Raw genomic sequence first — 63,230 nt, 5'->3', positions numbered from 1 at the left:
ACAAAACAAAAGGACAACCTATGAATGGAAGAAGATACTTGCAAAGGATATATCCAATAAGATGTTAATAACCTCAGCATGTACACCAAAAAGATAAATATATTAATTTAAAAGTGGGCAGAGAAGATACATAGATATAAGAAACAATTTTGATAATGAGGATTTGGTAGAATATAAAAAAAATATATCACAATGATTTAAACAAAAATACTATACTTTTATCCCATTTTAATGTTCAGGCTGCTATGTTGAAACTCCTCCATGAAGTCACTGTGTATCTAAGGTGGAAGGACCTGCAATGGTGTCTAGAACCTGAATGTGCTCTCTCTTGTTGAATGATCAGTGTATTCCTAGTGTGATTGATTATCCTCATGGCTTTAAACAGCTTGTATCCCATCTGCATCGCAACAGTGAGAGGGGGTAGAAAGCAAGAGGAGGGCAAACTTCTTTTATCAAAGGATAATCCATAGAAATTGCACATCTCCACTTACATCCGTTGTTTATGATTTAGTCACATGGTCACAACAAGTAGCAAGGAAGACTAGCTACAGACAGAGATAAATATTCCATTAACACAAAGGGAGTGGAGAATGCTTGGGTATTAAGAAATATCAGTTTAAGATCCACTTGATCAGGGGTGCCTGGGTGGCTTGGTGGGTTAAAGCGTCTGCCTTCGGCTCAGGTCATGGTCCCAGCATCCTGGGATTGAGCCCTGCATTGGGCTCTCTGCTCAGCAGGGAGCCTGCTTCCTCCTCTCTCTCTGCCTGCCTCTCTGCCTACTGGTGATCTCTGTCTGTCAAATAAATAAATAAAATCTTTAAAAAGAAAAGATCCACTAGATCATATCACAAAGATTATCTGGAAAAAGACACCTTTCAGAAAATACACTGAGGTCATGTATAAAAAGAAACCGTAAGTGTATCTACAGGATTAATGGTAGTATATTTAACTTGAGGCAGTGTTTTCTATGACAGGTTAGTAAATTCTCCAACTAATATTATCACTTTTCATTACCAACAGAAATGCATTTTTCGTGCTTTTAAATCCTCATCTATATTTTTTAATTCAAAACATGACTATGCAGAAGAACAATAATATAATACAGGGAAGTCTAAACTGAATTCTCAGGAGACATAGTTAAAAGTAGTTTTTCCAGGGTGCCAGGGTGCCTGGGTGCCTCAGTAGGTTGAACAACTGACTTCTGATTTCAGATCAGGTCATGATCTCAGGGATGTGAGATCAAGTTCCACATCTGGCTCACACTGGAGTCTGCTTGTCCCTTTCCCTCTGCTTCTCTCTCCTGCCTGTAATCTCTCTCTCTGTCTCTCTTTCTCAAATAAATAATTTTTTAAAGCAGGTTTTTTAAATTATATTTTTAAATTTTTGTTTTTATTAAGATTTTATTCATTTATTTGATGAGAAAGGGATACAGTGAGATAGGGAACACAAACAGGGGGTGCTCAAGAGGGAGAAACACGCTTCCAGCTGAGCAGGAAGCCCAGTGCAGAGCTGGGATCATGACCTGAACCAGAGGCAGACACTTAATGACTGAGGCACCCAGTTGCCCCAATATTTGGTAGTTGGGAAGAATTTTGTAATAAAAAATAAATATGTGATCCCTTGGGAATGGTGTTCTTGGATCTCATATCCTCCTGAGAATTCTTCAGTCATCTTTAGATATTTTTCTTCAGGGCCCAGAAAGCATAAATATTCAATGGGACCAAATGTTCACTAATTTATATGGCATTGAGGATAATAAATGGAAAAGAATTCAATGCAAAAATAAGTAAATTGTAACAATGGGAAAATTTAATGTACTACTCTAAATATCTACCAAAAACAAAACAAAACAAAACACAGCTAATGAAACCATTTACAAAGTTATCTTAAATACATAAGAAAAAACTATCATAGATTGTGAGCTAGAGGGAGACCCATTTAGAGAGGAATGGAATGTCAATTTAGTCAGTTCAGTATGATGACAAAAGATTTAAAAATTGGAGCAGAGATCATTTTATCTGAATAAATCTGTGTATATGTCTGCTTTTGAAAAGGTGTTTGAGTTTTTAGGTCTTTGTCAGAATGATTAAAGACTCAAAAAAAATGAAAAGAAGAGGTATGTCTAAAATTTATTTTATTCATTTATTTTTAAAAGATTTTATTTATTTGACAGAGAGAGACACAGCAAGAGAGGGAACACAAGCTGGGAGAGTAGGAGAGGGAGAAGCATGCTTCCCACTGAGCAGGGAGCCCGATGTGGGGCTCAAATCCAGGACCCTGGGATCATGACCTGAGCTGAAGGCAGATGCTTAAGGACTGAGCCACCCAGGCACCACTGGTATTTCTAAAATTTAAAAACCATATTTCCTGTTAGCTATGTTTAATCCATGTTGTTCTGTTTTTACCATTAAAGTATTTAAATTTTCTAAACTTTTAAATTTTTATTGTGGGGAAAATGATGACAGAAGACAGAATATAGTGAAAATTTGGTACTGAAAATTGTTTTTAAATTTCACAAATATTCACCGTATCTAATGCAAGTAAACATCATTGTACACATCATACACATTGTCTTCTAATGGTTTTGCAATATGAGCTTTGTTAATTTTTGCACAGTGTGTGTTGCGGATAGTTGGTTAAAGTTGGACAAAGAAATAATTTGACATAGTAAAACTCTGTTTTATGTGTTATAGGTATATGTATACCTATAATTGTTGCCATTGGGATATTTTGTGTAAATGAAGAAAAATTTATAATAGATCGCTTCACAATTATGTGAATGTAAAATGAATGTCCAGGAAAAATAATAGCCCTTTCTTTTTCTTTTACATTAGTAAGGTGATTTTAATAGCAGATCTCATTTTTTTAAAATCTTAGAATTCTCCTGTAAATGCCTCTAGATATAATTGGAAGCAACTTTTATTTGTCCTTATATATTTATTTTTATTTATATATATGACTTTTATTTTTTAAAAGATTTTATTAATTTCTGAGAGAGAGAGAAAGAGAGAGTGCATGTGAGAGAGAGAGAACATGAGCGGCAGGGAGGGTCAGAGGCAAAGGGAAAAGCATACTCCGTTGCTAAGCTGGGAGCCTAATGCAGGGCTCAATCCTAGGACCCTAGGATCATGATCCAAGCCAAATGAAGACGCTTAACTAACTGAGCCACCCAGGTACCCTGTACATACCTTTTAATAATAACATGTTTTGGCGGACCTTAGGTGTCTCAGTCCTTGAGTATCTGCCTTTGGCTCAGGTCCTGATCCCAGTGTCCTGGGATCCAGACCCGTAATAGGCTCCCTATTCAGCGGGGAGCCTCTTTCTCCCTCTTCAGCTCCCAAGTGGTTGTGTTCCCTCACTCACTATCTCTATCATAAATAAATAAACTCTTTAAAAATTATAATTTATGTTTTTGAGATTGAAAATAATTACTTTGGTATTAAGACATACAGTATTGTCTTATCTAGTGCCCAAAGCCAACCTTAATTTTTTATTGTGCTTCATGATGAAGAAACCAGGGAAGGAAATATTCCTTAGAGATATAAATATTTTTTTTGGAGAAATACACTATAATCTGTCCTATAGTTACTTGCACAAAATATTTCCCTTTAAGGTGATGACTTGGATAATATACTCCTTCAAATTTAAACCTGATTTCCAACTGACTAGCATAGAAAATCTGAAAATTCAATTGTCTCAATGTATGCCAGGTGTTGAAAATAGTATCTTACAGTTAATATTTCTTTAATTATGAATTAGCTGAGTGTCATTAGGATAGGGAAATATATGCTTCCTAAAACTGGTGTCACCACTGTTCTGAGATCCAATATGTGCTTGAAATGTGCCAAATACTCTCACTCCTCCTCTCCCTTAGGCCATGCTGATCTCAAAATTGTTCAAGTTTTCAGTCTGTATTTTAGACAAAGAATAAAATGGTAAGTGTAAAGCACAAAAGTATATGGGGAATAATTTTATTGGTGAACATTTTCTCCTTAAAATTTTTACTTACTAAGTTACATATTTTAGTTACCAATTTATGTATTTTATATTTAAAAAATTGTCTTAGTAATTTGCCTATTTTAAATCTTCTGCTATTTTTTTTTCAAACTCATTATCCTGTCTCTTTAAATCCTTCTTACCTTCTAGGTTTCTGTAAAAGTCTTGTCTTTATCTCCCTCTTTTCTTTACCTCTAACATCTCAAACCATTTCCTGAACACTAATTTGTATATTTTTTTCTGCATCTTTACAATTTATTCTTATCTTCACCTTATTTTACTTGATCTATTCTCAGAATGATAACATGCACAGGAAAACTGAACTTTTTTGATATACACACTGAAATTACAGACTGTTCCCTCTGATTTTGTTTCAAGATACAAACTGGGAAGGGGGGATATTGAAGAAATGGAAACACTAATAAGGATGGCAAATAAATATATTCCCAATGCCTCAAAGTCACTTATCTGAAATTGTATCTCATTAGCCATGAAAGTAAATGACACAAGAATCAAGCATTTGAGTTGATTTGTTGAAGAAAATGGTAAAGTTATGGTAGCCTTATTTATTAATGACAGCAAGGTGTGTGTGTGTGTGTGTGTTAAATGCAATAAATGGGCAGCTGTACTTTTAATGACAGATACCACTTTGTTTCTAGTATGCAAACCTTTTAATTGAACAATAAACAGCATTCATTCCAATTGTGTAAATTCAAGAGAGGAAAAGCATTTTTCTATGTTTGGTATGTCCCTCTAATTTCCATCAAATTTATTTCCTTAAAAAATCAACAATTTCTATCATCATATAGGTTATTCTCCAGTAGAATTACAAACTGAAGATGAAATTCGCTGTCCAGATACTCTGAAAATGCAAACCTCCTGGCATATCCATCTTCAAAACTTGAACGAGCATTGTGTTACTCTGTCTGAAATGTCGCTTGCTAGCTTTATTTTAGACATCTAAATCACTCTTATTTTTCCACTGGGATTGTCAATTTCTTTATGTTTATCTTTTCTGTTTAGAACTGGAAAAGTAGAGGACAGTAATGGGAAACCATACACAAGCGATAGTGTTTATCCTGGCAGGTTTGACTGATGACCCACAATTGAAAGTTGTGTTATTCATCTTTCTGCTTCTCACCTACTTGCTGAGCGTCACTGGAAATCTGACCATCATCACACTTACTCTGGTGGATATTCACCTCAAGACCCCCATGTATTTTTTCCTTCGGAATTTTTCATTCCTAGAAATTTCTTATACTACTACATGCATCCCTAAATTGTTGGTTACTATGGCAACTGGAGACAAAACCATTTCCTTTAATTGTTGTGCAACTCAAGTGTTTTTTGCCTTCCTTCTTGGTGCATCTGAATTTTACTTGCTGGCTGCTATGTCCTATGACCGCTATGTTGCCATCTGTAAGCCTCTGCATTACACAACCATCATGAACAGTAAAGTCTGCATTCAACTTCTCTTCTGTTGTTGGCTTGCTGGATTCTTTACCATCTTTGTACCTCTCCTCTTAGGTGTAAATCTTGACTTCTGTGCGTCCAAAATTATTGACCATTTCTACTGTGATACAACTCCCCTGCTGCAGATCTCCTGCTCAGACACACAGCTCATTGAAACCATGGGATTCATTTCTGCGTCAATGACACTCGTGGTCACGTTGGTAATGGTGATAATATCATACACCTTTATTGTGTTAACAATTCTAAAATTCCCTTCAACTAATCAGAAGAAAAAAGCTTTTTCAACATGTTCTTCTCACATGATTGTGATATCCCTTTCTTATGGCAGCTGCATCTTCATGTATGTTAAACCATCAGTCAAACAAAGAATATCTTTTTCCAAGGGAATTGCAGTGCTCAATACTTCCGTGGCTCCACTTTTGAATCCTTTCATCTATACCTTGCGGAACCAGCAGGTGAAAAAAGCCTTCTTGAACTTGATACACAAGATCGTTTCCTTCTCAAGCAAATGAATTCCTGTTGCATTTTATATAAAGAAAATGAACCCCTAATAATATCAAAATATCTAGTAGTAGCTTCCAATACAGTTTCTTCTGGTTTGTTATGTTTTTTTTTTTTTTTTTGCATTTATGTCTGTGATATTCATCTTTATCTCTTCTTAAGCATTATTTGCAGAAAAATCTTTGTTCCAAAGAATTTAGTTTTCTTTATGTCCTGCAAGAGATACTTTTTTTCCCATCACATCCTTTCCCTGTGAGTATCTGAAAGAAATGGAGCTAAGTTTCCAATCTGTCTCTGTTAGATTTGAATTCTAGTCAAGATTATGAAGTATTTTATTTATTTTATATTTAATGTAACATGCAATGTACAAGTTATTTCAGCTCTTTATTTGTACCTATTTACACTCTACTTAAAACTGATATTTATTTATATCTCTTGAATTACTGTTGAATTATATATTTTTGAACCTCTATCTTTTGAATAATTTTGAATTACTTATATCTTTTGAATTATTGTTACACACTCTATTTAATGAAATGAAAAGATAATTGTGGCAGAGAATAACCATTAGTGTTGATGATCAAATTAGAAAATAGTTTATTTTGAAAAGATTGTGGGGGCATCTGAATGACTCAGTCAATTAAGCGTCCACCCTTGATTTTGGCACAAGTGATGATCTAATGGGTTGTGAGATCAGGCCCCATGTCACACTCCATGCTTAGTGGGGTGTCTCCTTAAAGATTTTCTCCCTCTGCCCTTACTATCATGCAATCTTGTTCTCTCATTCTCTCTAAAATAAGTAAATCTCTAAAAAAGTAAATAAAACTAAAAAAAAATAACATTGTGCATTAGAGTATATTCCATTGAAACTAGTTTAATTTGTGTTAAAGAATTATGAGCAATTACAAATATTTCAGTTAAACCTGACAAATAATATACTAACAATCATAAGAAATTATTGAACAAACCTGACACATGAAGGGTGGAGGAGCTTAATAATTTCAGCAAATACCTAAGCTTGGTTTGAGAATTATCCTAATATGCACATCAGCTTTGATGATTTCATGAGTACAAATGTGCTGAAAAAATTATAAATTATTAATCACACATATTCTTGTATCATTTTGAAAGATAAAACTAAGGATAGCATTTTTTCTCTTTTATTTATCTTTCCTATAATTGTTTCTTCCCATACATGACATAGATTTAGAAAAGTATCATCTCATCTACTGAACTTAATATCAAATAATAAATAACTAAGTAGATTAATTCAGTTAGCAAAAAATATAATGATAAAAAATAATAAATGAATGACTTTTTCTGTGTAGAGTGAAAGTATAGAATAATACTCAGGATTTATAACTTAAATTTGAAAGTATGGCATTGAAAAAACATGACAAAAATCTATGTTAGGGCGCATGAGTGGCTCAGTAGGTTAAAGCCTCTGCCTTTGGCTCGAGTCATTATCCCAGGGTCTTGGGACCGAGCCCCGCATTGGGCTCTCTGCTCCACGGAGGGCCTGCTTCCTCCTCTCTCTCTGCCTGCCTCCCTGCCTACTTGTGATCTCTCTCTCTGTCAAATGAATAAATAAAAATCTTACCAAAAAAAATCTATTGTTGAGGGAAGCTTTTGGAAATGGGTTATAGTTGACACTGATATTTAGAATGTACTTTAGTCATTACTTTTTCTTTAAATCAACAGAAAATATAATTGTAATGATTTGCATGTCCTGACATTTAAAAATATTCATATAGTATGGAATCAAATTAAAAATAATGACGTAAATTTCATTTTGGCAAATAGGAACTATGGAAGTTTCAAAAGAGAGATTATCTCTCAGGATATGATAATAGCTAAGCTGATCTGTTACATGATATAGCTAATATTTTAAGCAGAAAAAAAATACTTGATTATGATCAGATTCTGAAAAAATGTCTTTCTTTGGTTGTCTGCATTTTTTAAAAAATCACCTCATAATAACATTACAGTTTAGTAAGTTTAACTTAATTATTTTTATTTGCATTATTTATTTCAATTCTAGTTATTTAACATACATAGTAAAATTGGTTTCAAGATAGAATTTAGTGATCCATCACTTACATGTAAGTGCACTTACAGTGCTCATCACAAGTCCCCTCCTTAATACCCATCACCCATTTAGCCAAGCCACCACCAACCTCCCACAGTTTAATCACTTTTATTGGAAAGTTTGGATAAGAGTCATAGATGGTAAACAATCACTCAATGGATATGGAGTTCATTTGGATTAGAAAAACAGAGGAGACTTTTCTGTAAATTTTTATTTTCTTCTTTCTATTTCTAAAGTATAATGTTGAACATGATGGAGAATATCACTCTGCCAAATCCCTACCTAAATGTTTTAATGTATTCCCTCTGTCAAAATTTCTCCTTCTTGGAAATCTCACTAATACTGATTTATATTCCTAAATTGTTGATAACTCCCTTGACCAAAGAGTAAACATTTCCCTAGATTGTTGATACAACTTAATTATTTTTTTCTTCATCTTTTTGGGAGCTTCGGAGTTGTCTGTTCATATGTCCTACAACTACTCTTTTTGCTCTGCAACACACTGAGCCACTTTATCATTGTGCCCAGAAAAATGTACTACCAACTTGTATCAAGTTGTATTAGTACATGGGAAGTAGATTCATCTCTTAACATACTTTGAGGCACAGATCAAAGTTCACTTAATGGTATTTGGATATCTAATTGTTTCAGCAGTAAGTGCTGAATACTATGCCATATCCACTGAATCACTAAAGAAAAACTCTCTGAGACAGAAAACAGAAAACAATAGCAAAAACCAATGAAGATAGAAGTCAAATCTTTAGGACATAAATATAATTGATATATCTCTAGTTAGGTTCATCAAGGAAAAATAGAAGACACAAATTACTGATATTAGGACTATAATATGACTTCACTACAGATCTTGTGGATATTGAAAAAACAATGACATAATATGAACCAGTTTTTGGCAAAAATAGATAATTTATATGAAATTGATAAAATACTTGTGAACCATAAACTTCTAAAGCAGTCATCAGGGATTTATAAATGGAGAACTCTATAATAGCAAAAGTAAATGATTCATAGTTAGAAATGTTTCCCCCCAGCATACACACACACACACACATACACACACACACAAATCTAGGTTTAGATGGCTTCACTTATAAATTATACCAAAAGTTCTAAAAATATAAACTATGCACACATTCTCCAAAAAACTGGAAGAGAGAATACTCAATTCATTCCTAAGCCATCATTATTATTACACAAAACAAGGACAAGGAATTAAAAGAAAAAATATCTGGGCTCTCTACTCTGTTGCACTGGTCTATGTGTCTGTTTTTATGCCAGTACTGTGCTGTCTTAGTGATCACAGCTTTGTAGTAAAGCTTGAAATCAGGTAGCATGATGCCCGTGTTTTATTTTTGTTTTTCAACATTTCCTTGGCAATTCAGGGTCTCTTCTGATTCCATACAAATTTTAGGATTATTTGCTCCAGCTCTTTGAAGAATACTGGTGGAATTTTGATCGGAATGGCATGAAAAGTATGGATTGCTCTAGGCAGTATAGACATTTTAACAATGTTTATTCTTCCAATCCAAGAGCATGGAATGGTCTCCCACTTTTTGTGTCTTCTTCAATTTCTTTCATGAGTGTTCTATAGTTCCTCGAATACAGATCCTTTACCTCTTTGGTTAGGTTTATTCCCAGGTATCTTATGGTTCCTGGTGCTATAGCAAATGGAATCAATTCTCTAAATTCCCTTTCTGTATTTTCATTGTTATTGTATAAGAAAGCCACTGATTTCTGTACATTGACTTTGTATCCTGCCACGTTGCTGAATTGGTGTATGAGATCTTGTAGTTTGGGGGTGGAGTCTTTTGGATTTTCCATATAAAGAATCATGTCATCTGCGAAGAGAGAGAGTTTGACTTCTTCATTACCAATTTGGATACCTTTTATTTCTCTTTGTTGTCTGATTGCTGTTGCTAGGACTTCTAATACTATGTTGAACAAGAGTGGTGAGAGTGGGCATCCTTGTCGTGTTCTTGATTTCAACGGGACCTCTTCAATAAATGGTACTGGGAAAACTGGACAGCTATATGTAGAAGAATGAAACTCAACCATTCTCTTACACTGTACACAAAGACAAACTCAAAATGGATAAAAGACCTCAATGTGAGACAGGAATCCGTCAGAATCCTAGAGGAGAATACAGGCAGTAATCTCTTCGATATCAGCCACAGCAACTTCTTTCAAGATATGTCTCCAAAGGCAAAGGAAACAAAAGTGAAAATAAACTTCTGGAACTTCATCAAAATCAAAAGCTTCTGCTTCTGCACAGCAAAAGAAACAGTCAACAAAACAAAGAGGCAACCCACGGAATGGGGGAAGAGATTTGCAAATGACAGTACAGACAAAAGGTTGATATCCAGGATCTATAAAGAACTCCTCAAACTCAACACACACAAAACAGACAATCATATAAAAAAATGGGCAGAAGATATGAACAGACTCTTCTCTAATGAAGACATACAAATGGCTATCAAACACATGAAAAAATGTTCATCATCACTAGCCCTCAGGGAGATTCAAATTAAAACCACATTGAGATATCACCTTACACCAGTTAGAATGGCCAAAATCAACGAGACTGGAAACAGCATGTGTTGGAAAGGATGTGGAGAAAGGGGAACCCTCTTGCACTGTTGGTGGGAATGCAAGTTGGTGAAGTCTCTTTGGAGAACAGTGTGGAGATTCCTCAAGAAATTAAAAATAGCACTTCCCTATGACCCTGCAATTGCACTCCCGGGTATTTACCCCAGCGATACAGATGTAGTGAAAAGAAGGGCCATCTGTACCCCAATGTTTATAGCAGCAATGGCCACGCAGAGAGATTCAATTATCATATGGTTTCACTTATTTGTGGAGCATAACAAATAGCATGGAGGACATGGGGAGTTATAGAGGAGAAGGGAGTTGGGGGAAATTGGAAGGGGAGGTGAACCATGAGAGACTATTGTCTCTGAAAAACAATCTGAGGGTTTTGAAGTGGCATCGGGGTGGGAGGTTGGGGGAACCAGGTGGTGGGTATTAGAGAGGGCACAGATTGCATGGAGCACTGGGTGTGGTGCAAAAATAATGAATACTGTTATGCTTAAAATAAATAAAATATAAATTAAAAAAGAAAAAATAAATTCAGAAAATATTACTTATGAATACAGATAAAAATTTTTAAAGCAATATATAAAAATTAAATCCAATAACATATAAAAATGATAGTATACAATGATCAAGTGGGGTTTACTCGTAAAATTCTCTGCACATTTAACATTAGAAAATATATTGATGTAATCCTTAACATGCATACACAAATGCATCAAACAGTATGAGAAAAAAATATTAGCATTGAAAAGAGAAATAGACAAATACTTATCATAGTTAGAAATGTCAACAACTCTATTCAAAATGGGCAGAAGTGCAGGCATAAAATTGGTAAGGACACAGTTGGACTCAACAACACCAAGAATCAACTGTATGTAATCAACATCTATAGACTATTTCAACCAACAACAGCTATACACCTTTTTTCCCCAAGCTCACCAAGACAGATCACACACTTTAAAAATTTTGAAGACTAGAACTGACACAATATTGGCTTACAAATGACATGGTATTAAACTATAAATAAATAAAAAGAATGAATGAGAAATATTAAATTATGTATAGACTAAATAAGACATCTAAATAACACATGGATCAAAAAAAATCTCTAGAGAAATTTAAAACTTCTATATTTATTATTTATTTATTTTTATTTTTTATTATGTTCACTTAAACAACATATAGTACATCATTAGTTTTTATGCAGTGTTCAATGATTCATTTGCTGTGGAATAGCATGGAGGACCATAAGGGAAGAGAGGGAAAACTGAATGGGAAGAAATTCAAACATTTTCAAATAAATGAAAAGAAATATTTATTTATTTATTTATTTTTAAATATTTTATTTATTTATTTGACAGAGAACAGAAGCAGGCAGAGAGGCAAGAAGAGAGAGAGAGAGAGAGAAGCAGGATCTGCACTGAGCAGAGAGCCCGATGCAGGCTCGATCCCAGGACCCTGGGATCATGACCTGGGCCGAAGGCAGAGGCTTCCACCCGCTGAGCCACCCAGGCGCATCAAAAAAAATATTTATTAATGTTTGTGGGGTGCAGTGAAAGCAATGCTTAGAGGGAATTATATCATCCGATGTCTCTACTAGAAAAGAAGAGAAATCTATAATCAGTTAACTGTTTCCACTGTAGGATATGGCAATTAAAAGGATAAAAATAAGGAAGCCGTATGAACAGTTCTAAAATTTGATAACCTAAATGAAAGTGACCATTCTTTGAAAGAAACAATTTGCCAAAACTCACATAGTAATAATCCAAAAAAGGTTTATATCTATTAAAAATTCACTTAATAATTAATCCTTCTAAAACAGATAGCATCAATCATTCCATGTTCATAGTTTCTTAGAATACTATTGATATCATCCAAAACAATTTATAGATTTAGTTCAATTTCTATCTAATTCTAATAATATTACTTCTTTTCAAAAATGGAAAACAAACAAACAAAAAAACCAGAAAAGTTGATTCTCAGATTCAAATAGTACTGCAAGGAAACCTGAATATCCAAATCCATCCTGAAAAGAAGAAAAAAGTGAGAAGACTCACATATCCCAGTATCAAAGCTCTACAATGTGGAGTAATTGGAATGTTTTATATTGTTAGTGGGAACGTAAAATTGTGTAGTCACTATGGAAAAGTTTGGCACCATATGTAGGCTAGAGATGTTAAGGTCAAGTTTGTGTTATGTTAAAAGGTGGAGTCCACTAAAATCTGACTTACAGAATAGCAAAGGCTATCATGAAAAGTAATAGAGATATATAGACTTCTTAAAAAAGATTTTATTTATATATTTATTTGTCAGAGAGAACAAGAGAGTACAAGCAGGGGAAGAAGTCAAGGGAAAAAGAGAAGCAGACTCGCCTCTGAGCAGGGAGCCCAATGCGGGACTCAATCCCAGGACCCCGGGATCATGACCTGAGCTGAAGGCAGATGCTTAACCACCTGAGCCACCCAGGCACCCCAAAATACAGGCTTCTTTGGTTTCTTTCTTTGTTTTTATTTTTATACAGCTCTATTAATGCAATGTGTTATCTTTTTGTGAGTCTTGGATTAAAAGAAAACAAATTCAGAGAGTTTGATAGAGTTAGTGAATTTTTGAGTAAAAATTATATGAGTGAAGATTTAGGGGATGTTACTGCTGACTAACAGAATATTAAAGGAGGTTGGTTGTCCATAGCAATGTGTTTATGAGGATATTAAGAGAGTAGGCATCTCTGTAACCTTTTCTCTTTAATTCTCATTTTTTTTTCCTCTTCTCCTCCCATTAATCCCCCTTCTTCATAGAAATAAGCTGTGAGAAACCACACAGAAGTGACACCTTTTATTCTTCTTGGGATGACCAATGATCTACAATTATAAGTGGTTATTTTTTTCTCCTCTTTATTTTTGTCTTTACCTACATCTTGAGTGTCACTGGGAATCCAACCATTATCACCCTCACCCTGATGGACTCTGATCCAAAGACATCCGTGTATTTCTTTCTCCAGAATTTCTAATTTTTAGAAATATCATTCACAATTATGCATCCCCAAATTTCTTGTCAGTTTAACAACAGGTAATAAGGAAGTAGGAAAGCTGAAGGGACTCCTTTTCAGAAAGACTCCATCCCTGCTGTAAACGCTAAGAACTGTTTACTCATGTTTCATATATCACCTCTGAACAAGCCAAAGAAAGAAGAAGAAAATTCAACATTCTCTGGGTTTTTTCCTACTCCCCCAAACACCTGGTAACATCCAAGAAGAGTCAGATTCCAGACACATTCCAGGACATTAGCTTTAAACAGATTTTGCTGACCCCAGCATCAACACCCTTTTCTTTGGTAATTCATAGAATAATCCCTGTTATTCACCTGATGCTCACTTTTCCCTGGATTCCTGGAGAAACACACACCCTAGATAATTTTCTAATATAAACGCCTGGCCCCCCAAAACAACAAAAAGACTCATATATATATATATATATATATATATATATATATATATATATGAATGACAGAATAGTAGACAGAGTGACTGACAGACTTGGAAAGGAAAGGAGTATACATATATATGACTATATATGTATACATATATGACTATATATGTATACTCCTTTCCTTTCCAAGTCTGTCAGTCACTCTGTCTACTATTCTGTCTGTTGCTTACACTAGTCAATAAACTCTGTTTCTGCTTTCTCTGGCTCACATTTGAGTTCTATCCTGTGGGAAGTCAAGGACCATCTTGGCTGGTCCTGTGGGACCCTCCCCTGCATCCTTGGACCCAGTCTGCCTGCATCAATAAGACCATTTCTTACAACAGCTGTACAGCACAGTTGTTTTACACTGGCGTGGATGCAGACAACCTTTTTCTTCTGGTTCCTTAAGCCAATGTGTTGGGCACAGCAAAGATGGCGCTGGCCTGCCTTCTCTTCCGGTTAGAAAAGGCGCCACCGTGGCAGTATTGGCGCCAACATGGCGGTTTCGGTTCGCATATCTCTGATATTTCCTCCTCTCGCCCAACACACCCTACCCAGTTACTGACTACGTAACCAAACCCCATAGGCTCTCTCCCCGCTGACCTCATTTCCCATCCCCTACCCAATATAAGCTGCAACCCCGCTCAATAAAGTGAGATCCTGCTTCGACAGATCCCCCGAGTCTGGTGTGGTTCGTTAATGCGCCTGGACTCTCAACACTCGCCATCCCGCTCAGCCCCAAGGGGAGCTACCGGCTGGCCCGGACGCTCTCCTCATGCCTGTCAGCCCGCAAAACCTACCGGAGTCCGACACCAATGTTTATCTTTGGACTAGTACTTTACAGACTCTGGGAAGACTTCCTTAAAGATCTCAGTAGTTATACTTAAACTATTTGAATAATGAAGACCTTTATTGTTGAATAAAAGGGTTCAAATAAGTTTACTATTTTAATGATCTAAACAATAATCTTGCTTTTAGAGGGACTGAATTTCCTAATTATGAGTCTTCCAAAGAAATTGAAAATAAAATTATAACAATAGAACATAGAAAAAATGTATTTAGTAGTCTTAGAAGATTCTCAGAATCATTGAATGAAAGTAAGAGTAATCATACTTCCAATAAATATAAGAAATGGCTTGCAAATTTGTAAGTCAAATGAGAATTTCTTATTGTCCATGAATTGCTATAAAAAGACCAAATACAAAGATTTTATTTTGCAAATCAGAGTCTAAAAACAGTCACCAACAATTGTGGTCCAATATATATATATATATAGATATACATATCTATATATATATATATATTTGATAAACAGATGGAAGTATTAACCTAATTACCCTGACGAAAAGGAGTGAGATAGATGAAAGATTTTCTTCTATCACTTCCCTAAACCAAAATTAAGGGTGGAATACCTACACAAAGGAAATGTATCTTTCCTAGATGGAAGTTTGCTGAATCTTTGAATATGGAGATGCACACTATTGTTGCCAAGGGAATAGAGTCTGTGCATTTTTTCCTCAGGTCAGAATTAACATAGTTTTGCTAGGTAGAAAACAAGCTGGAATTGAGAGAAAGATTTTGGCAAACAAACCTTATATCAGATAATAATTTGACACTACATTGCTATGAAAAACACTGAATTTATTTCATAACAATTTTAGAAAACAGACAGCTAACATAGGATATACTGGTTGTATTCCAGACATAGGAATGAAAGGGCAGGAATTATAACTGTAAATTACATTTAAAAGTCTACCAAAGTGATTCTTCAGAAACATTTCAACATTACTTAAATACCAGGTGTAAGTCCAAAATACTTGTTACCTCTACCTATATAATACCATACTAAGTACTAGTTGAACCACATTCTTGAATTGTTCAAAATAAGCAATATCTTTTACTGGGTGCTAAACAGGCACCTGAGTGACTTAGTCAGTTAAGCATCCATCTCTCCGTTTTGGCTCCAATCATGATCTCAGGGTCCTGAGATCAAGGTCCACATCAGCTCTAGGCTCAGTGGGGAGTCCACTTTCCTTTCTCTCTGCCTCTCCCCCTGCTCTTGTACACACACACTCTCTCTCTAAAATAAATGAAATAAAATCTTTAAAAATATTATCCTACTTTATATATGGAAATTCTGAGACACAAAAATGTTATGTATTCTGTGAAGTATTTGACATTTTATTTGTAAGGAAACTTCACTGAAACCAGACTGAATATCTCAAAAATCTTGTTTTAAACATTAGATATACTAATTCCTCAAATGCATGTGGTTATTTAATACATCTGTGTGATTTTCATATATTTAGACTTAAGTCTTCTTTCCTTATGTATATTTTTAGTCTCACTATTACTTTCTCCTAAAAGGCCTCCCAGAACTCCAAAATAACTCAGAAACTATACAATATGCCCCATAATATTTTAATATTTTTTATTAAAACACTAATGTACTAATATTAGAGTTATATGTTTGTCTCCTTTAAGTAAGACAAACTTCTTAAATATAAGGATGGAGCACTTAGCAATGTCTGAAATAAGGGAGATACAAAATAGATGTTTAACAAATTTTATAGCAAATTATACTTATAAAAGGCATATTTTTTAAACTCATGGTTTCTAGAAGCTAATATACAATAAAGAAATGTTATTTGAAGCTTGTGGTACAGATTTGAGAGGTATTTTCATTAGGAATAATAAAATGTAACGGTAGAACTTAGCTGCAAGATTCTCCAAAAGAATGTCCATAGCAGAAAAGTAATGAGGCAGAAAAACACAATCAGAAGAAATGAATGAGGTACCTAGGAGGCTCAGTCAGCTGAGCATCTGCTTTTGCCTCAGGTCATGATCCTGGGTTCTGGGAACAAGCCCTTCATCAGGCTCCCTGGAAGCCCACTTCTCCCTCTCCCTCAGCCTCCACTCTGCTTATGCTATCTCTGTCTCAAATAAATAAACAAAATCTTAAAAAAATAAATGAATTATTCTTTTTTTGTTTTTATAGCAAGGCTATGATTTGTAAATTCATTACAATTGCTTTTTTGAAAAACACATCTTTTGTAACTTATCCCAGAAGATTTCTTTCACCTGCTGGTTCCTTACCGTATAAATGAAGGGGTTTAGTAAAGGGGCAACCAGCTATACAGCAAAGCTATGCCTTTGGATACAGTCACCCTTTCTTTGGCAGATGGTTTAATATACACAAAGATGCAGCTCCCATATGTCATGGAGACAACAATCATATGGGAAGTACAAGTGGAAAAAGCTTTGGTCCTTTGCTGTGCTGAAGAGAATTGCATAATGATGTTCATGATGCAAGTGTAAGAGAGAATCACTAACACCAATGTGACCACAAGTGTCACCACAGCAAAGATAAAAGACATCAATTCTGGGACATGTGTATCTGTGCAGGATATCTGCAGGATAGGAGAAGTTTCACACATAAAATGATCATTATTTTGGAAGCACAGAAATTGAGCTTGAGGGACGCCTGGGTGGCTCAGTTGGTTAAGCGGCTGCCTTCGGCTCAGGTCATGATCCCAGGGTCCTGGAATCAAGTCCCACATCGGGCTCCTTGCTCGGCAGGGAGCCTGCTTCTCCCTCTGCCTCTGCCTGCCTCTCTGTCTGCCTGTGCTCGCTCGCTCGCTCTCCCTCTGTCTCTGACAAATAAATAAAAAAAATCTTAAAAAAAAGAAAGAAAGAAAGAAAGAAAGAAAGAAAGAAAGAAAGAAAGAAAGGAGAAAGAAAGAAAGAAAAGAAATTGAGCTTGAGTCCCATAAGCATTGGGGGAAAGATGATTAGGAATCTGGTTAGCCAAGAGGAAAGTACAAGCCAATAGCACACTCTGCTGTTCATAATGAATGGGTAATGCAAGGGTTTACAGATGGCAACATAGCGGTCATAGGACATAGCAGCCAGAAGGTAAAACTCCGTAACTCCCAGTAAAAGAATAAAAAAACAATTGAGCTGCACAATTATTATATGAGATGGTTTTTTCTCTAGTCACAATGGTTATCAAGTATCTGGGAATACATACTGCTGTGAATATGATTTCTAAAAATGAGAAGTTATGGAGAAAGGAATACATTGGTATCTTGAGGCGAGGATCTAGCAGGGTGAGGAGGATAATGATTAAGTTCCCCATCAGGCTCAATGTGTAATTAAGAAAGAGAAACATGAAAATCACAATTTGCAATAGTGGGTCATCTGTCAGTCCCAGGAGAATGAACTCTATTTCCATTGATTGGTTTTTCATTTCTCTTAATATGAACCTTAACAAATATACATAAGAAAAAAAGACAAAAAATTAAACATACACATGAATATAATATATAGTAGTGTAATATAATTTTTTTCATATATATATAAATACACACATTAACCTATATATAAATATATATAAACCTAAATACATATAAATAAGCCTGTGTATATAAATTAACATAATTATATAGAAATTAACCTAAATATATACAAACTAAATAAATGTATATATACTAATTACACATCTTAACTAAACATATATGTTAACCTAGATATTTATATATTTACCTGATGCAAGAAAAAGGTATATATTCTCAAATTTATCTATTTGGAAAGGATTTCTCCTGTCTGAAATTTGTGATGATCCGTAATTACATGCTAGGACAATACTAAGTTCTTTTTCATCTATTAGTTCTCTTTATTATAATATTTCTCACAATTTTTTCTCTGGAAATTGAATATTTTCTTTGGTTAATATGCATGTTTTACCCATTCCTCCTTAATGGACTCAACTCTGCATGAATAATTTAAATAAAAGAATATGAGTTATTTTAAATGTATTTTTCTATCTTTTTTATTCTCCCTGTCCAAATACACTATGTTGTTTTGTGGTTTGGAGTATGAGGGTGATTTGCACAATTAGGATATACATTTATATTACAAATCCTGTGATAGGCAATGACTAAGCAGCACTGATTTCCATTAATTTGGTAAAGTGAAATTTTTTCTGCACCTAGAGTACACAATTATTATTATGAATTTTTTTCACTGGCTTTGCTATAGTCAAATGGACAATTGTTTTTCAGTATATATAACAAATACAACAAAGCAAAACATGACAAAAACAAACAACTGTTTTTGTTTTGTTTAAAGATTTTATTTATTTATTTGACACATAGAGATCACAAGTAAGCAGAGAGAGAGAGAAGAGGAAGCAGGATCCCTGCAGAGCAGACAGCCCAATGTGGGGCTCGATCCCAGGACCCTGGGATCATGACCTGAGCCGATGGCAGAGGCTTTAACCCACTGAGCCACCCAGGCACCCACAAACAACATATTTTAATAAAACATATTCTGTATTTTTTTAATTAACCTTTTTGAGGTTCCTACATGTGTCTACATAATTTGAGTCACTCCTTTATTTTACTTTCCCAATATTCTTTGTAGAATTGTTGAATACTAACAGAAATTATTGTAGGGAAGTAAAATCTGCTACCCCAAAATGTGTCTCTTTGGCATGATCATTAATTTAAGCTAATTATTTTTGATAAATGGAAGACAGCATGTTTATCCTTTTACCTCCTTTTTTTCCCCCTTTTACAACCTTTTACCTCCTCCTCAAATGTCTGAAAGAATTTAGATAATGCTCCAAATTTAGATAATGCTCTCTGCTCCAAAAGGGAACCATCACCATAAACAACTACAATGTAATATGAATTAGGTGTGATAGAGAGGGAGGAACTTAGTAAAGTCTGTTAAAATTCTTCTGCATAGCCCACTGTTTCCGTGTGGCCCAGCAAATATTTGTTTCCCAAACATTTATTCTTTTTTGTTTTCCTTTGAATTGTCTTCCTTCCCTTTAAAGTCCCAGACCTCCACATACTTCTTTGACCACAATGGCATATAAGACTCAATTGTCTTATATGAGACAATTATTCCTATATTCTCATGGAGCCACCCCATGTACATACATCCCATGTATTTGCAATTAATTTCATTTTCTCCTATTAATCTGTCTCATGTCACTTTAATTCTTAAACCAGCCAAAAGAATCTTGAATATTAGGGTAACATTTTCCCTCCCTAACATAATATTAACCCGTTCTTTTTAAGTATAAGAATTTTACTTATTTTCATGTCATACCATTCTCTTTTATGTGAAACATGCTAGTCTGTTTCATTATATGCATTACCTGCAGACTTATAAAGGAAATGGTTTGCTAAAGCACTCTGTTATTTTTATTCTTTTGCATTTGTCTTATTAATATTGCTGCATATATATTAGTTTTTCTTATTTGGGGAAAGATAAAACTGTTCCATGCTCAAAGTGCTTTTCTGAAACAGATTTTAGGGAATAGCTTTAATATTTTTAATAACAATTGAAGACTTGCAATCTTCAACTACAGTGTGACCACAAAGTTTTATATAAAAATATATGTTTATATCCTTGTTATAACTCCCATCTTGCTCTATTTTTATTTGAAAAGCTATGGTACAGGAGTTAGCATACAGTTTCTGTTACCACGTGAATCTAACAGACTGTTCTAGAACTATGGTATTTCAGATTTTAGAGAAGAGATGCTCAGCATTTTTCCACATTATTTTACTCAGTAAAATAATTGAAGAGAATCAGAGGAAATGAAAGTTACATGTAACTATATATGAATAGAATAGATTACAACATCTGGTAATACACAACCATTAAAAAAATAAATAAAAACGTGTAAACCTTAAAAATGTGTATTCAAATTCAACTCCCTGAATGGCACTTGTGCACTTAATTTATGAATTTGAAGTCAAGTTAAAATTATAGTCTCCTTACCTTCTGGCATCTACTGCATCTAGTGTTCCCTTATATGCACATGCCAGAGATTTATGTTAAAATAATTAATCATGATTTTACTCTCTTATCATCAAATTTTACTTTATAAGCTGAATATTTCCTATCAATGATTTTTGTAGGAGGGACCATGAACATATGGTCCTTCTGTAAAGAATTCCACATCCCTCAAATTTATACTCATTTTGAAGTTAAAAACACAAGTATTAATAATTTTTTTTTAATTTTTTATTTTTTATAAACATATATTTTTATCCCCAGGGGTACAGGTCTGTGAATCACCAGGTTTACACACTTCACAGCACTCACCAAAGCACATACCCTCCCCAATGTCCATAATCCCACCCCCTTCTCCCAAACCCCCTCCCCCCAGCAATCCTCAGTTTGTTTTGTGAGATTAAGAGTCACTTATGGTTTGTCTCCCTCCCAATCCCATCTTGTTTCATTTATTCTTCTTCTACCCACTTAAGCCTCCATGTTGCATCACCACTTCCTCATATCAGGGAGATCATATGATAGTTGTCTTTCTCTGCTTGACTTATTTCGCTAAGCATGATACGCTCTAGTTCCATCCATGTTGTTGCAAATGGCAAGATTTCATTTCTTTTGATGGCCACATAGTATTCCATTGTGTATATATACCACATCTTCTTGATCCATTAATCTGTTGATGGACATCTAGGTTCTTTCCATAGTTTGGCTATTGTGGACATTGCTGCTATAAACATTCGGGTGCATGTGCCCCTTTGGATCACTACATTTGTATCTTTAGGGTAAATACCCAATAGTGCAATTGCTGGGTCATAGGGCAGTTCTATTTTCAACATTTTGAGGAACCTCCATGCTGTTTTCCAGAGTGGCTGCACCAGCTTGCATTCCCACCAACAGTGTAGGAGGGTTCCCCTTTCTCCGCATCCTCGCCAGCATCTGTCATTTCCTGACTGGTTGATTTTAGCCATTCTGACTGGTGTGAGGTGATATCTCATTGTGGTTTTGATTTGTATTTCCCTGATGCCGAGTGATATGGAGCACATTTTCATGTGTCTGATGGCCATCTTGATGTCTTCTTTGCAGAAATGTCTGTTCATGTCCTCTGCCCATTTCTTGATTGGATTATTTGTTCTTTGGGTGTTGAGTTTGCTAAGTTCTTTATAGATTCTGGACACTAGTTCTTTATCTGATATGTCGTTTGCAAATATCTTCTCCCATTCTGTCAGTTGTCTTTTGATTTTGTTAACTGTTTCCTTTGCTGTGCAAAAGCTTTTGATCTTGATGAAATCCCAATAGTTCATTTTTGCCCTTGCTTCCCTTGCCTTTTGCGTTGTTCCTAGGAAGATGTTGCTGCGGCAGAGGTCGAAGAGGTTGCTGCCCGTGTTCTCCTCAAGGATTTTGATGGATTCCTTTCGTACATTGAGGTCCTTCATCCATTTTGAGTCTATTTTTGTGGGTGGTGTAAGGAAATGGTCCAATTTCATTTTTCTGCATGTGGCTGTCCATGTTCCCAGCACCATTTATTGAAGAGGCTGTCTTTTTTCCATTGGACATTCTTTCCTGCTTTGTCGAAGATTAGTTGACCATAGATTTGAGGGTCTATTTCTGGGCTCTCTATTCTGTTCCAATGATCTATGTGTCTGTTTTTGTGCCAGTACCATGCTGTCTTGATGATGACAGCTTTGTAATAGAGCTTGAAGTCCGGAATTGTGATGCCACCAACGTTGGCTTTCTTTTTCAATATCCCTTTGGCTATTCGAGGTCTTTTCTGGTTCCATATAAATTTTAGCATTATTTGTTCCATTTCTTTGAAAAAGATGGATGGTACTTTGATAGGAATTGCATTAAATGTGTAGATTGCTTTAGGTAGCATAGACATTTTCACAATATTTATTCTTCCAATCCAGGAGCATGGAACATTTTTCCATTTCTTTGTGTCTTCCTCAATTTCTTTCATGAGTACTTTATAGTTTTCTGAGTATAGATTCTGTGTCTCTTTGGTTAGGTTTATTCCTAGGTATCTTATGGTTTTGGATGCAATTGTAAATGGGATTGACTCCTTAATATCTCTTTCTTCTGTCTTGCTGTTGGTATAGAGAAATGCAACTGATTTCTGTGCATTGATTTTCTATCCTGACACTTTACTGAATTCCTGTATAAGTTCTAGCAGTTTTGGAGTGGAGTCTTTTGGGTTTTCCACATATAGTATCATATCATCTGCGAAGAGTGATAATTTGACTTCTTCTTTGCCGATTTGGTTGCCTTTAATTTCCTTTTGTTGTCTGATTGCTGAGGCTAGGACCTCTAGTACTATGTTGAATAGCAGTGGTGATAATGGACATCCCTGCCGTGTTCCTGACCTTAGCGGAAAAGCTTTCAGTTTTTCTCCATTGAGAATGATATTTGCAGTGGGTTTTTCATAGATGGCTTTGATGATATTGAGGTATGTGCCCTCTATCCCTACACTTTGAAGAGTTTTGATCAGGAAGGGATGCTGTACTTTGTCAAATGCTTTTTCAGCATCTATTGAGAGTATCATATGGTTCTTGTTCTTTCTTTTATTGATGTGTTGTATCACATTGACTGATTTGCGGATGTTGAACCAACCTTGCAGCCCTGGAATAAATCCCACTTGGTTGTGGTGAATAATCTTTTTAATGTACTGTTGAATCCTATTGGCTAGTATTTTGTTGAGTATTTTCGCATCTGTGTTCATCAAGGATATCGGTCTATAGCTCTCTTTTTTGGTGGGATCCTTGTCTGGTTTTGGGATCAAGGTGATGCTGGCCTCATAAAATGACTTTGGAAGTTTTCCTTCCATTTCTATTTTTTGGAACAGTTTCAGGAGAATAGGAATTAGTTCTTCTTTAAATGTTTGGTAGAATTCCCCCAGGAAGCCATCTGGCCCTGGGCTTTTGTTTGTTTGGAGATTTTTAATGACTGTTTCAATCTCCTTACTGGTTATGGGTCTGTTCAGGCTTTCTATTTCTTCCTGTTTCAGTTGTGGTACTTTATATGTTTCTAGGAATGCATCCATTTCTTCCAGATTGTCAAATTTATTTCCGTAGAGTTGCTCATAGTGTGTTCTTATAATAGTTTGTATTTCTTTGGTGTTAGTTGTGATCTCTCCTCTTTCATTCATGATTTTATTTATTTGGGTCCTTTCTCTTTTCTTTTTGCTACGTCGGGCCAGGGGTTTATCAATTTTATTAATTCTTTCAAATAACCAGCTCCTAGTTTCGTTGATTTGTTCTATTGTTTTCTTGGTTTCTATTTCATTGATTTCTGCTCTGATCTTTATGATTTCTCTTCTCCTGCTGGGCTTAGGGTTTCTTTCTTGTTCTTTCTCCAGCTCCTTTAGGTGTAGGGTTAGGTTGTGTACCTGAGACCTTTCTTGTTTCTTGAGAAAGGCTTGTACCGCTATATATTTTCCTCTCAGGACTGCCTTTGTTGTGTCCCACAGATTTTGAACCGTTGTGTTTTCATTATCATTTGTTTCCATGATTTTTTTCAATTCTTCTTTAATTTCCCGGTTGACCCATTCATTCTTTAGAAGGATGCTGTTTAGTCTCCATATATTTGGGTTCTTTCCAAACTTTCTTTTGTGGTTGAGTTCTAGCTTTAGAGCATTGTGGTCTGAAAATATGCAGGGAATGATCCCGATCTTTTGATACCGGTTGCGTCCTGATTTAGGACCGAGGATGTGATCTATTCTGGAGAATGTTCCATGTGCACTAGAGAAGAATGTGTATCACAAGTATTAATAATTTTAATGGACGTCCATCTTCTTTTCCAGATAACTTGCATTTTGTGAAAGCTTGTTGTTATAATTGCTATCATTCAAAGCCTCAAAATCAGTAGTTATACATTAAAATAAAAAAAATTAAGGCAACTAAAAGAACTCGGGGCATCATCTGATGAAAGTTAAGCAACTATTCTGAAACTCCATATTGCTGTCTATCCACTTATGAAATGCTGCAGCTTTATCATTTTCTATTTACTACTGTCTCAAGGGTTCTACTGAAATAAAGTAAAGAGGAAAAAAAAAAAGAACTTTGGATCAAAGTTCCAAAAATACTAATTACTGGCAATAAAAATCACTATTGTAATTTACCTTAAACAAAAGCTGAAGTGAAAGTATCCCAGAGGAGTATCATTAATAATTTAGAATAATGGATGAAATATTTAACAGTATCATCAGCAGTTCACTGTCCTGGGGCAATATGGAAAAATCCCAAGCTGGATTGTACAAGCCCAAGACACAGCCTTGTTTCCAATTAGCAACAGAAGTAATTTTAGACTTTATTGTAAACTATTTTACACACTGGCACCTGGTAGTGTATTTATTTACAAGTAACAAGCATAACATTTTTTCATATTAATCGATTGAGGTTTCAATTGGATGTTTGATGAAATTATTTTGATCCTTCAAGTGAACTGAATTTTAGCCATTAAATATACTTTATGATAATGCCCAAACCTGGAGATGATCCAATTTCCATCATCTGGTAAGTACTTTAAAAAATTATGCCATGTATATGCAATGCAATAAATTAGTCAGATTAAAAAAAATGATTGAGTCTTCAAAATATTACACTAACTGAAAGAAGTCATATACAATGTCGACATATTCTGTGATTCTATTTCTATAATTCTGAAAAACACTGAACTATAGGGTTAGAAATCTGATCAGTGGTTTTAGGGGCTGATGGTGAGAAGTGATTGACTGCAAAAGTGTCATGAGAAAACTCTGTAGGATAATGGAACTATTTTATCTTGATTATAATGGTGGTTGCTTGATTATATATGTTTTTCAGAGTTCCTCAAACTATATACTCCCCAAAAGGTGACCTTTTATTTGTAGTTAATTCTATCTCAATAATCTACCAAATACATTTGGATGTGACTTGACTTTTTATTAGACTACTAGTAAAATTACTTAGATGTGTGCTGTTCAATAAGATAGCCACAGGCCACATTGGATATATACACTTAAACTTAAAGTAATAAACATTAAATTAAAAATTAAATATTCAGTTCCTCAGCTGCGGCCATGGGATGGGTCTTTGCTACTGTGCTAAGATCTAAAATTACCAAAATTAACAGTAATTTATCATCCCACCCTTCCTCTGGCAGTTACAGGACTTCACTAAACCCTAGAGTTCTAAACTGATTATATCAGACAGATGTTACCAGTAGAAATGTTGTCTAGGTGGGGAGACAGATTCCAGGTGCTTGCCTCTGAGGGACAATTCCCTCAAGGACCTACTGATTTTCATGACAAGCTTGTAAACTCCAAGTAAATAACGTACTTGACTGGAACAGATTCATATTTAAATTTAATATACTCCCTTTTTTTCCTACATTAATCAGTGTATCAGGTATCAGATTTCATATAACCATTCCTGGGGCACCTGGGTGGCTTAGTGGGTTAAGGCTCTGCCTTTGGTTCAGGTCATGATCTCAGGGTCCTGGGATTGAGCCCCACATCAGGCTCTCTGCTCAGCTCTTTGCTCTCTCCTCTCTCTCTCTGCCTGCCTCTCTGCATACTTGTGATCTCTATCTGTCAAATAAATAAATAAAATCTTTATAAATAAATAAATAAATAAATAACCATTCTCTAATAATTTTGAACACAATATGTATATTCAAATTTTGTAGATAACTCTAATATTGATTTCTTTTATTGAAAGGAGAAAACTATATCCTTAATATATTCATTTAATTTGGTGAGTTTTTCTTTTCTTTTCTGCTTCTTTTTTTTTTTTTTTGCCTTGTTTTGTATGTGATTCATTGGGCTACAGATACCCATAGAAAGGAATTACTTCTAATCTTGTGACAACAATTTCTTTGTTTTCTTATAGTCAGACATTTGTCTGATTTTACATACTCTATTTAGAATTTAAAAAACTTTAATAAATGCTACTAAAAAACTACTAGTTTGCAAGAAAATATGAATGCATATGATAGCCATGGGTAGACTACTTGAAAGTCTTCATTTTTCAATCTCAGCTCCAAACTACTTAGCTATATTGTAACAGTCTAATTGGTTGATCATTCCAGCATTTATTTCCTACTTGACTAAAAGGAGATGGTAAGAGCATTCTTATATTATGGAGTTGTTTTAACTTTGATGAGAAGATATTTGTACTATGCATAGCACTTAGTAGTCGTCAATGTATAGTATAATTTGTCAATTTAATTATCACACTATGAAATATAAAGCTAAAGAAACAAACTTGGAGAATTATATAAAACAATTTTGATGCTATAAATCAGGATATATTATTTCTAAAACATTGACTTCTAAAAAAATGATCACAAGAATTTTAACTTTACATCTCTGTCGATGACCCTCGTCACCATACTAATCATTGCCCTCTTAGCAAACTCATAAAGGTAAGTAACCAGAATAATGAGAATAATAATCTGCTGGTGAACAGATGGTGATGATAATGTAGCTGAAAGTGGTAGACTGATAATGGTCTCCTAAAATAAGGAGACCTAATCTCTGGAACCTGCAAATATTATCCAATAAAAAAAAAAAGTCTTTGCAGATATGATTAAGTTAAAGATCTTAAAATGGAGAGATTATCCTGGTTTATCCACATAGGTTTTAAATGTAACTACAAGTATCCTTATTAAAAGAGAGGCAGAGAGATATTTGAGACAGAAAGAAGAGAAAATAATCTAAACACAGAGGCAGAGATTTGATAATGTGACCACAAACCAAAGAACACTAGTTGCCTCCAGAAGTAGGTAGAGGCAAGGAATGGAACTTCCCTAATGTCTTTTGGAGAGACCCAGCTCAGTGGGCCTCTCCCCCTCCCACACAGAGAAGCAAAGCAGCAGGATGCTGCACTCACCAAGTATACTGAGCAAATTGTCCCAATGTACCCCCTTCACTTCTGGTGAAAATAGGACTGGGTAGTATTTTTTTTTCTTTTGTCTTATTGTATATTTTATTTTATTTTTTATTTTTCCTCTTACAGTTTTTTGCTTGGATTTTATTTCCATTTCTCACTTCAACTTAGTTCTCTTTTATTTTTGTTCAGGACTCTTTTTTCTTTTTTTCTTCTGTTTTTCCTTTTTTTTTCTATTTCTTTGGAATCAGTCTATAGTATTTTTGAGTGTCTGTTGTTGTTTTTGCTGTTGTCATTGTTGTTCTGCTTCCTTCCCTTTTTGGATCAGCCTTCCCCACACATACAACTTTTTTTTTCTTTTTCTTTCTTGCTTTTTTCCTAGGTTTTTTCAACAAACAAATCAATGCATACCTCAATAATGGCCAAAACTCTCCCCACTGCAAACAAGAAGGAACTCTGCAGAGGACTGACCAGTGGGAGAGAACAGCCAAAACACAGCAGAGTGCACACAGCATACACCAGAAACACTTCCCAAAGTGCCAGGCCCTGGACACTCTATGACCTCTTTTTAATTTAGCACTACTCTGAGGTAACAACATTTTATAACATGCAAAAGATAGAAACTTAGCCAAGGTGAAAAAATGGAGGAATTCTCCCCTAAAGAAAGTTCAGGAAGATATCACAGCCAGATACTTGCTCAAAGCAGATATAAGCAATATATCTGAATAAGAATTTAGATCAACAGTCATAAGACTACTAGAAGGACTTGAAAAAAGAATACAAGACATGAGAGAAACCCTTGCTGCAGAGATCTAAAAACTAGTCAGGCTGAAATTAAAAAAAAGCTACAATAGAGATGCAAACAGAGTAGATATAATCACTACAAGGATTAAAGAAGCACAGGAGGACATATGTGATATGGAAGGTAAGATTATGGAAAATAATGAACCTGAAAAGAAGAGGAGAAAGATAGCTAGTTGATCACTAAGGTAGACATAGGGAACTCGGTGATTCCATAAGCAAAATAATATCCCAATCATAGAAGGGGCAGGAGGTAAAAAGGAATAGAGAGGGATAGAGACAATCCAGAGGAACAGCTAACTTACGGGCACTAAATTTATATTTCATTAATTACTCTGACTGTAAATGGCAACATGTCCTCTTTTACTAGCATGTAAACTGTGTAGATATTGCATGTCCCACTCCCTCCAATATGTTCTTGGTCAGAGCCCATTCAAACCAGGCACAAGCCTGGCAGGGTGGAGGCAAAGCAGACTTGACAGGGTCCAGTACCACTCCAAGGTGCCTGAGGTCAAGGGAATATAAGCACACATCTCTCAGACTTACCCCTAGCAGTGGGCTGGGAGAAGACAGTTGGACTGATTGCAGGCCCCACCCACCAATGAAAGCTTCTCAGGGGACAGCACAGGGAAATCCCCTTGCAGTTTGGTACTACTACATCTCTGACAAACACCTGGTCTGACTAAATTCAGCACAAGGTAGCCCCAGATTGATCCACTAATACCACAGGGAGACAACACTGCCCACAAGAGGCAAGGAGAGCCATTAAGATGATTGTAGTGAAGGAAAAAGTGGCCAACATACAATAACAAGATACATGGAGCACAGTTAGGAGACCCTCCCCCCCATGCCAGGTTCCAGTGAATAGAGGACAATCCCCTCAGGGCATACAGGATCTCCTCTTCATAAAGCTATTACTGTTAAAAGCAGGAGAAGTAGCAGAGTTCCTGAGGCAGAGGAATATATCCCAGATGAAAGATCAGAAAAAAACTACAGTGAGAGACCTAAGTGAAATGGAGAAAAGTAATATGCCTGATATAAAATTTCAAGTTATATCATAAAGATACTTACTAGACTTGAGAAAAGAGTGGAGACCCTCAGTGAGATCCTTAACAAAAATATTAAAAGGAAAAAATCAGAGTTTAAGAACAAAATAAGTGAAATTTAAAAACACTACATGGAAGAAGAAACAGACTAGATTAAGTCAACCAACATTGGTGACCTGAAGGACAGAGTAATGGACAGTAATCAAGCTGAGCAGAGTGTGGAAAAAAAAAAAAAAAAAATATATATATATATATATATATATATATATATATATATTTATACACACACACACGCCAAAAATAAGAATAGACTAAGGGAACTTAGTGACTCCATCAAGTGTAATCACATTTGCATTATAGGCATCTCAGAAGAAGAGAGAAAAGGGAGCAGAAAATTCATTTGAAGAAGTAGTAACTGAAAACTTCCTGAATCAGGGGTAGGAAACAGAAATCCACACTTAGGAGGCAGAGATACCCCAAAAAAGTCAACCCAAGGAGGTCCACACAAAGATGCATACTAATTAAGATTGCAAAAATTAGTGATTAAGAAAGAATTTTAAAGCAAACAAGAGAAAGGAAGACAGTAAAATATGAAAGAGGCTATGAGCTGATGATTCAGCAGAAATTTTGCAGGCCAGAATAAAGTGGCATGATATATTCACAGGGCTAAAAGAAAACAAAACAAAAACAAAGCAAACAAACAAACAGAAAAACCTCGAGCTAAGAATATTCTATCCATCAAGGATAACATTCAGAATAGAAGAGGAGATAGAGTTTCCCAGACAAAAGCTAAAGGAGTTTATGACAACTCAACCAGCTATCCAAGAAATGTTAAAGGGGACTCTTTGAGTGGAAAACAAAGACCTTAAGTAAGAGGAAAATAGTAAAAAGGGCAAAAGCAGTAAAAATAAATGTATCTGTAAAAATCATTCAGGGACTCACAAATGAAAGAATGTAATGAATGACACCACATTCCTAAAATGTGAAAGGGAGTTATGAATGCATTGAAATGTAAGTGACTATCACTTAATATAGACTGCTATATGCAGAAGATGTTACACACAAAGCTAATGGTAAACACAAACTAAAATCCGGTAATAGATATGCAGGAAATAACGAGGATGGAATCCAAGTAGGTAGCAGAAGAACAAGCCAGCCGAACAGGAGAGAAGAGAAGAAAGGAACAGAGAAGAACTACAAAAACAACCACAAAACAAGAAATAGAATGGCAATAAGTGCATCTATCAATAATTACAATAAATGTAAATAGATTAAACTCTCCAATAAAATACACAGGGTGATGGAAGGGATTAAAAAGCAAGCCCCATCTATATGCTGCCCTTAAGAGATTCATTTCACCAAAAAGACACATGCACATTTAAAGTAAGAGTTCAGAGAAATATTTATCATGTAAATGGTTGTGCAAAGAAATCTGGGGTAGCAATACTCATACCAGACAAATTAGACTTTAAAACAAAGACTGTAACAGGACACAAAAGACACTAGATAATTCTAAAAGGAACAATCCAACCAGAAGATATAACAATTGTAGATATTTATGCACCGAAAATGGGAACAACTAAAACACAAAACAGTGAGTAAGAAACATAAAGGAACTAATCAAGAGTAATACAATAACAGTAAGGGACTTTCACACCCTATTTACATTATTGGATAGATCATAGTGACAGAAAGTCAACAAGAAAACAGTGGCTTTGATGATACATTGGACTAGATGATTGCAACAGTTATATTCATAATATTCCATCCTAAAGCAACAGGATATACATTCTTCTAAAGTGCACATTGACTATTCTCCATAATAGATCACAAACTTGGAGAGAAAAATAATATCAACATATTCAAAAAGATTGAAGTCATACCATGCATCTTTTCTGCCATAATGCTATGAAACTAGAAATCAACCACAAAAAAGTCCTGGAAAGAACATAAATACATGGGAGGTTAAATAACATGTTACTAAACAATAAAAGGGGCAAACAAGATAGCACACAGGAAATCAAAAATTTTGGAGATAATGAAAATGAAAACACAGTGGTTCAAACCTCTGAGATACAGCAAAAGTGGTTTTAAAAAGGAATTTTATACCAGCACAAGCCAACATAAAGAAAAAAGAAAAATCTCAAACAACCTGCCATTACTTGTAAAGAAACCAGAAAAAAAGAATAAGTAAAACATAAGTGCAGTGGAAGGAAGGAAATAAAGTTTAGAGCAGAAATAAACAAAACAGAAGCTAAAAGAAAAAAAAAGTAGAAACCAGTAGCTAGTTCTTGGAAATAATCAATCAAATTGACAAGCCCTTAGTCACACTCATCAATTTAAAAAAAAAAAAAAAGCTGACATCACAGAAATACAAAGAATTTTAAAAGAATATTATGAAAAATTATATGCCAAGAAATTGGGCAACCTAAATGAAATGAATAAATTTCTAGAAACATACACACTATGAAAACTGAAACAGGAAGAAATAGAAAATTTGAACAGAACAATTATGAGCAATACAGTTGAATCAATAATTTGAAAAATTCCAACAAACAAAAGTTCAGGACCAAAGGCTTCACAGGTGAATTCTACCAAACATTTAATGAAAAGTTAAGACCTATTCTTTTCAAACTTTTCCAAGAAATAGAACAGGAAGGAAAGCTTCCAAATTCGTTCTATGAGATCAGCATTCTTCCAATACCAACACCAGATACAGGCACTAAAAAAAGAATACCAGAGGCCAATATCTCTGATGAACATAGATGCAAAAATCCTCAACACCATATTACCAAATCAAATCCAAAGATACCTTTAAAAAAGTATTCACCATGGTCAAGTGGGATTTATTCCTGAGATGGAAGCACATTTCAGTTTTTGCAAAGCAATCAATGTCATACATCACATCAACAAGGAAAAAAGATAAAAATCAAAGTCATTTCAATAGATGCAAAAAAAGCACTTGACAGAGTACAATACTCATTCATAATAAGCCCCTCAACAAAATAGATGTAGAATGAACATACCTCAAAAAAATAAAGGCCCTATACAAAAACCCAATACTAACATGACACTCAATGGGAAAAAACTGAGAGCTTTTCCCCAAAGGTCAAAAACATGACAAGGATATCCACTCTCACCACATTTATTCTACATAGTACTAGATGTCCTAACCACAGCAATCAGACAAGAAAAAGGAATAAATGTCACATAAATTGGTGAAGAAGTAAAACTCACTCTTTGCAAATGACATGATACTGTATAGAGAAATCCCCAAAAACACCAAAACTACTAGTACCGATACATGAATTCACTAAGATCACATGTTATGGAATCAATGTACTAAAATCTGTCATATTTCTATATACCAATATTGAAGCAACAGAAAGAGAAATTAAGAAAACAAACTCATTTACAACTACCCTAAAAATAAGATACTAAGGAACAAACTTAAAGAGGTGAAAGACCTGTACTCAGAAAACTATTAAAGCCTGATGAAAGAAATTGAAGAGGACACAAACAAATGGCAAGACACTCTATCCTGATGGGTTGGAAGACTGAATATTGTTAAAACCTCTATGCTACCCAAAGCAATCTACACATTTAAAGCAGTCTCTATCAAAATACCAACTGCATTTTTCATAAAATTAGGTAAAAAGCTTAAAATTTGTATGAAACCACAAAAAAACAAATAGCCAAAGGAATCTAGAAAAGGAAAAAAAAAATGGAGTTATCACAATTCCAGACCTCAAGTTATATTACAAAGCTATAATAATCAAAACAATATGGTACTGGCAGGAAAGTAGACTCACAGATCAATGGAAGACAATAAAAAGTCTAGAAATAAACCCATGATTCAATTATTCTTTGACAAAGGAGGCAAAAGTATGCAATCTTTTCTACCAATGGGGTTGTGAAAACTGGAAAACTATATGCAAAAGAATGAAACTAGATGACTTTCTTACACCAAACAAAAATAATGGATTTTCTTACCAAAAAAAGAAAAGTTTAAAGACCTGAATGTGGCACCTGAAAGCATAAAAAAATCCTGGAAGAGAGCACAGGAAGTAACTGACATTGGCTATAGCAACATTTTTCCTGATATGTTTCTTGAGGCAAGGAAACAAAAGCAAAAGCAAAACAAAATGAAACAAAACTATTGAGACTTCATCAAAATAAGAATAAATGAAAGAAGATGGGATTGGGAGGGAGACAAACCATAAGTGACTCTTAATCTCACAAAACAAACTGAGGGTTGCTGGGGGGAGGGGGTTTGGGAGAAGGGGGTGGTATTATGGACATTGGGGAGGGTATGTGCTTTGGTGTGTGCTGTGAAGTGTGTAAACCTGGTGATTCACAGACCTGTACCCCTGGGGATAAAAATATATGTTTATAAAAAATAAAAAATTATATTAAAAAAAAAAAGTTTTTGTACAGCAAAGGAAACAATCAACAAAACTAAAGACAAACTACCAAAAGGGAAAAGATATTTTCAAATGACCTATCTAATAAAGGGTTAGTATGGAGAGTATACACAGAAATTATACAACTCAACACTTAAAAAACAAACAATACAATTAACAAATGGGTGGAAGATCTGAGTAGACATTTCTCCGAAGAACATATCCACATGGCATTAGACACATGAAAAGATGCTCAACATCACTCATCATTACAGAAATGCAAATCAGGATGGATCTAGAATGCATAATGCTGAGCAAAATAAGTCAGTCAGAGGAGAACAAATAACACTTGATATGCACACGTGGAATTTAAGCAAAAACAAACTAAAGAAAACGAACAAAACAAAACAGTGAACAAGAGAGAGAGAGAGACAAACAAAAAATTGACACTTAACTATCAAAAACAAAATGACAGAAACCTGAGGGGAGGGGTGAAATTGGTGAAGGGGATTAACATCACACTTATTTTAAAGAGTACTGTGTTAATGTATAGAATTGATGAATCACTGTATTTTACACCTGAAACTAATATAGGCCTGTATGTAGATTACATTGATTTAAATTTTTAAAAAATATACTTAGAGTCAATTGAAATAAGAAAAAAAGAGAAAAAGAAAAAAGAAAAAAAAGAATTTTCAATCAATATTCTTGAAATTTAAGGAAAGAACACAGAATTTTCCAAATTAAAGGAGACTAAAACATTACAATAATTAAATTAACATGTAATTCTAAATTGTATTTTTTTTTGCTTAAAGGAAATTTTTAGTCGCTGATGAAACTTAAATAGCATTGGAGAAGTACATGTTAATAATATGGCATTATTAATGTCCTAACTCTAATGGTTATAGCATGCTTATCTAGTAGAATATTCTTTTTTGTTATAAACACATACTATTATATTGAACAGCAGATGGATCATCAAATGGTGTAATAAAAGATCCTCATGGTTATTTGTTGGTTTTCTTTTTTATATTTTATATTGTTTCAAAATTTAAAAAAAAATAATGAAACATTTAAGTACTGCCCTATACCTCCAATTTGGGGCATATGCAACAAGTTAATGAAATCTTCCCAACATTGATTGAGGAAGCAAGAGAAAGGTTCCCTTTTTGAATAAACCCTCTTAATGTGTATAAATGGTCATAGTGTCCCAGGGTACTGGAATATCTGAAATTCTTGTTGGGCTTAAGTATAGAGTTTGAATTATTTCTTATTCTCTTTTGGGGGATTATCTGTTTTGTAGCTAAAGAAATTCACTTTGTGCTTAAAGCAATTCATAGTAGTTTTTATGTCCTTCCTACTTTGGTTTGTTGTTGTTTTTTCTATTTTTTTTACATAACTGGTATTCCTCTTGACACTAATCTCCAGGGGACAATTCTTTTTCTTTCCTTTTTTTTTTTTTTTAAATTTTAATTAACCCCCTGTGTCTCTTATGTGCAAAATGATAAAACTGTGACTTTTTGCTAGTGCATGATTTGAAGCCAGAATTTCTTGTTACAAAATTTGGGCTCCTTTCATATGAGGGATTTCCCAATATCCATTTTCATTTAGATCATTATATTTTCACTTACAATTTTTATGGAAACTGTTACCTTCATTTTAAATATAAGAAGATGGAAAATGAATCTTACCTAACCAGGAAGAAGATTCTAACTTAATTATTTGTAATATCTGGGCCATCATTGTAATGAGTGTAAGTGAAAGTGAAAGATATTAACAGATGCATATCATGTCCAGAATGCATATTATTCTTTAGACTCCTTCCAGAGAATAGCTTTGGAATGAACTTTCCTCTTAAATTGTTGAATTTTTTCATAAGAGAGAGAATGTTCATCCTTTATTTTTTTATTTTTTTGAATCATTTTTTAAAGATTTATTTATTTATTTATTTATTTATTTGACAGAGAGAAATCACAAGTAGGCAGAGAGGCAGGCAGAGAGAGAAAGAGAGGGAGGAGGAAGCAGGCTCCCCTCCAAGCAGGGAGCCCGATGCAGAGCTTGATCACAGGATCCTGAGATCATGACCTGAGCTGAAGGCAGAGGCTATAACCCACGGAGTCACCCAGGCGCCCCTCATCATTTATTTTTGACCCATTTCTACCATATTCCCATAGGAGGAAAATTATACCAATGTCTCCTATATATGGTAAGTCACTTATAGTTTGCAATAAATATCTGGATCATAAACGAAAGCAATATCTCAAGTACAAGTCAGGTAGTAGCCACTGACTTTTTAACTGTAATATATCTTTCTATTTTTGTGTAGATTCAATCATCAAAACTTCATGATCAAATGCAACCAATTTGAGAACACTGATGTGTTAGAAATCAAAGAAAAATAATATTAAGTGAAATGAGACAAAAAAACAATGGGGAATTACTACATTGTGGAAAAATAAATAATGGTATATATCATGAAATTTCAATCATAGAGAAATGTATAATTCATTGTTTCTATATTTCACATATATTTTAGCATTATTTTTGAATAAACATTGTGAATTGACATTGGTTTAATTTTTTAGATGTTACAAGAACTTTTCAAAAATTTTTAAGCTTTACATAGAAAACACATTTAAAGTCAAGCCTATGTTCTATTTAGACACTTTAACAGAACTCAGCTCTTTTGGAAATGATCAGCTAAAATTTATATTATCTTTTAAGTTCAAATAGAGAAAAGAAAAAATTTAATAGTGTTAACATAACTGTTACTTAAATGGAACAATAAGTTCGAGGCTGCCTAGGTTGACCTATGTTATAATTTTAAGTATTATCTGCCTTATTATGTTGGATCAACCTTTTAACTTATTTACATTTTTACTATGGCTTTTTTTTGTAGCTTTTTAAAAAAATCTTATTTGCACTTCTGGAGTTGTTTTCCTACATCTATCCCCTAAGACTCAAATCTGAAATGAGGAATCAGTCAAGAGAGATGGAGTACATTCTCCTAGGATTGACCGATGACCCACAACTGCAAATTGTGATTTTCATATTTCTCTTTATAAACTACGTATTGATTATGATGGGGAACTTAACTATCATTCTTCTTACGTTGCTAGATCCCCGCCTCAAGACTCCCATGTATTTTTTCCTCCGAAATTTCTCATTCATGGAAGCTTCCTTGACAACAGTCTGTATTCCCAGATACCTGATATGCATCGTGACTAAAAACAAAATAATTGCCTACAATGGTTATGCATCTCAGTTCTTCTTTTTCTCCTTATTAGATATTACAGAATTTTACTTACTGGCTGCCATGTCTTTTGACCGGTATGTAGCAATCTGCAAACCCCTCCATTACCTCATCATTATGAATAACAAAGTGTGCTACCAACTACTATTCAGTTCATGGACAGTTGGCTTTCTGCTTTCATTTGTACCACTGGCTGTGGGACTAACACTGGATTTCTGTCCTTCCAGAGGAATTGATCATTTCATGTGTGATATTTCCCCTATACTGCAGCTTTCCTGCACTGACGCTCATTTCTTGGAATTGCTTGCATTTGTCTTAGTTATTGTAACACTCATGGTCACTTTGCTTTTAGTGACAAGCATCTTAATACAAGATGCTTTTAGCCATCTTCTTTCTGATGGCAATTACAAGGAAATAAGTTCATGTTATTATATTCAAGGCCCTCAAAGCCTTCCATTAAGCTCTTTAAAAACTACTATACCCTTATTAGATTTGGATTATGAGTATTTTTCTTATTGTTTGGGTTGTCATTTCACTTTTCTGGTAGTGTCCTTTGGTCACAAAAGTTTTAATTCTGATGAAGTCAAGTTTTTCTATTTTTTATTTGGTTGCTTGTGTTTTCAGGGGCATATGTAAAAGAACCATTACTTAATACAAAGTAGCAAGACTCTTTCTTACACATATATTATCAATACCATTCTAAAAATCCCCTCTGCTCAGAAAAGAACAAAGGCTTTTTCTACTTGTTCTTCTCATATGATTGTAGTCTCCCTTACTTATGGTAGCTGTATCTTTAATTACATAAAACCAACTGCAAAGGAAAGGGTGACTTTATCTAAAGGTGTAACTGTTATTTACACCTCAGTTGCCCCTTTATTGTGAAACAAGCCTTCAAGGACACACTCCAAAAGATTTTCTCTTTTTTCAAAAAATGAAGAAGAAATTTAATTTTAAAAAATCTTAGATAAAAAAGTAAATAAAATTTTTGACTTAAAAGTTTACTTAATCTGTCCTTCAATTAGTTCACCTCATAATATTTTTTCACCTCACAATATTTTAACCAAACTTTTCAGCGAAGAGCATCTTTTCCTTCCTACTTCTCTTTATTGTCAAATTCCTTTCAGAGATCAAGGTGAGTCATCTATTAGGTTATCAACACAAATATGAAATTTCTTTTATTCTCCAACATGGTACTGACCTCCTCAAAAAAAAACAATTTTAAATTGATATATATCATAAGATTTTAATAGAATTTTACAGACATCAGTATAACAACATGTACTACCACTGTGACTTTAAGAAGCACTTCAAATATAAGTCAGTTGTTTTCAACAAGTAAGGAAAAAGGCATACTTCAAGTTATAAAAAGCACGTATGTTCTAAAATGGAGCAGGATTTCATCTGGTAGGTCTATTATAGATCTGAAAATTTGGAGTGAATAAGAATCACACCTGTTTGTATTACTTCAAAACAAAGTCAAGGTTCTCATTCCTAAAATGTCTTTTCAATACACCTGTAGTACAGTGTAGAAACATGGACTCTAGCTAATTGTAATATAGGTGGTTTCCATAACAGTTTCCTTTTTTAATATCAAAACTTATGTGAGCAGATTTTTATTTTATAGTCATTGCTATGTTAAATGTATTGTGGATGGGTATTTGGGTATTGGAATCTGAGAGACAAGTTGGAGGACTAATGTTTTAAACTAAGTGAGTTATTTGAGAGTTGAAATGCAATAGTGTGAATGAATTTGAAGCTCCAGGTGATGGCTCCAGAGAAATTTAGGAACAAAAACTGAGAGGAATGGTTGAACATTTGGATATATGGGATAAATGGAAGAGATTTTTTAAAAATTAGTTACATTGTCTTTCAACGTCCTTCCTGCCTACTCCTGTGTGGACTCACTCATGTTTTTATGCTATTAAAGAAGGGAGTGTTACTGGTATGCCCTCAGATAAAAACAAAATATAAGCCTACAAAGAAAACTGTGAAATATAATGAGTTCCATATTGATATAATATGCCATGAGAGAAATATGAGTGAAAAAAAAAAACATTATGGTATTTAATGCAGTAACTTCTATCCATGTGGCCCTAAGGGAAAAAAGAAATAAGTTCAGGTTTGTATTCTGATTTATATTACTTCTTTAAATCAGCACTGTTAGCCATCTTCTTTCTGATGGCAATTACAAGGAAATAAGTTCATGTTATTATATTCAAGGCCCTCAAAGCCTTCCATTAAGCTCTTTAAAAACTACTATAACCTTATTAGATTTGGATTATGAGTATTTTTCTTATTGTTTGGGTTGTCATTTCACTTTTCTGGTAGTGTCCTTTGGTCACAAAAGTTTTAATTCTGATGAAGTCAAGTTTTTCTATTTTTTATTTGGTTGCTTGTGTTTTCAGGGGCATATGTAAAAGAACCATTACTTAATACAAAGTAGCAAGATGTATACTTACCATTTATTCTAAGAAATTTATAGTTTTATATCTTACATTTAGGTCTTTGGATTCTCCTGGGTCAATGTTTGTGTATGGTTTGAGGTAAAGATTCAAGTCACAATTTGCATGTAAATAGTTATCACAACATGATTTGTTGAAAAGGCTATTATTTCCCCATTAAACAGCAACCTTGTTAAAAATCAATTGACCACTAATGCACAAATCTATTACTTCGAGGTAAAACTCAGTTGCTATACCAGTATCACATTGTCCTGATCACTGTATCTTTATATTAATTTCTGAAATTGGAAAGTATGACTCTTTCAATTTTGCTCCTCTTTTTCAATATTGTTTTGGCTATCAAGGTCCCTTGCAATTCCATACGAGTTTTAGGATTAGATTGTTTATTGATGCAAAAAGAACAGTTGAAAATTTAATAAGGATTACATTGAATCAGATCACTTTGGGAACTGTTATCTTAATTAACAATGTCAAGTGTACTACCCAATAACATGGAATGTCTTTATTTAATTAGGACTTCTTTTTTTTTTTTAAGTTGTAGTTTTTTTTTTGGTACAAGTTTTGTACTTTCATGGTTAAATTTACATAAATCACTCCTACAACTGAACAATAAAGAAGACCAACACTCAAGAAAATATAGACAAAGGGCTTGAAGAAGATATACAAACAGACAAAAAGCACTTGAAAAGATGCTCGAGAATGGTAGTCTTTAGGAAAATGTAATTCAAAACTACAATGACATACCACTTCACAGCTACTAGGACAGTTAAGTATGTGTATGTGTGTGTGACTATGTGGGTGTGAGTACATATATGTTGGTTATATATAACACAAAATCAACAAGTGTTATTGTATATAATAACAAGTGATGATGTACAGAATTACGAACCCCATATGCTGCTGGTTGGAATGCAAAACATGCAGCCACTTGGAAAAGTTTGGCAGCTCATCAAGAAGGTAAACGCAGAGTTACCATATAACCTAGAAATTCTAAGAATTGAAAACATATGTTCATGCGAAGATTTCAATACACATTTTCACAGAGGATCAGGCATTAAGAGCCAAATATGAGAAACAACACATGTAACCTTTAAGTGATGAATGGATAGACAAAATGTGGTACAGGTATATTTCACTTTATTGTGCTTTGCTTTGTTGTATTTTGCATATACTACATTTCTCACAAGTTGAACATTTGTCACAATCCTGCATCAAGCAATTCTAATTGGCTATTTTTCCAACAGCATTTGTTCCTTTCTGCATCACATTTTGGTAATTCTCACAATATTTCAGGATTTTTCATTATGATATATTTATTATGGTGGAGAAAGTTTTAGTGGTATAGATAGAATACCAAACCAGCGACAATATTCCCTTAAACCAAAGCTTACCACAGAGGAAGGCCCTAATTTTCTTCAATTCTGTGAAGGCAGGAAGAGGTGAGGAAGCTGCAGGGGAAAAAAAATGTCTGAAGTGAGAAGAGATTGGCTCATGAGGTTTAGGGAAAGAAGCCATCTCCATAACATTAAAGTATGCAGTGAAGCAGCAAGCACTGATGTAGTACCTGAAGTGAGTTATCCAGAAGACCTAGCTAAGATAATTAATAACAGCGACAATATTAAACCACATACTTTCAATGCAGATGAAAAAGACTTATAGTTGATGAAGATGCCATCTAAGCTGTTTATTCCTAGCAAAGAGGAACTAATGAGTTGACTTCAAAGGATCAAAGTCTAGCCTGACTCTCTTATTAAGGTTAAGGCAGCCAGTGACTCTAAATAGAAGCCAATGCTCATTCATCATTCTGAAAGACCTAGGCCTAAGAATTATGCTAACACTACTCTGCCTGTGCTCTATAAATAGAATAACAAAGTCTGGATGACAGCACCTTTGTTTACAACATGGTTTACTAAATATTTTAATCTACTGTTGAGACCTGCTCCTCAGTAAAAGATTCTTTTCAAAATATTGCTGCTCGGGCGCCTGGGTGGCTCAGTGGGTTAAGCCGCTGCCTTCGGCTCAGGTCATGATCTCAAGGTCCTGGGATCGAGTCCCGCATCGGGCTCTCTGCTCAGCAGGGAGCCTGCTTCCCTCTCTCTCTCTCCCTGCCTGCCTCTCTGTCTACTTGTGATCTCTCTCTCTGTCAAATAAATAAATAAATAAAATCTTAAAAAAAAAAAAAATATTGCTGCTCATTGACAATGCACCTGGCCATTCGAGTTCTGATGGAGAGGTACAATATGGATAATGTTTTCATGACTGCTAACACAGCAATCATTCTGAAGCCCTTGGATCAAGGGGTGATTCTGACTTTCAAGTCTTATAATTTTAAAAATACACTTCATAAGGCTAGAGATGCCATGGATTCTGATTTCTCTAATGGATCTGGGCAAAATAAATGGAAATTTTTCTGGAAAGGCTTTACCACTCTAGATGCCACTAAGAATATTCATGATTCATAGCAAGGGGCCAAAAGAGTCAACATGAACAGGAGTTTAGAAGAAGTTGACTGAAACTTATAGTATTTATAAATATCAGTTATTTTTCTGTGTAGAAACAATTGAACCCTGGATTTTGGTCAGAATCATTTCTATTATACCAGTGAGAATGAATCTTGGAAGAAATTCAAAGTCTGATTTACTTATTTCTGTGATTGGGGATCTCATATTTTAAACCATTTATAAATTAAAAATTACTGATTCATTCTAGTTGTGTCAATGTAAAGAAATTTATTAATGTATCTTACATAAAAGCATATTAATGTATTTTACATTTTAATCCAATAGATTTGGACAACAATTGACAAAGCGTATATAGAATATCTGCATCATGCTTAACAATTTCCTTGGCCTCTTCAGAGCCATTCGCTTTACTCTCCATGCCTGCTACTGGATTCAGATATACACGGATATCTTTTGGCCACATCAATTATTTTTATTTTTTCTGGAATTCTTATAAAAGAAATCACAAATTGGGAAATTTAATCTCACAATTGGAGGATCACCCATTTTATTTCATGCATGCTTAAATTCTTTCCTTTTTGCTAATGCTATTTGGCAGATCTAAATTACCATATTTGATTTAACAAATTCAGAATCTCTGGCATCCTTTTGTTATAGCCAGCCTTCCTTTCCCAATTCCCACACATTGGTGTTTTTTTTTTTTTCTCTGTGGAATCTCACCACAAGACTCAATGATTTGTTTCAATTAGTGTCATAATCAAATACACACTATATTCTGAAATGCCAGTCCCTAAAAGCATATATCCTCCCATAATGTCCTTCTGAAGTAAGTGTCAAAGGAAAAATAATTGGGGGTTGATGTTATTCCCCTATTCTTTGTTGACTCTATTCCTCAATTACCATTCTCCATGGCAGTTTGAACTACAGAATTATACCAATTGTCTTTAGAGGACAAGATACATGTAAGAAGTAAGAAGGATACATGAAGAGAAACACTATTCACCATTTTGATGCTCTTTTTGGCATCTCATCCCAGCTTCTCAATTAACATCTTCTACTCTCTTTTCAGATGCAGCATGTTGCAAGACAACCTATTTTTCTCCTTTGTGCTAGTATCTACTTGATCTTTTGGGCTTTATACCCAAAGACTTGAGATAGAATAGTACACTGTCTTACCTCTCATCTTTGTTAACCTCTGATGAATCAGCATATTTGGCTTAAGGTTATACTGCAAGTTATATATAGAATCACAAAATGGTGTAACTATAAGAAATCATAAATTTGCAAATTCTTACAGCATGAGTCATCTATCAGTCAGGGTTCAGGTAAAGGTAGGATTTCTGTAAGCACTTTGGAAAGAAAGGAAATAATGGAGGAATTATAGCTTTTAAAAATAATGAAAGAGATAACTATGGAAATAAAAGTTTGAACACAAAGGAGAATGTTGAGGAAACTAACACCAAAGATCTCATGTTGAAGCCTTGTGAGAATGTTTCAAGAAAGCTTAACAGGAAATCACAGTGAGTCTGTTATTTCTGAGAAAGCATCTACCTATATCTTAGCAATAAAGTTGGTAGTTTTCAAACACTTCCTGAAAATCTACCATGATCTAGCCTGCACACACCAGCCTGGTTTCAAACTGTAGAGCAATAGCCTCCACTTCCCTTCCAACTTCCAAATTTTGTGCTAAGTCCTAACACTGACAAATCATAAATTAAGACCATACAGGGAAGGGAACCTTGAGAAATAGCATCCCAGTTTCTCTACAGCACTGAGAGAAAAACTAAGAATATATTATGTGATGTTGAATTGGCAACAGATAGCTAAAGGCAAGTGCTTTGAAAACAACCAAAGCCAAGTCCTATTATTGCCAATTATTTCTTTTTTCACTGGTTCTGCCTGAAGTGCTATGTCAGTATTGGTAGCATCTTAGTAGACATGAGATGCACAGTCCTAGATGGCTCAGGGACCAAGAGTTTCAACTCAAGTCATGATCTCATGCATTGTGTGTCAGAGGCAGGCCCCTGGCCAGGGCGGCCTCCGCCATTAAAAGATGGCGCCTGGCTAGTTGCCAGGTAGGATTGCCTCGTGAGACTAAGTGGAACGCCCAAAGAGGAATAAACAGTATCGGTTGCTAGCGAAGTTGTTCGTTTAGGTGCACAGCCTGATTCGCTCCCTCCTGTACCCTGCTCGCTGATTGGTCATGTAAGCGTATATAAGTGTGTAGACTTGCGGAAATAGAGAGAAGAGAGAGAAGATGCATCCAAACCAGGGCGTCTTGTCGTCCTTGTGCTCCGAGGGCGATAAATGGCGCCAGCACCCGGGAACTAAATAAAGGAATCTTGCAAGGTAATCTGCAGGAAAGCAGGGAGTAAAGGTCCGCAGGTAAGTGGGGACATTAGCCACGTTCAAAAGTGGGAATTCCGCGGTAAAGCAGGGAGTAAAAATAGAAAAACCTTGCAAGAGAGAAGTCCGCAGGTAAGCGGGGTAAAACTATGACAAAGGTGGTGGGAAACTTGTACAAGACCTCAACAAGAAGCGGGGCGGCCATAGAGCTGGGATTTTCTTATCGAAACCGCAGGTAAGAGGGGAAGGGACCACAATCAAAGTGGTGGGAATCTTGTACAAGTCCACAATAAGAATCGGGGCGGCCTTAGAGCCGGGATTAACTTGTACAAGTCCGCAATAAGAAGCGGGGCGGCCTTAGAGCGGAATTTAGCAGTGAGTCTTTAACGTCTGCGTCTGTTGTCGGTGTGTTCATAATGGGATCTGAAGTATCTAAAGTGTGGTTGGAAGGGTCTTTAGAAGACCTGCTGAAAGCCAATGGAACTCCACTAAAATCAAAAACTGCTCGGGCCTTTTTGAATACAGTGGAAAAGGCGGCTCCATGGTTCCTAGATGAAGGCTTGCTAAACATACCTCAAAGGGACCACTTAGGGGAGGATTTGAAGAAACAGGATGCTTTAACTCTTCGCCTCAAATTTAACATAACAAAAGCACAGGCACGGGACATAGTCTCCTGCAGAAATTGCGTGATCTTACTACCTGCACCGTCCTTGGGGGTTAATCCTAAGGGTTTGTTACCTAATCATATATGGCATATGGATGTCAAACATGTTTCAGAATTTGGAAAGTTAAGATATGTTTATGTCTCTGTAGATACCTGCTCTGGAATAATTTTCGCCTCAGTGCATACTTGGGCGGGGGGGGAAATCCAGAGATGTTATCGCCCATTGCCTACAGGCTTTCGTGGCATGGGGAAAGCCACACCAATTAAAAACAGATAATGGTCCAGGCTACATCTCACAACCCTTTAAAGCCTTCCTACAACAACTTGACATTCACTTGATACATGGAATACCCTATAACCCACAAGGACAGGGTGTTGTGGAGTGCGCCCATCTTACAATAAAAAATGCGCTTTATAAACAAAAAGGGGGAATAGGGGGCACCTTCAGGTCCCCTAAAGATAAGCTCAACACCATTCTCTTTATTTTGAATTTTTTAACGTTGGAAAAAACGGGTAAATCAGCTGCAGACAGACATGCAAGTGATGCTGCTGCTTCCCTTAAGCCTTTAGTACTTTGGAAGGACATCCTCACAGGAAAGTGAAATGGACCAGACCCAGTGTTAGTATGGAGTAGGGGGTCTGTATGTGTTTTTCCACAGGAAAAGGAGGCTCCAATTTGGATCCCAGAGCAGCTGGTGCATGCAGCCTTGCCTCCAAACACCAGTCATGATGCTGAAGATGCTGATGATAACTCTGGGGATGCTACACCTCCTGCGGCAGACTCAAGTCAGAGAGCTGTGAGCAGTGGTTAAAGCATGGCTATATCCTTTACCAGTGACTAACTCTTCTCTCATATTCCCTCCTCTCCCTTTGATGCATGTCAGGTCTGTAACTTGCTAGGAACATGTACTGATATCTCAGCAGTGTCCATGTTAAACAGTGGCAAATTCCTCAACTGTTCTTATAAACAAAATGACTCTAGTACCTTTGAGACAACAGTTAATGTGTCTTGTCCCAATAATATTACTTATCAGCCCACTCCCATATGCGTCTGGCCACCATTCCTTTTCCTCGTAACAAATGCTAGCGAGCTGAATAATTGCACTTAGAATTGCTATATTTCCCAGTGCTGGAATGTCATGGCCTTCAAGCTGGCTGTGATTATGTGTATCCCTACCCATGTTCCTATCCCAGTTTCCATTCCAGAGGACAAGTTACCGGTGGTGCTATCCAGAACGAAGAGAGATTCTGGTATCACAGCTGCCATGGCAGCAGCAGTCTTGCTTGCTGCAACTATACCCACTGTGGAAGCTGTGAACACCCTTGCAGAAGGAACGGCGGCTGCCCTTCAAACATAGACTCAGATCAATGCACATCTGCAAGCAGGAATCCTGATAGTCAACCAGAGAGTGGATTTGGTTCAAGAACAAGTGGACATATGGGGGGCCCTATTGGGACTGGGATGTATAGTACCCTTCCTGGCAATTTGTGTAACTCCCATAGCCTATACTAATATGAGTGACTTACAGAATGTCTCCCAACAGCTCTCCCAATACTTGCGGAGAAATTAGTCCGCAGAATTCCAAAACTATACTCAGCACCTGGTACTAGGAATAACAAGAATAAATAACACCAGAGTTGAGCTTGCAACTCTCCCACAGATAATCAAAACATTGCAAGATGTGTTAACCTTTACGAAACAATGGGCTAGCGTAATTGGTCTGATGATAATCCTCGTAGTGGGCTTGATTCTGCTAGTAAGGAAACTGCAAATTTGGAGGCGACAGCAACCTAGGCAACAGCAAGCCATGGTGCAGGCCTTGTTAGCCATCGAGGCTGGAACATCCCCCCAAGTGTGGCTAAGTATGCTGGATTGGTAGTCAATGACGGGTAAGATTGGTGGGGGAAATATACCAACCTAAGACAGTATGCAGATCATTGATATCTGCCGTCTGATGACGGGTAAGGATATTCCCGGCCACTGACAACCTAAGACAGGCATAATCCCTGCCATAAAAGAAAAAAGGGGGAGATGTCGGAGGCAGGCCCCTGGCCAGGGTGGCCTCCGCCATTAAAAGATGGCGCCTGGCTAGTTGCCAGGTTAGGATTGCCTCGTGAGACTAAGTGGAACGCCCAAAGAGGAATAAACAGCATTGGTTGCTAGTGAAGTTGTTCGTTTGGGTGCACAGCCTGATTCGCTCCCTCGTGTACCCTCCTCGCTGATTGGTCATGTAAGCATATATAAGTGTGTAGACTTGCGGAAATAAAGAGAGAGAAGATGCATCCAAACCAGGGCGTCTTGTCGTCCTTGTGCTCAGAGGGCGATAATTGTGGAATTGAGTCCCATGTCAGGATCAACACTCAGTGGAGAGTCTGCTTGAAGATTCTCTCTTTCTGTCCCTAACCCCACTCTGTCCTACTCTCTCTCTCTCTAAAAATAAATAAATAAATAAATAAATAAATAAATAAATAAATGTCTTTAGGGAAAAAAAGAGAAAGAGATTTTACATCTTCTTGTTCAATTTACCTCCACTATATAGGGCACTATGCCAAGATCCTGACATTTAAATGCTTAAATGCATGTTATCCACTCATGTTATTTCCAATACCTTTGGCAATCTGGTTGAAAATTACATCTCTCCAGGGTAGAATAGATGAGTTTCTGTTAAAGGTCCATATACACTATGGGGTATATGCCTCCATCAGAAAGGATGAATACCCAACTTTTGTAGCCACATGGACAGGACTGGAAGAGATTATGCTGTGTGAAATAAGTCAAGCAAAGAGAGTCAATTATAATATGGTTTCCCTTATATGTGGAGCATAACAAATAACCTGGAGGACAAGGGGAGATGGAGAGGAGAAGGGAGTTGAGGGAAATTGGAAGCGGAGATGAACCATGAGAGACTGGACACTGAAAAACAACCTGAGGGTTTTGAGGGGGTGGGGGTGGGAGGTCGGGGGAACCAGGTGGTGGGTATTAGAGAGGGCACAGATTGCATGGAGCACTGGGTGTGTTGCAAAACATTTAATACTGTTACGCTGAAAAGAAATAATTTTTAAAAAAAGGAAGAATGAGAAGTAATGTGATAAAAATAGGGTAATAAATTATATTATTAGTAATGTAGTATAATTTTCCATGAGGCTAGCACAGGTGTAGATGTTAAACTCTAGCGGTGCCTGGGTAGCTCAGTCACTTAGGTATCTATCTGCCTTTGGCTCAGGTCATGAGTCCAGGTCCTAGGATTGAGCCCTGCTTCAGGCTTCCTGCTCAGTGGGGAGCCTGCTTCTCCCTCTCCCTCTGCCTGCTGCTCCCCCTACTTGTGTGCTCTCTCTGTCATATAAATAAAATCTTTTTAAAATATATATATATATATTTTAAGTTCTAGAATGTCCAAGGAGAATAAAACCACTACAATAATTTAGAAAATGAATTATCTTTACTTAGTAAATCCCAGATCCTGAAGGAGAACTGTTGTTCATTTATTCATTAATAAATCAATTATTTTTTGTATTTATGTTTATTTGTTTTTCTTTTTAAGTCTGTATTTAAGTTCTGGTTAGTTAACATATATCTTAATATGAGTTTCAGGTGTACAACCCAGTGGCTCAACACTTTCATACAGCAACTGTTGTTAATCAGAAGTGCACTCCTTAATCTCCATCACCTATTTCACCCATCCCCCCAACTCACTTCCCCTCTGGTAACCAACACTTTGTTCTCTACAGTTGAGGGTCTGTTTCTTGGTTTGCTTCCCTCCATCTGTTTTTTCCTTTTGCTTATTTGTTTTGTTTCTTAAATTCCACATATTAGTGTAATCACATGGTATTTGTCTTTCCCTGAATGACTTATGTCACATAACATAATATTCTCCAGTTACATCCATGTCATTTCATGGTTTCACTTTTATGGTTTCGGGTCTCACATGTAGGTCTTTAATCCATTTTGAATTTATTTTTGTGTATTGTGTGAGAAAGAGGTCCAGTTTCTTTGGTAATAGATCATAGCTACTCTTGTGGTGAACATAGCACAATGTATAAACTTGTCAATTCATTATGCTTTCCATCTGATCATAATACAACAATATTACTAATATACTAATGTAACTAACAGTTGTATGTCAGCTATACTCAATATAAAAAAAAAAATAACAAATAAATTAGCACTGATGAATGGTTAGAAATGAATTGAGATGCCTAAGAAACCACTTCCAGCATGGAACACAACACATGTGAGAGTGAATGACTTCCACTCATGATTTATTTCACTTAATCTTTATAATAAACTATGAGTTAATAGTATTGGCCCTCTCATTTTATGAGTACAGAAATTGATAGGAAGGTTGAATAGATTTTGCAAGTTAAATAAATTTTACAACTTTACAAAATCATTGGGTCTCTTTAACCTCAAAATCTAAGAATTGTGATCTGATCCTTATGATATCTCATTATGTGAATTGTGGCTTCATTTTTGTATCGGTTTATAAAATATGGAAATGGTTTCTAATATCTGTGATGGCTAGGATCCAATGAAAAGGGCTCATTCTTTGTTGGTAGGATTTTTGAAGTATTTATCAAAATGTGGACTTACACATATTTTATTCTAGTAGTTGCGTATATGCAAATGAATGCATAAAAATAGACTTAGCATTTTAGCTAATGATGTGAAATTGATAGCAAGCTAATTCCTTGAATCTCAATAAATAATTAAACTACTAAATTATTAAAAGGTTCCTCTGGTAGTCTATGAATTTGTTAGGAAAGGATGAGTCCCAGCTCTGTAAATTGACAAGGAATGATATCTAGTACATTGTTAACTGGGAAAAAAATGGTTAATATTTCTGTAGTAAAATTCCATTATCTATTACATATTAAAAATATGTTCTCTGAGTGTATGAATATGACTGTATTTGTGAACAAAATTTCTGATATAATAGACTGTAAATATTTAATACTGGTTAATTTGAAGATTTGAGGGCAAATGGAGGATCAGTTAGAAACTAAGTGCCATTCCATCTCTCATTATATATATTATTGATTTATAATTAATTCACTGACATTTACTTCTCGTGGTATTATATCTATACACTTAAAATTAAAATATTAAAAACTGAGTTTCAAATACCCTTCTGACTTTTAAATTATTGCATTTCTTTCTTGATACATTCATTCTTTTTCATGCTGGTAGACATGTATAAATGAATAAAACCTGAGTGCTACCCCCAATGAAGAGTTGGAGCTCAGCTCTGTATTTAATGAACCCAAAAGAGTTAAGATTAAATTATCTCCTGTGGGGGCACCTGGGTGGCTCAGTGGGTTAAGCCGCTGCCTTCGGCTCAGGTCTGATCTCAGGGTCCTGGGATCGAGCCCCGCATCGGGCTCTCTGCTCAGCAGGGAGCTTGCTTCCTCCTCTCTCTCTGCCTGCCTCTCTGCCTGCTTGTCATCTCCCTCTGTCAAATAAATAAATAAAATCTTTAAAAAAAAAAAAAAAAAAAAAAAAAATTATCTCCTGTGTGAAGACCGAGTGCCATGTGCATATGAGAAAAATTAAATACAACCAAGGAGAAACTAAGTTGATTGGATATTGGATATGCCGGTAGGTCTAATTTTGCTTCTATCTCACTATATTCCTTAGTTTTCTGAAAGATATACTTCATGACATCACTCTACCTCTTAGGCCCATCCCTCCTGCATCTGGCTTTTCTTTATTCTGGCCTTTCATTCATTATACAGTGACTAGAGAAGGTAAATTGTTTCATCTTTGGATAGTATTCAATCCTCATCTTATCCAGATAACTTTAAAATGGTTTACATTTTAGTCACAAAGAAGTATTCCCCAGAAATTTACTTAAAGAACTCTCAGAGGTACAATAGTAGCTTTTTAAAATTTAGGTCAGAATAATGTTTATATTTATATGAAAAAAATGAAAGAGATATCACATAAGAGAGGAAGGGTGAATTCCTGACAAAAAGTCTCCAGAAGTAGCTTATGAATGCATTGCCTCTCACCTTTTAAGTAAATTAAGAAAATCTGGGATTATACTTCTGTCTGGAATCATTAGACATATCCGAAATTAAGTATGTTCTTATTTGTCAATAAATATATTTTTATCTTTCTCTCATTCAAAAGGTTATTTTTGGAATACATAGCAAGAATCCCCAAATTATCTCTTTAACATACTTACTATTTCTAATTTAATATCTTAATATTTCAGTATTTGTTTGTTCAAAATATTGTAACAGACTCTGCCTTTTGATATGCAAATTTTTCTGAAATGTGTCAAAAATATGTCTTTTTTTAGGGGAAGACAAATCTGATTGTCAGGAAAAAAATAAGAGAATGAAATAAAATAAAAATAAAAATAAATAAAGAAAAACAAAGAGACTGAAATTAAGGCAAAATACAAACTTTGACACTTATCACCTACTGACCAGTTCATGCTGTACAAAGAATACATGGTTTCAGACCAGTTAAATGGTTTGGATTTGAGCCCAGATATTTTCACTCTTCCTTATGGAAATATACCATATAACTATGGTAATATCATTTAATATTTTTTAAGAGGGAAATTATGGGGCACCTGGGTGGCTCAGTTGGTTAAAGCAGCTGCCTTCAGGTCAGGTGATGATCTCAGGGTTCTGGGATCGAGCCCCACATGGGGCTTCCAGCTCAGCAGAGAGCCTGCTTCTCCCGCTCCCTCTGCCTTCTGCTCTGTCTACTGTACTCTCTCTCTCTCCCTGTCAAATAAAGAAATAAAATCTTTAATAAGTAATAATAATGAAAAACAAAAAATGAAAATAAAAAAGAAATTAAAACCTATTACTTTGAAAACACATACAAGTAAAGAAATTAAACTATTCATCCAAGTTTTCTAGGAGAGTGCTTTCCTACCTCTTTAACTTAGGGAAATTCCTCCACACTAATAGCAGTAATTCATATGATTTTAAATAGAAAGAGAGTATGAAATAGTATAAATATCTCTATAGATATACACTAGAGGTACACTATACACTATAGGTATTCACTACACTAGAATATAGATGTGTAGCTCCTTCTCTAGTTTTAGACTAGTTTAAAACTGGGCATGTATGTAAATTACTTAATGCCTAAACAAAATCACTTGTGTTTTTTAGAAAATAAAAACTACATAACAGAACAAAATTTCCCATCTCATATAAAATTAGAATTTCATCTGTTAAAATACTCTTCCATTCTACTGAATGTATTAAGTGCCTAAAGTATTTTGGATGATATGTATGTGTGGTTGTGTGTGTGTGTGTGTGTGCATGCATGCATGTGTAGGTTAAATAAGAATTGTGGATATTGAAATGTTTTTCCTAAATAATAGAAAACACTTTTTATTAATAAAAAATATACTACATCCTAATTAGTTGTTCAACATTCATAATGATCCCTATACAGTGTTTCAATTAAGAAATATAGCACAGTATTTGTTAAGAAAAAAATAAAATAAGTGATAAAAAATTAAAGGGGATCAAAATAGAAGATTAAATGTATGAATGGTTTCTCAATTTCATCCTGACTGAAGTATAATTTGCATGTGATAGAAGGCAAACAGTTGACAAACAGGGTTTTTATAGCCTCTCTCAATAGAGGCTTCCCACTAGTAAGTCAGATGGTAACTGGTAAGTCAGATGTCAGATAAATCTGGCACACATAATGTACTATGGGATGGAAATGAGTCTTTCAAGCACATAGTGTAATTAGTTATCAATAAATAGTAGAGATTATTAATAATATGGGATTATATAGCTAACTGCTCTGGTTGTGAATAAGTACAAATTATATTTGTAAAGTGGTGAGAACACTTAAGATCTACCCATTTGTATTTTTTTTTTAATTTTTTATTTTTTATAAACATATTTTTATCCCCAGGGGTACAGGTCTGTGAATCACCAGGTTTACACACTTCACAGCACTCACCAAATCACATACCATCCCCAATGTCCATAATCCCACCCCCTTCTCCCAAACCCTCTCCCCCCGGCAACCCTCAGTTTGTTTTGTGAGATTAAGAGTCACTTATGGTTTGTCTCCCTCCCAATCCCATTTGTATTTTTAAAGGCATGATACAGTAATGTTTTCTTTCATTTTTATTTATTTTTTTTATTTTTATTTTTTTTAAAGATTTTATTTATTTATTTGACAGAGAGAAATCACAAGTAGATGGAGAGGCAGGCAGAGAGAGAGGGAAGCAGGCTCCCTGCTGAGCAGAGAGCCAGATGCGGGACTCGATCCCAGGAATCTGAGATCATGACCTGAGCCGAAGGCAGCAGCTTAACCCACTGAGCCACCCAGGCGCCCTCTTTCATTTTTATTTAAATTCAGTTAATTAAAATAAAATGTTTCGTCAGTTTCAGAGGTAAGGTCAGTGATTCATCAGTCTTATATAATACCCAGTATTCATTACATCACATGTCTTCCTTAATGTCCATTGCCTGGCTACCCCATCCCCTCACCCCTTTCCCCTCCAGTAACCCTTAATTTGTTTCCTATGATTAAGAGTTTCTTATGGTTTGTGTGTCTCTCTCTGATTTCACTTTGCTTTATATTCTCCTCTCTTTCCCTGTGATTCTCCATTTTGTTTCTTAAGTTTCACATATGAGTGAGATCATATGCTGTCTTTCTCTGATTGACTTACTTTGCTTAGAATAATAACCTCTTGTTCCATCCATGTCATTACAAATGGCAAGATTTTATGTTTTTTGATAAGTAGTATTCCATAGTATAAATGCACCACGTGTTCTTTATCCAATTATCTCTTGATGGACATTTGGGATCCTTCCATAGTTGGGTTATTGTGGATATTGCTGTTTTAAACATTAGGGTACAGGTGCCCCTTCGGATCACTACATTTGTATCTTTGGAGATAAATGCTTAGTCGTGCAATTGCTGGGTTATAGGGTACCTCTATTTTTAACTTTTTGAAGAACCTCCATACTATATTCCAGAGTGGCTACACCAGCTTACATTCGCACAAACAGTGTAAGAGGGTTCCCCATTCTCTATCTTCCCTAACATCTGTCATTCCTGAATGGTTAATTTTAGCAATTCTGACTGCTGTATATGGTATCTCATTGTGGTTTTGAATTGTATTTTCCTGATGCTGAGTGATGTGAAGCATTTTCTCATGTGTCTGTTGGCTATTTTACAGTCTTCTTTAGGGAAATGTTGATTTGTGTCCTCTCTCCATTTCTTGATTGGATTATTTGTTTTTTTGGTGTGAGTATGATTACTTCTTTATAGATTTTGGATACAAGCCCTTTATCTGTTAAGACATTTGCAAAAGATTTTCTCCCATTCTGTAGGTTCTCTTTCAGTTTTGTTGACTGTTTCCTTTCTTGTGCAAAAGCTTTTTATTTGGATGAAGTCCCAAGAGTTTATTTTTGCCATTGACTCTATTAGCCTTTGGAGAGTTGTTCAGCAGGAAGTTGTGGTGGCTGAGGTCATAGCGGTTGCTGACTGTGTTCTCCTTAAGGATTTTGATCGATTCTGTCTTACATCCAAGTCTTTCATCCATTTTGAGTCTGTGTATGGTGTGAGAAAATGGTCCAATTTCATTCTTCTGCATGTGGCTGTACAATTTTCCCAACAGCATTTGTTGAAAAGACTTTTTCAACGAAAGTCTTTTTGCCACTGGATATTCTTTCCTGCTTTGTCAAAGATTAGTTGATCATAGAGTTGAGGGTCCATTTCTGAGTTTTCTATTCTCTTCCAATAGCCAGTAGCATCCAAAAGACTACATGTGTCTGTTTTTGTGCCACTACCATAGCATCTGAATGATTACAGATTTGTAATATAGGTTTTCTTTTACAACATTCTTTTGGCTATTCAGGGTCTTTTTTGGTTCCATATTTATATTAAGATTTTTTTTCTACCTCTGTGAAAAAAGTTTATGGTATTTTGGTAGAGATTGCATTGAATGTGTAGATTGCTCTAGGTAGCATAGACATTTTAACAATATTTATTCTTCCATTTCATGAGCATGGGGTTTTTTTTTTTTTCCATTTCTTTGTGTTATTTTCCTCAATTTTTTTCATGAGTACTCCACAGTTTTCTGAGTAAAGTTCCTTTGCCTGTTGGTTAGGTTTACTCCTACGTATCTTATGGTTCTTGGTGCAATTGTAAATGAGATCCACTCCTTAAATTCTCTTCCTTCTTTCTCATTGTTAGTGTATAAAATTCAACTGTTTTCTGTGCATTTATTTTATATCCTGCCACTCAGATTTCCTGCATGAGTTCTGGTAATTTGAGGGTGGAGTCTTTTGGGGTCTCCACATTGAGTATCAACCCATCTATGAAGAGTGAGAGTCTGACCTTTTTTGCCAGTTAGGATGTCCTTTGTTTCTTTTGTTGTCTAATTGCTGAAACTAGGACATCTAGTACTACGTTGAACAATAGTGGTGAGAGAGGTCATCCCTGCCATGTTCCTGACCCTAGGGGAAAAACTGTCAGTTTTCCCCCATTGAGAATGATATTTGTCTGGGCTTTCTGTATATGGCTTCTATGATATTGAGGTACGTTCCCTCTATCCCTATACTGTGAAGTGTTTTAATCAAGAAAGCATTCTTTACTTTATCAAATACTTTTTCTGCATTATGTTTCTTGAGAAAGGCTTGTATTGCTATATACTAGATTCTTGGTGTAATGAAAGACACCACCCCCCTGTCGTTAACTAATTAACTGCTCTTTTGTTGTGTAAGAGTACCCCTCCTCCCCTTGCAATAAAAAGACCCTTCCCCCAGGGTTGAATTCAATGTAACTGCTCTTTTGCCTTTCTGTAACCACTTGGCTTTTAGGGCATGACACTTGTCTGCTGTTTGAACAAGATACCTTCTCCTAATAGCCAAGGCATGGTCACGCAGGCAAGGGGGCTGCATGGTCACGTAGGTCACATGGACAGGGGGCTGCATAGTCACGTAGACAGGATGTCTTTCTGCTGAGTAATAAGGTCTAACTTCCCCTCTTTGTTTCCCCTTCCCGCCTTTTTCTTCACGCGCGGGGGTCTTCCAAAGCCAATTCACTAACACCAAGTATGCCTTTTTTCAAATGTTCAAATTGTCAGCCAATCGGCCCTGTCCCATCTGGGACTTGTATGTACCTGTCTATAAAAATCCTGCACCACCCCAGCCTGGTGTGCTCAGCTAGCAGGAGCTGCTGACCACCCGCAGGCGCCCGCGCTACAATAAAGAACCTCTTGCTGTTTGGATCCTGTGGCAGTGTTGAATTCTTGGGTAAGGGGATCCGCGGGTCTTTCAGTATCAGTTTGCTGCCTATTTGTTAGAAGAAAGTGCATCCTAAAATTGTAAAAACGAAATATATATATACATATATATGTGTATATATATGTGTGTGTATATATATATATACATATATATATATATACACAAAAAATAAAATTAAATATAATAAAAGGATAGAATGTAAGTGTGAAAATGAACATTAAAAAGATTTTTTAAAAAAGAGTTGTAAGGGGTGCATGGGTGGCTCAGTGGGTTAAGTCTCTGCCTTCAGCACAGGTTATGATCCCAGGGTCCTGGGATTGAGCCCTGCATTGACCTCTCTGCTTGGCAGGGAGCCTGCTTTCTCCCTCTCTCTGCCTGCCTCTCTGCCTACTTGTGATCTCTGTCTGTCAAATAAATAAATAAAGTTCTTAAAATAAAGAGTTGACAAAATAAGAAATTGGTTGAACAGGGAAGGAGAAAAAATTAAAATTGAAAGATAAAAGAATTTGGGGGAAAAACCATGAATTCTATATATTGTTTTCACCAAGCACTGGAGTTTTGCAATTTCCTATAATCTGTAAACCTGGTCTGAGCCAGATGTCCTTGCTGATCTTTCTGAGATCACTGATTCTCCAGTGTATTTGCCCCAGACAGACTGGTGCTGCCCCTGCCAAGGGATCAGGTTAAGTAATCTACTCTGATTGCTCCCTGTGCCTTTTGTTCCCTGAAGGCTTTCCTTGCCTCTTTAGAGGATATAAATGGAAATGGAAGCCTCCCAGTCTCCATCCACAGAGACTAAAGAAAAGGGCCCCACTCCTCAGTGTGCCCTCAGATAAAAGTACTCAATCACTCCCATCAACCTGGTCTCCATCCACTCTTAGTGCCCACCCACCCTATGAGAGTGCATTTCTATCCAAGGCATGTAACCCCATTTGGAGTCTCCAAACCCTGAAGACCCCTGTGGCTCACACTCACGCCACTCCTTCCACAGGTGGAAAGGGGGTCTCACAATAGTTCTGCCTTTTGGTGGGCCCCTGCTTGAAGGTGGTGGGTCAGCCATACTGTTTTTCATGGTATATGGCAACCTGACCTGAGAGTCCATTTCTGGGCTCACTGATTGTAGCCAGCTTCCCCTGCTCTGATAACTGGGAACACTGCCACATCCTGGCCTTCTTGTGACTCTGGGGATCCTGAGACCACACTGTGCCACCTTTCAGACAGGGATGGCCCCCCAATGGAGCAGGCTTCTAAAAGTTCTGATTTTAGGCTCTCTGTTTTATCATTTTCCAGTAGCTGACTGATGAAGTCTCTTTCCCTCCTCAGTTTATCAACCCATAGATCACCTCAGATTCACTTCACATTTCTTACCTTGCAGAAATTGGTCACTTTTCTATTTGTAGAGTTACAGCTTTTCTTTTCTTAGATCTCCAGTTGAGTTCACATGTTTTCAGAATGCTTTGAATGCTATCTAGCTGAATTCCTGGGGCCAGACAAAAACTAATGTCTCCTACTCATCCACCATCTTGGACTATCTAAAATACAATACTGTTAACTTTAAGCAAAGTTTAGTACAGAAAACACTGTTCCTCAACAATATTCATCTTCATCTTCAAAATCTTTGGTACTTATTTACCATACAGAACTGAACTCCTGCCAGTTAATAGCAATTCCCCATTGCCCACTCTGATCCATCCCAAAGTATCCTAAAGTACACACAGAGGATGTGTAAAATATTTATGCTTTAACAGGCTGAGTGGATATTGTGAAACTGCACACAGGAAAAAAGTTCCATTGCTTCATTTCATTGGAGCTAATAGGAACTCTTAAATTTTCAATTCCTTTACTGTTCATACACTCTTTCTTTCTGTCTTGTTTCTCAACAGATTTTGCTTAAAGAAAATTAAAAGCAGTAGGAGAAAACATACATGATTACAGAGTTCATTCTCTTGGGCATCTCAGATGACCCACAGCTTCAGGTTATAATCTTTATCTTTTTATTTATGGCTTATGTATTAAGTGTCACTGGAACCTAACCAGCATCATCCTCACCTTGATTGTCATCTCAAGACTCCTATGTATTACTTCCTTCAGAATTTCTCCTTCTTAGAAATTACATTCACCTGTGTCTCTACCTCAAGATTTTTGGGGGCAATCATTACAAATATCAAGATCATTTCCTATAACAATTGTTTAGCTCAGCTATTTTTCTTCATCTTCATAGGTCTTTCTGAATTTTTTCTTCTCACTGCCATGTCTTTTGGTCATTACATTGCCATCTGCAAGTCTCTTCATTACACCACCATCATGAGCAAAAAATCTTCACACTGCTTGTCTTTGGGTCCTGGCTAGGAGGATTTCTTAACATTTTCCCACCACTCATGCTCATCCTCCAGCTAGATTTCTGTGCTTCCAAGTAATTGATCATTTCTCTTGTGACTATTTCCCCATCCTACAACTCTCGTGCTCAGATATGTGGCTTTTGGAGAGGATTGCCTTTATTACACTTTTGTCACTCTGCTCTTCACTTTGGCATTAGTGATTCTCTCCTACCTGTGCATCCTTAGCACGATCCTGAGAATCCCATCTGCTAGTCAGAGGAAAAAGGCTTTCTCCACATGCTCCTCTCACATGATTGTCATTTCCATCTCTTATGGGAGCCGTATATTCATGTATGTCAAGCCTTCAGCAAAAGAAAGAGCATCACTGACCAAAGGAGTAGCTATTCTCAATACCTCTCAACTGCCGCCATGTTGAACCCTTTTATTTATACCCTGAGATATCAACAAGTAAAACAAGCTTTCAGAAACTTGCTTCATAAAGTACTGCTTTCTAGAAAAAAATGAAAGTATGTATTAACACGAATGGATGTCATTGTGAAGATCCAATAAAGGGCAAATAAAATTTCAACTTCTAGAGTATCTTCTAATATCCATCTCCCAAATACTTGCTATGATGTGCTCATTTCCTTAAGCTTTCTTTTAAACCTAAAGTAACTTTGTTGTGTGTTTCTTTCAAATCCTCTATAGGTTCCATTTCCTCATTGATTTGTAAGACGAAATCAGACATCTGTGGCTATACAACAATAATCATTTTCCTGATTGTTCCAAATAATATAAATACTTATTTTTACTGTAAAGACTTGAGTAAACACTCTTTTCATGGATTTATTCTAAAATCTGTTCCATTACTATATTGCATTTCTTACTTTTTCTTACATTTTCTTTCTTAAAGCTATAAAAAGTATGAAATAAATTATCCAACAATCATATTTTATGCACACAAACTGCAGTATCTGTCTAGTTCTTCATGCTCAGTTGAGTGTTTATTTTACTACTTATAAATTGTTTAAAAGTCATACATCTATTCCTTTCTAGCTATGCTCAAGGTATGTGTTATGTCTTTTTTTCATGTACTACCCTTATTTAACTGTATTATTATTATTATGTAAGATTTTAGGGGGCTCCTGGGTGACTTGGTTGGTTAAGTTGCTGCCTTCGGCTCAGGTCATGATCCCAGTGTCCTGGGATCGAGCCTAGCATCAGACCCTTGCTCAGAAGGAAGCCTGCTCCTCTGCCTGCTGCTCCCCATGCTTATGATCTCTTTGTGTCAAATATATAAATAAAAGTTTTAAAAATAATAAAAAAATAAAAATAAATATTTTATTTTTTTTATTTGAGAAAGAGAGAGAGCATGAACAGCGGAAGAAGAGGGTTTGAGGGAAAGGGATAAGCAGATACCCTGCTGAGTGGGGAGTCTAATGTCGGTCTCAATTCCAGGACCCTGAGATCATCACCTGAACTGAAGTCCGACACTTAACCGATGGAGCCACCAGGCTTCCCAAATCTGTATTATCTGTTTAAATATGTAACAGATGGAGAGGTAGGCAGTCACCATTACACCTATGCCACATGAGTGTTTGATAGGAATTTCATAAATAATAATATCTCTGCTGGGGTGCCTGGATGGCTCAGTGGGTTAAAGCCTCTGCCTTTGGTTCAGGTCATAACCCAGGATCCTGGGGTCTAACCATGCATCAGGCTCTCTGCTCAACGGGGAGCCTGCTTCCTCCTCTCTCTCTCTGCCTGCCTGCCTCTCTGCCTACTTGTGATCTGTCTGTCAAATAAATAAATAAAATCTTTAAAAATAATAATAATAATATATCTTCTCTAGAGAACAATTAACTAGGTATGTCCTAAATAATATTGTGTTTAATCTTCACAGCTATATGGTAACATAGACCGATTATCTTTGTTATAGATATGCAAAGTGATGCTTGGAAAGGTTGAGTAATTTGCCTTAGATCTTGAGGTATAACAGCCAATGTGGTAACTGGTTTGTAAAACAAGACAGACAAAAAGTTGTGTTTATTTCATGCATATTTTAAAATTGTGGGAACCTGAAAAAATCTGTAGCTTTTACTTAGGACCTGCACAATTTTATTGGTGTTTTTACACTTTTTACACATTATATCATTTGGGCATGATTATATTACTATAGTCTAGTCGGGGAAGGTACTAATTCTTAATATTATACTTGGCAAATACATTAAAATTCTAATCAAACAAAACAAGAAGCTTTTCAAGGTCCATTGCTGGTGAGCAACAGAGTGGGAAAGAAAAGATGTATGAAGTATTAGCAGTTTTATAGTACCAAAAACTTTCTTATGGAAGACAGATTAAAAATATTAAGTAAACAATGGAACCACATATGATAATTCTCTTTCTCTGACTGACTTATTTCACCTAGCATAATACCCTTTAGTTCTATCTATGTCATGCAAATGATAGGTATTCATTCTTTCTGAAGGCTCTTAACTCTAGGAAACAAATTGTGGGTTGCAGAAAGGAGGGGGGATGGGAGGATGGGATAACTGGAGGATGGGCATTAAAGTGTGCATGTGATGGATGAGCACTGGTTGTTATAGGCAAATAATGAATCATTAAACATTACCTCAAAACTAATGATACGCTACTATATGTTGGCTAATTGAATTTAAATTAAAAACAAGAATGGACTTAGTACTATATAGTAGATTACCAGTTTTTAAACATTGGCATGGGGATGTAGCACATTCAGTAGAGATATGCATTAGGAACTAGATGTTTGGTTGTTAATCTCTGAAAAATATTGTCAAGGGAAGCAAACTTTACCTAGTGTGGTTTTTTTGCTTGGTGTTGTTGTTGTTGTTGTTTTTCCTGTCTCACTGGACACTGTCCCCAAGATTCCTTTTCAAATTCAGTACTAATGTATATGATCTTTTATATTTTTTAGTGTTTTATGAGCAGTCCTGCTCTAGCAATTTTGATTCACTGAAATATTTCCAGTGATACAGGAGCAGAGAGAACATATAAAATAATAAGTAACTTATGCTACATAAAATCTGTGTAGAAACCATACCAGACACTTTCAAAACATCTTCTGATTTTTTTTTCCCCTCTTAGATTCACCTTTGCTGCACCTCAAAGGTTTAAACCATTGGGTTTTCATTTTCACTGTTTCCATGTATTTTTTTTTTTTATTTCTATGTGTTATCTTTGTTGACCATTTATTGTTTAGTAACACATTATTTAACCTCCATGTATTTCTGTTCTTTCCACTTTTTTTTTTCCTTGTGGTTGATTTGTAGTTTATAGTGTTGTGGTCTAGTGTCACAGCATTGTGGTATGACTTTGATTTTTTTTAATTTGTTGAGGCTTCTTTTGTGGCCTAACCTGTGATCTATACCAGAGAGTAGTCAGTGTGCACTTGAAAAGAATGTGTATTTTGCTGTTTTAGGCTGGAATAATCTGAATAGAACTGCTAAACTCATCTGGGCCATCCAATGTGTCATCAATGCTATTGTTTCCTTGTTTGTTTTTTTTTTTTTTCATATATTTGCTCCTTTCTCACTCTCTGTACTCAAAGAAATATATATTGTTCATTTATCATGCAAATGGATGTGGAAAGAAAGCTGGGGTAACAATACTTATATCAGATAAAATAGACTTTAATACCAATACTGTAAAAAGAGGCAAATTATGCTAAATAATTACACCAGGAACAATCCAACAAGAAAATATAACAATTGTAAGTATTTATGTACCCAACATGGGACACCAAATACACAAAGCAGTTAATAACAAACATAAAGGTACTAATCAATAATAATACAATAATAGTAGGCGACTTTCACACCCTATTTACATGAATGGATAAATCATATGGACAGAAACAAGCTCAATTACAATTACACCAAAAATAAAAAAATACTTAAAAAAAAAAATAAAACTCACCAATGAGATCAAAGACCTGTACTCTAAAAACTGTAAAACACCAATGAAAGGAATTGAAGATGATACAACCATATGGCAAGGTATTCTATGCTCATGGGCTGGAAGAACAAATATTGTTAAAATGTTCATACTACCCAAAGCAATCTCTATCAAAATACTAACAGCATGTTTCACAAAACTACACCAAGCAACTCTAAAATTTGTTTTAGATAGGGGTGCCACCATCACAAACCCAAATAACCAAAGCAAGTTGAAAACAAACAAAATTGGAGTTATCACAATTCTGGACTTCAAGTTATATAACAAAGCTATAAATCAAAACAGTATGGTATTGGCAGGAAAGTAGACACAGATCAATGGAACAGAATAAAAAGTCCAGAAATAAACCCATGATAAAATTACTCTTTGACAAAGAAGGCAAAAGTAAGCTGTGAGAGGACAGTCTTTTTCACCAATGGAGTTGGAAAAACT

General features: G+C 35.6%; 3 protein-coding genes across 3 annotated transcripts; 2 read left to right on the top strand and 1 right to left on the bottom strand.

Moving 5' to 3' along the window:
• The first annotated feature begins 5,042 nt into the window (after positions 1 to 5,042).
• Positions 5,043 to 5,981, top strand: LOC101673874 (olfactory receptor 6C74-like). Its single transcript, XM_004782208.1, has one exon. It carries the CDS (start codon positions 5,043 to 5,045, stop codon positions 5,979 to 5,981), a length of 939 nt encoding a protein of 312 aa, XP_004782265.1.
• An 11,173-nt stretch (positions 5,982 to 17,154) lies between these two features.
• Positions 17,155 to 18,382, bottom strand: LOC101674732 (olfactory receptor 6C6-like). Its single transcript, XM_013050826.1, is given in 4 exon segments — positions 17,155 to 17,264; positions 17,267 to 17,594; positions 17,884 to 18,084; positions 18,086 to 18,382. Coding segments are annotated over 4 exon segments (936 nt in total).
• Positions 18,383 to 36,991: 18,609 nt separating this feature from the next.
• On the top strand, positions 36,992 to 38,188 carry LOC101675032 (olfactory receptor 6C6-like). The gene is made up of 2 exons (XM_004782210.2): positions 36,992 to 37,657; positions 37,973 to 38,188. The coding sequence occupies exons 1-2, from the start codon at positions 37,025 to 37,027 to the stop codon at positions 38,186 to 38,188; spliced, it is 849 nt and encodes a 282-aa protein (XP_004782267.2). The 5' UTR covers positions 36,992 to 37,024.
• Positions 38,189 to 63,230: the final 25,042 nt, after the last annotated feature.

This window comes from Mustela putorius, unplaced genomic scaffold (assembly GCF_011764305.1).
Source record: "Mustela putorius furo isolate JIRA1106 unplaced genomic scaffold, ASM1176430v1.1 tig00537227_pilon_pilon_pilon, whole genome shotgun sequence".
NCBI lineage: Eukaryota > Metazoa > Chordata > Mammalia > Carnivora > Mustelidae > Mustela > Mustela putorius.
Note: the sequence above shows the minus strand (reverse complement) of the source record. Positions and strands in the feature narration are given on the sequence as shown.

Coding starts and splice junctions, on each gene's coding strand:
- LOC101675032 (XM_004782210.2), top strand. CDS start 37,025: ATGAGGAATCAGTCAAGAGAGATGGAGTACATTCTCCTAGGATTGACC. Junction 37,658..37,972: donor TCATGGTCACTTTGCTTTTA/GTGACAAGCATC, acceptor CAAAGTAGCAAG/ACTCTTTCTTACACATATAT.
- LOC101673874 (XM_004782208.1), top strand. CDS start 5,043: ATGGGAAACCATACACAAGCGATAGTGTTTATCCTGGCAGGTTTGACT.